This window comes from Tiliqua scincoides, chromosome 2, assembly GCF_035046505.1.
Source record: "Tiliqua scincoides isolate rTilSci1 chromosome 2, rTilSci1.hap2, whole genome shotgun sequence".
NCBI classification, from domain to species: Eukaryota; Metazoa; Chordata; class Lepidosauria; order Squamata; family Scincidae; genus Tiliqua; species Tiliqua scincoides.
This window is the reverse complement of record NC_089822.1, coordinates 107,225,222-107,286,169: the sequence shown is the minus strand read 5'-3', so window position 1 is coordinate 107,286,169 and position 60,948 is coordinate 107,225,222. Positions and strand designations below refer to the sequence as shown.

General features: G+C 45.0%; 1 protein-coding gene across 4 annotated transcripts; it reads left to right on the top strand.

Annotated features, from left to right (window-relative positions):
- The first annotated feature begins 587 nt into the window (after positions 1 to 587).
- POSTN (periostin) lies at positions 588 to 54,483 on the top strand. Of its 4 annotated transcripts, XM_066614917.1 has the most exons (23): positions 588 to 744; positions 3,442 to 3,540; positions 11,464 to 11,528; positions 14,316 to 14,473; positions 16,121 to 16,285; positions 16,798 to 16,944; positions 20,649 to 20,790; positions 24,776 to 24,988; positions 25,179 to 25,313; positions 27,350 to 27,498; positions 28,478 to 28,614; positions 30,942 to 31,072; positions 31,830 to 31,960; positions 33,110 to 33,212; positions 35,606 to 35,673; positions 36,434 to 36,479; positions 41,900 to 41,995; positions 43,114 to 43,203; positions 44,862 to 44,942; positions 45,344 to 45,424; positions 48,770 to 48,856; positions 51,437 to 51,472; positions 52,294 to 54,483. In XM_066614917.1, exons 1-23 carry the CDS (start codon positions 620 to 622, stop codon positions 52,359 to 52,361), a joined length of 2,553 nt encoding a protein of 850 aa, XP_066471014.1. In that variant the 5' UTR covers positions 588 to 619; the 3' UTR covers positions 52,362 to 54,483. The 4 variants fall into 4 exon arrangements, with proteins under 4 accessions (XP_066471014.1, XP_066471016.1, XP_066471015.1 ...); XM_066614919.1 differs by lacking the exon at positions 41,900 to 41,995; XM_066614918.1 differs by lacking the exon at positions 45,344 to 45,424.
- The last annotated feature ends 6,465 nt before the right edge of the window (positions 54,484 to 60,948 follow it).

Below are 60,948 nucleotides of genomic sequence, written 5' to 3'. Positions count from 1 at the left end.
GCCCACATGTGGCCTGCAGGCTTTATGTTTGACACCCCTGATTTAGATTGTCTCACACGCTCCTTCTTCCCAGTACTTTTCAAATCTATCACAGCACTCAGAGGTGCAGAAAGAAGATTCAGAGTAGCTTTTGGTGCTGCAGGTCAGGTGATGGGGAGCAGATGAGATCTCATGAGATGAAATGAGAAAGTAAATTTGAGTAAAGAATGGGACTAGCTATACCCATTCCAATTAAATCCTACAAATGCAGCCAAAAGAATACTGTGGGGGTTTTTTTGTTCATACATAACATAAATAATTTTGTTCCATAATTCACGCATTTTTTAACAACTGTACTAAAAGAAAAGCCAGCAATTTGGGGAAACATTATTCTTGACATGCATTTTTGCAAACAAAACAAGGGACAGTAGGGCTCACAGAGTGCCCTTGTGTTTCACACTCCTGCTGGACTGATTAAAACCATCTGATGTTGCTGTTTCTTGAAGGGTGGTTCAAAGTCTCAGGTTGATATTTTTTTCCCCTCCCACTTTGCTGTAGCATGTATATAAGTGCAGAGCTCTCACAAGCCTTTTGCCAGTTCTCTTCTTAGACTAGCCAAGAACAACACAGAGGAAAGACGATGGGGCTCCTTTGGTTTGCCACAATCACCATTTGTTTCCTGTCAGCTTTTCGTCTAACAGACTCGAGCTCTGCTCATTATGACAAGATCTTGACCCACAGTCGGATCAGGGCACGTGATCAAGGGTAAGTCTGGTTTTTGTCTGAACTGTCTGATGTGGTGCTTAAATTAAGTTAAATTTCCTCCCACCAGCAAAGCTATTGTTTTGGCTTAGCCAAAATGTCCCAAAGAGAGGTATATTTTACTATATTCTTACAAGCATACTCACAACTACACTCCTAATCCAGTCTTTGTTTTAAAAAAAAAAAATAGGCAAGATCATTGAAATATTTTAATTGTACAGATTGGATGGCTCTGAAAAAGTTATAACTAAGAAGAAAATATATAGCATGCTTTTGCATGGTTTTGAGGCTTCAGTTCTGCCAGAGCTCAACAGAGCTTATCTTGGACTTTTTTTCCTTGGACTTTGTCCTTGATGCCAAGGCTCAATCTTGAAAAATAGAAAGTAAGAGCAGATGTGTGCCATCCCACACAATAACATTCAGAGGTTTTTTTTTCCAACATTGAGTCACTAAGGCTCCGTACACAACAGGGGTTAGGGTGAGAGTATGCCAGAGCCAAGGGTGGCATTACACACAAATGTGAGTCCTGGCATCAGTTTTTGGAGAAATCACACACTTTATTGTTGAACAGTCCAGACTACATTAACGTTACATGGTCAAGGATTTACCCTCTTCATATACTGTGTGCTGAGACAGGATGTAATATGAAAATTTCTTTTCCTTCATTTCAAACAAGCAGTTCCTGATTTTTCTATACCTGACTGCTTCATTCAAAGATTTGACTAAGTGAGGAGTTTCAGCACTTCTGAGACATCCAGTTCAGAGTAGTGTTTGAATGTTCTGATTCCATAAACAAATTGAACAGTGATTTTAAAAAAATTATAATTAAGAAATGTTAAGAATTTCAGACAACTATATAATACAGTACTTACTTTTTCATGCATCCTCATCTAATAGTATACCACTATTCTGCTATGGATAAGTAATACTGTACTGTATTAGATACATAGTACTATTATTTGAAGATGTAGTAACAAAAGCATAGAGCAGTACATGCAGCAGATAGTTCCCTTGCATAAGCCCCACTGAAGTGAATGAGAACAGAGTACATCCATTCATTTCAATGGAACTTACATGGAAGAAGTCCTTGATGAATTGTACCCATATTGTGAAATGGGTTTATTCGCTAAAGATACTTTTTCCCAGTCATCAGGATGACTTACAGATGGTTGTTTTTGTTTTTTCACATTGAGTTATGGGATTGTAACCATTACAGTTATGGGATACTTGGCTGCTTTCATGATATTCCCAGCAGCGAAAATCAAAATAGGCTATTGATTTACAGAAAAAAGAAGATTTCTCTTGGGGAAGCAGAGGAAACAAAATATTTATCTTTCTCTTCCTCCAATGTCACGCCCCCACCCATGTCTGCAAGTTATGCTACACAACTGTGAGCAAAGTTTTGAGAGCAAAATAGAATGAAGGGTTAATACTATTCACTGCTCATTCAATTGTAGATATTGTGTATCATTTTTCTCACAACTCTTGCCATTCCTAATGCAGTGATGAAGTTCATGAAGGCATAACAAGATGGGTACTACTACTCGTTTGAGGCACAGACTGGGAAGTAGTCAAGGGAGGAGCAGAACTCTAGGACTTTTTCCACTGTAGCAGTAGTGATGTCATCAGCAAGAAAGTTGGTAGTGGGACAAGAGAGGCATCGGTGCTTGGGGCTTGCACACGCATTCTTTCATTCCATTATTGTTTGCGGTGAAACAAGTTTTGAAGATTTTTTTAATGCACTACAAAACCTGAAACGTCTGTGTGCACAGGATACCTGGATGCGAGCACGATTGTTGAGTATGCTCACTGCCAACAACCATGGTCAGGCCTTAGGCGAAGGGGCAACAAAATCCCTGGGACCTGGACTTGCAGGGGACCTGGGCCATGACAAAACAAACATCTGGTTTGTAGGGAAATTTAGAAAGGGGAGCCAATCAGGCATCATGCCCCAGGCCCAATGCCAGCTCTAAGCAGCCCTGATTAGAGGTCTATCATACTGCCTTCATTCCTGGGGGAAAACTAAAACTGAGGAACTGATTAGACCAGCGATTTTCAATCTTTTTCATCTCCTGGCACACTGACAAGGCACTAAAATTGTCAAGGCACACCATCAGATTTTTGACAACTGACAAGGCACACCAGATTGACAGCAGGGGCTCACATCCCCCAGTGGTCTTACTAACCAATGATTCTCCCCCAAACCCCTATCGCACACCTGCAGACCACTCAAAGCACACCAGTGTGCCGTGGCACTGTGGTTGAAAATGGCTGGATTAGACCTTTCAGAAGAATGTTTTGTCTTGAAATCTACTATCAATATAAGCAAACCATTTCAGGTAGTCCAATCCACAGGAGTGGGACTAATGTAAAGTGACCGTTGGAAGGTTAGAAATTCCAAGCAAGTTACAGGCAAAGTTTGCCTCTGGAAATAGGGACCAGTCAAGCCTGTGATAATGTGTAACTAGACCTACCAAATATTGTTAGACTCCCACCCTGCAAATAGTCTCTAGCTCATTTCTTCATAGGAAAAATGTTGTAGGCATTTTCTGTGAAAAAAACCTCCACTTGTTTTGATTCACTTCCATGGTGGCCATTGGATTTTAATCAGTCACCCATTGCAGTTAGTCAAATATCCATTTAAAAATTAGATATGCAGAGGACAATTTTTTGTTAATTTTCTTTTTCTTCTTCTCCCAGTCCAAACGTCTGTGCTCTTCAGCAAGTGATGGGAACCAACAAGAAATACTTCAGCACATGCAGGAATTGGTACCAGGGGGCAATCTGTGGGAAGAAAGCGTAAGTTCTTGTCTTTTTTCCCAAATGATAAAAACGGGTGGCATGAAGTGGCATCCAGGGCCACTTCCTGGATGGGAGACAGAGGGCTGCTAGAGCAAGGAGCACTCCAGCCTGCTCTCTGAATCAGGAGGTTAGAGGCAAAATCATCCCAAAAGGATGGAGTGACAGCCCGTGCAGGATTGGATTGACATTGGCCCATATTTTGGAATTGACATGAGGTGCTCTTGCAGAAATGGGTGATTACCACTGCTACTGTGCACTTAAGAAACTGGGCAACCTCACCACTGCCATCACTGCAAGTCCGTCTTTGGATCTGTCCCTGCCCCTCTGCTCCCCTCAGCACCTCAGACACGTTGAAGGGAAGTTGGAAGTATGAACCAATATGCTCCTCTTCTTTCTTTACCTCAGAATGCCAGATGCAGGGGAGGGCACCAGGATGCAGGTTGTTGTCTTGTCTGCTCCCTGAAGCATTTGGTGGACCCCTGTGAGATACTGGAAGCTGGACTTGATGGGCCTTTGGCCTAATCCAGCGGGGCTGTTCTTACATTCTTATGTTCATTGTCTTGCAACATCCCCGGGACTGAGCTAGTTTGTTATGAGCTCCATGCTGTCACTTTAGTGGATCAGTGGCTGAACGGAGGAGGACATTGTAGTTTTTATCCACTGCCACCATCTCAGGCTACAGAGACCAGGCAGAGGTGGAGACCACTGAACCTGGAGGTTCTTATTAAAAATCAAACCCACAGTAGTGTTTGCAGATCCAATAGACATGTTAACTCACAGAATTACCTGTGAAGATGGACTAGGCAGGCAAAGAGTCAAAATGTAACTAGTTTATTAAAAGTCCAAAAGAAAAAGAATTAAAGAGAAAAAGTCTGAGCAGGCTAATGGAAAATGTCTGACTTTGTAAGATGGACATACAGCAAAGTTTGATTAAATGGAAACAGTAAACCCGACGTCTGTCCCCCTGTGAACCATTTTTCATGGTCTACTTATTGAAAGTACCACCAGAAGTAACTGGCAATGGCATCACCACCAGTTATTTCCAGATTGGGAGGCCAGACTCTAAGTGATAAACACCAGTTGGAGGCTCGGGGTGGACAGAGAGCTTTTCCTAGTGCTCAGAAAGAGCATGCTGGAGCTTCTCCTACTGAGCCGAGCCTCCTACTGCCACTTGCCATCTTGCATTGCTGGTCCCGCTGTCAGGCGGCAGGAGTTTGGGGGTCCTGCGAGTACCACCGTTCACCACCTCAAGTCCCTCCAGTGTTGAGAAACACTATAGTAAACAATAATGCCCAGCAGATGGAGCCAGGCGCTACACAAGAGCACAGCCTCCGTTTGTCCCCATACCAGCAAGTGAAGCTTCCTGGTAAAGCCGACGTTGGGTAGAAAAAGAAAATGAATGAAAACAAAATTAATTCCTTGAATGTCTCTAGCTAGAAACATGGGAGAGTAGGTGGGGGCCTGCAGTGCCCCAGCCCTATGGTTCTCACAGTGAATCAGCAGAAAAGCACACCCAAGCTCCCTGTGCTTGAGCCGGAAAAAAAACCTAGTTCTGATGATGTCATTGATACATCATTGGAGGAGTGGAACATAGCTGGTTTCTCCATCCAAACCTCTTTTACCTAGATGGACAGGTTTGCTGCCCAATTGGCAAATCCCTGCCTATCTTGGAGGAGGGGTAGCTTTTACAGACAAGAACCCCAATCCAGAAAGACATGTGCTCACTTAGCAATGAAATTGAAACAGACAAGGGGGAAAGCTGCTTGCCAGCAACCTTTTATGCTGCTGAATCTGCACAGGAGCTTCGAGGGTGTTTTGGAGTGTCAGAAAATAAGGAAAACTAGGCAAGAAAGAGGGGGTCCAGGGCATTCATCACGGGTTATTTGGTAGATCTCCACTGCTGCCACTCCCAAGGCACAGAAGCCAGACAGAAAGAGGCCCCCTTGAAAGCCCTTTCTCCCAGTCTGGAAAGGTTTCCCATAATCCAGGGAATTCCCATTTACAGAAGTGACAAAACAAACAGTAGCAAGAACTAAGCCAGGGGTGTCAAACATAAGGACCACAGGCCTGCGGAAGCTCTTTATCTGGCCTGTATGAAAATTGGGCTCTCCCAGCTGCTTTCAGCTGCTGACCTGTGAAGTGACACATCAGCAGACTGCTGGAAGGGTAGCACTGGGGGAGCTAAATTGTCATGGGAGCCACGCTTTCAGGGGCACCGCTTCTGTCAAGGAACTGGGAGGGACAGATGGAAGGAGGCCTCAAAAGGTGAGGAGCAGTACAGGGAAAAGGACAGAACAAGAGGGCTGAGAAGGGGGGAAAGGAGATATTGCTGAGGCATGGGGAAAGCCCAATTATCATGCAGACTGCCCTTTTAACGGCACCACTTCTGTCAAGGTGTCACTTCACAGAGCAGCTTTAATCTGTGGGACTGCATCTCGGCACTGCTGAAAGGGCAGCCCATGTGATAAGTGGTCTCTCCCATAAAATCAAGACTTGCATATTTTTGTTTCTGCCATTTGCAGCTAGTGTGTTCCTAGGTGAGAACACAGTGCTTACTCCTGATCATCACCTGCTTAACGACATAACGTCCTGCTTAATGGCATCATTTGCAGTCCTCAGCAGATGCCATGAATACTATTTGGCCTGCTGAATGAAATGAGTTTGACAGCCCCAAACTAAGCAATGTGGGGAAGTGTGGCTGACCCACTCTCTCCCTAGTGAACAGAGGCCAGACAGATGATCAAATGAAAAGGAGTTCATTAATGGACGGGCAGTGCAATCCTAACTTGTGCTGGAACAGGAAGGCCAGCAGGAGGCCTACGATATATCCAGTGCAAGCTTGGGGCTGACTGCAGCTCAGCCGAAGGGGAAACTTTCCCCCTTGCCCCGAGTATAGCGGCAGCAGCCCCAATGGTTCTACTTGGATCTGTGCCACCTGATGAGTTGGCGCAGATCCAAGCAGAACGAAGCAGCCTGGAACTGCGCCGTGCTGCCCGGGAACAGGTTTAGGATCTGGCATAACTGCCAGGTCCTGGCTTTGCCTCCTGCTCCCCACCCTCCCATCACCCCAGAAGGTCTCCCTCCTGCCTCCTCCCACCCTCATCATGCCCCCCCAGGCCCCTGCACCAGCCAAGTTCAGCTGGTGCAAACTCACCTGCTGCCGCCGCTGCGGAGCTAGGTCTGGCCCCTGTAAGCTAGTGCACCTTTGTGTGCTGGCACAGCTTAGTCCCAAGGAGGCGCAAATATGCTTTATGGCACGTTTGCGATCCTCCCAGGCTGGCATAAGACAAAGTAACAGAAATGGGGGGGGGGGGATACAGATGATTAAAAACCAAAAAAGGTGAATCTCATCTTGAAAATGAAAACAGGCCTGACCAAGATGGGTAGTCAGCAAAAAGTGGACACAAAGCTTGTAAATTACGAATGGAAAACAAAATAAAATCCTTGAGCACAAATTGCTGGATACTTTCCTCTCCTTAGCTACTTACATGATCCAAGAGAAGAGGACTGGTAGTCCAAGCAGTGAGCACATGCCAATCTCAGCAGGAGGGGTGGCTAGAAACCTTGCTTGAGGAAAATCCAGTCATGAAGACACCCAGTCCACATAATTCTTGTCTGGAATTTCTTATAATGGTGCTGAAGTAAACAAGGACAAAGGCTGCTGCAGGAGGGTTTCTCAACCGCATTGCAGAAGTGTTCAAAAATAGAGAAAAAGAAGCAAACATTCCGGGGAAATCAAGGCTTTTCACCTCAGGAGAACTGTTAAAATTTGAGGAAACATAAAATTTTGTAGCCAGTGATATGATTCTATGTCAAGTCTGTCAGAGCTCTCCCTATATACCAAAATGAATCCCCCAATTCAATTAAGTTGAACTACAGAAGTTTCTGTAATATAAAGTCATTAAAAAGATGATGTCAGTAAGTGTGCACTCCTATGCTGTAAGAGCTAATACATTTATGGAGGAAAAGTCCATTGTAGGTTACAAGACACGATAGCTATAGTCAACCTTCTGGTTTAGACCTATGTAGGCTACCTCAGAATGCCAGATGCAAGGGAGTGGCAATAGGATATGGGTCTCTTGTTGTCTTGAGTGTTTCCTGGGGCATCTGGTGGGCCATTGTGAGATACAGGAAGCTGGATGAGATGGGCCTTTGGCCTGATCCAGCAGGGCTTATCTTAATACATGGATGAGGCTTGGGATGAATGAGCAAAAAGTAGAGCACAGGAGATTGCTTTGTCTTCTCCAGCTTCTTCATCTTTATGTGGGGAAATAGAACGGGAATGGGATAAACTCCTGTCCTAATGGAAAACCAACAAAACTGGAGCAGAAACTCATTTCTTTTCTGGGGGGGGGGGGAGATGAGGGAGAAAGCTAATTATACGCTATTTTGCCTATAATTTTTTCCCACCTAGTGTTTAAATAAGAAGACTTAAACTTGGCTTGAGGTTGATCTTTCTGTATGTGTGTGCATCTGGGCAGCATAGCTGGCCAAACAGAAAGTCATTGAGGGCCCAGTTTTTTTCCATGGACGTCTGCAAAGACTGGGGATTCCAACTAGCTCTTGGAACCAGTCCTTCCCCCAAACATCCCCCGCACTTCACATATATGTGACACATTGACTTTCCAGTTGCGCTGAACCGTGAGGGAACATATGGCTTTGTGTATTCAAAGTCAAATGCTGGCTAGACATGAATCCCTCGAGTCTCCCAGAGGAAGTGTGCTGTGTGTTTAAAGGAACATGATAATCTAAAATACACTCAAAGAACATTTTAGCTGTGGCCATTACACATTGGCAAATTTTCTACCTCATCTGTATTAAATTTGAGTCAACCTGAGGGTTTTTTCCCTCTCTACTGGATATGATGAAAGAAAAAAAGACTTACAATTCAATTCTTCCTTCCCCCACCTCCATAACCAGAATCAATGGCATGTAGGAGTTTGGCTGCTCTTCTTTTTGTCCGAAGGCAAATTTTGTTCTACCACCATTTTGTTCTATCAGTATTAGGAAAGCAAGCTGATGGCACAACAATTATGCCCAAAGAGCTTTTCCTGAATATCAGTAGCCTGCATATCAGTAGCCCTCTTCAGATCAGACATCTTTAAAATCTGCATGCTAGCCCCACCCTCTGGCTTGGGGTTGCAATCCCAGAGAGAAATAGCACAATCCTAACTTGTGCTGGAAACAGGCCAACCAGGAGGCCTGCACTGTATCCAACACAAGATTGGAACCAGAAACAGCTCAGCCAGAGGCAAGGGGATACTCTTCCCCTACCCCCAGGTAAACCACCACAGCCCCAATGGGTCTCCTCAGACCTGCATCACCTCCAGAGTTGACGCAAGTCCAAGGAAAACGGAGCAGCTTGGAGCTGCTCCACGCTGTCAGGAAATGGGGTTAGGATTGGGCATAACTGTCAGGTCCCAGCCCTGCCTCCCGCTTCACACCCATTCACTTCCGCCCACTCTCCCTCCGCATCAAAATGCTTCCTCCCCACCCTTCCTAGACCCCTGTGACAGCTGAGCTCAGCCAGTGCACTGTCCCTGGAGACTGCGACGGTGCAGTTAGGCTGTCACTAGTCCCTTACACTGACCTAACTACCTCTAAGGTGGTGCAAAAGTGCTTTATGGCAGTTTTGCGACATTCCTGGGCCAGTGCAAGGAACTTGCGTCGGCCTAACACCTAGTTAGGATTGCGCCCCAAATCTCCTACAGTCAGTGTTTGTCTTAAGCATGTGAATACAGAAAAAGGCGATTGTATGTGCACATAGTTGATTGCAGTGGGGTGATCAGGTTTGTTCTTGAGAAACCATTCACGAGTTCTGTCTCCAAAGGAGAGGGAATAATTGAGGAGCACTTATGTGCTCTTAATCCAAGTGGCCTGCCTTTTGGGTGGATTAGATGGCTGCATGTTCACTCCCACTAAAGCTAGAAGATTGCCACCTTGGCCAAACTCCACATTTCCGATTCAGGAGGGAGCCATACTGTCCTGTGCAATGGAGCCTGTGAACTGCTTTGAAATCCCAGGAATAAGAATCCTTGCCCTTTCCTCATTGTGGCTGCCTCTGCCTCTTCAGTTTGTTCATTACTTATGCTGTGTACTTTTTACTGCTAAAAGCATAAACCATTTTTTTCATGTACAGTACATGGTAAGCATGCTTCATCATATACATAGCCCATACTGCAGACTTATTCTGGTAACACCAGAAATGTCTTAACCAAAAAGAGGTCTGATAGATCATTGTGGTTTACTGATAAGTGGCATAATTACAGATGAAAAAGAGCAGTACTAAAAGGGGGAAGTACTAAAAGTTACTTGGGGGGGGGAAGTCCCATGGGGTTTACTCCCAGGTGAAGGCCCAGTCCTGTTCAACTTTCCATTACTGATGCAGCCATGCCACTGGAGTGCGCAATGCATCCTATGGTGGGGGCAGTCACAGAGGCCTCCTCAAGGTAAGGGAACATTTGTTCCTGTACCTTGGGGCTGCATTGTGGCTGCATCTGCACTGGAAAGGATTGGGACCCGAGTCTGTTCAGGACTGCAGCCATAGCTAACTCCCTTAGGGCACAATCCTAACCTGGTCTACTCAGAAGTAAGTCCTATTGTGTTCAATGGGACTTACTCCCAGGAAAGTGAGGTTAGGATTGCAGCCTTAGATACTCTTCTTAGAAAGCTGGGGAGGGGGATTATTTTGGAGACTCAGTTTGGGGATTATGGATTTCATTAACAATCCCTACCATTTATCTATAATTAAACTTCCAGAGGACTAGCCATGTTAGTGGGCAGCAGCAAAATCAACAAAATGGCACTCTGTTGAAATGGACTATAGTCGACAAAAGCTGATGTTGAAATAAATGTGCCAGTCTTGAAAGTGCCATAAGGCTCCTTGTTGTTTTTCAGGCACTTAAAAAAAAGGACCATGATTATAACCATTCCCTTTTTAAAAGTGGGAAATTTAGATGCAGCAAGGGCAAAATACAAGAGGGAGAGCCAACCCTCAAAGAGAACCTACATAGATTGGCTTCTTCCTCTGTGCTTTTTTTTAAGCATCTGAATATCCAACCCCCAAAATTGCAATGGAATTCCATTCTATTAAATAGAGGACAAATTAAGATGCTTCTGGGGCAGAACTGAGCAGGTGTGTCAAAGCCCCACAAGTCCTGCACAAGGATTGATTTTTCCGCACCTTTAAGTTTTGCCCCTGCAGTATCCTATTCAAAGCAGTGAAGCAACTTTGCTCCACTACATTGAGTAGGGGAAGATCAGTCATTTTTATGGGCCTTGATTTGTCTCAGGAACATGACCCAAGATCATCCAAATAAATCCTTTGGGCTCTGTCACAGCTTTTCACTCCCTCTGCCAACTGCTTCCTTTCCTTTCATTCATTTTTTTCCTGTTAATGGGGATCTTCTAAAAAGTTGTAACAGCCAGCAACTCAGGGCAGTAAGAACAGAAAAACCATAATCAAAGTGTTTCTTCTTGTTTGCTGAAGTTCTCTTACGCAGACAAGGAGAAAGAATGAGGCTCCTGGGACTTTGGCCCTTGTGATGAACCCCCTATTCCCTCCCTCTTTTTTGCCCATTTTTCTGTATTTTTGGAAACTGTTAACTCCCCAGGAGGTTCTGTGCCAGTACCTCAGCCTATTTATTTATTAAGAACTTATTAATTGTATTCTTCACTTTCAAAGTACAGTACTGAAAGTAATGTACAAACCAGAGTTTGAAACGCTAATGATCCCTAAGGAAACCATATGTATAAATCAGAAACTTAAAAACCATTATGGGGAGACAGAGCTTGGCAGCAGCAGTAAAATGTCAGCAGCTGGAAAAACTATACACTTGCACTTTCTGCTTGATATGTAATTTGGCCCTGAGATGGGAGCAAACTGGGAAAGTAAAACAATCCTGTATTGATATTCTGCAGAACGGTCTTATATGAATGCTGCCCTGGCTACATGAAGATGGACGGCGAACGAGGATGCCCTGCAGGTACCGTTGTAGGATTCCACACCCAGAGACACTGCTTGTTATCTGCCCTTTTTTATTAATTCTAACAAGAGAGTGTGAGGTGGGGTGAGAGGAGGAGGGATTTTGTGAGTGTTCAATGTAATGCTATGAAGCATTATTTTCAGGAAGACTCACAAATGTATTTTTCATATATTTATTTCTCCCTTCTTCTAAGGCTAGGGTTCCCAACCCACGGTCTGCGGACCACTGGTGGTCTGCAGCGCCCCCCCTGGTGGTCCGTGATGTCTCTGGTGAATAAAGAAAAAAAAAAGCCCTTTCAGGAAGAAAAAAGCCTCTGCAGCACCAGTAGCCAATCAGAGCAGCTCAGAGCCAATCAGAGCAGCTCAGAGCCAATCAGAGCATAGCCTCTCTGTCTCCTGCCTCCCCCCTCCACCTCCCTTCCCTCCTTGTCTGTGAGTGCCCAGACAAGTAAAAAAGTGAAGTGCAGGCACTTTGTAAGGTGTGCATGCGTTTGTGCAGCCTCCTGGCTCAGCTGCATGCAGAAGAGAGGTGCCCTGCCGCCCACTGCCTCCATTCCTTGACCCTGTGCCTTCAGGTGAGCCCTGGCAGCCTGGTTTCAGATCTGGAGTCAGATCAGGACTCCAGCCAGCCTGGGAAGTCCCTTTTGCGGGCGGGCGGGCGGAGGGGAGGCAGAGGAGGAGGGGGGCAGAGGAGGGGGGCCTGAGGGGGAGAAGGAGGAGGAGGAGAAGAAGAAGCAGGCTCCCAAAGGCATCGCTGGCTGGCTGGGGGTGTTTCCCTGGGAGTGGGTTTCTCTGGATGTGATTTCCCTGGGAGTGCAGACTCCAGCTGGCCAGGAAACACAGAGGAAGGGAGTTGGAGGCAGTGTGGCAGCAGGAGAGGGGAGAATCAATATGCTCAACCCCAGCCCTGGTGCCCGCTCCCCAGTCAGCAGGATTGGGCCCCCTGGATGTGCTCTTCTAACGCCCAGGGGTGGAGCAAGGGATGCAGGCAACCAGGTTTTTGCACCCCTTTTGGAGAGGGAAACAGGCAGCATCTCTGCTGTCTTACTGCAAGCTGCCCACCTGGGGAGAAGCAATTCCAGAAGTTGCAGAACAGGCACCACCGTAGCCAAGTACAGCAAGTGTAACCCCTGACTTTTCCTCCTCAGAGAGCAGCAGTCCATGGGGAGCCCTCCCCACCCCACACTTGGCCAGTTCCCCTATCTCCTCAGGTTGCAATCCTATGCATGCTTACCTTGGAGTAAGCCCCATGGACTATAATGGGACTTACCTCTGAGTAGACATGCCTAGAATGGGGCTGTTAGTCACACTGTGCCTGTGATGGACTTCTCCAGAAATTTTTCCAATCCCCTTTTAAAGGCATCTAGTCTAGACACCATCATCACATCTTGGGGCAAGGAGTTCCACAGACTAATGGCAGAGTAGGCAGCTGTTGTTTTGTGGTTGCAGCCTAACTATAGGCTTGCTCATGCTCTCTTGGCTCCAACCAAAGTAGTCCACAGCTAGAGCATGACAGCAATTAGAACAGGAAATGAAGAGAGGCTTCCCCCCCCCCCCCCAAAGACCTTGCAATGCACACCAAAAGGACTTTTGTTCCTGAGACATGCAGCAGCCATTCTGTCACTCTGAGCTGGTGCTTCTCCTTCAGGACCGACCTGCCTAAATTGTGTTGAACACTTTCCTAAGGACTCTGGACTCACAAGTGGGGGGAGCAGAGCCAGGGCTGTGTAACAAGAGGAACTGTGGAGGGATATGTGTGCTTTCTGTTGGCTCATTTAACTACCTTGCATGACTTGTCTATAATCCCCTTGTGCTTGCCCTCTCCCTTTTTGAGGTGTTTTCCCACACTTAAAATAGGTAAGGGCTGTGCGTAATGTGGTCTGGTGTGGGGGAAAAGAGACTGGATTGATTCAGGTGGGTGTGAAAACCTCTGAGTTGTGGGGAAATTATTTTGTGTTCCATGTATTCCGTATAAACCCAAGACTTTCACAGCTAGTGAAGCAAATGTAAGCACAACCATCACATTAATTATTAAATAATCTTCTTATGTATTACAAATTTGATTGTATTTTTTGTGTGCGAGGGTGGGGGGTTGCATGTGGTCCCTGCCGTCTCCAAATTTTGCCTTAGTGGTCCCTGAGCTCCTAAAGATTGGGAACCACTGTTCTAAGGGATTCAGGGTGGTTCCTTCCCTCCTTTTTTCCTCACAACAACCCTGTGAGTTAGGATAGACTGAGAGATAGTGACTGGCCCAAAGTCACCCAGGAAGCTTCACGGCCAGGGGTGGGTGGGATTTGAACCTTGATCTTCCAGGTCTATGTCCAACACCAGACCCACGATTACACCATCCTGACTCACAAGTTATAACTAGTCATTTGTTTTCTTGTTGTTTAAAACCATGGGAGCAATGTACTCAAGTGGGTGGTATAATATCTAAGCCAGAAACTACTAAATCAAAATATATTTTGGGGCTTCCCCGAACAGAACAGTTATATGTGAATGGTTAGTATTCAGTTTGCACTAGCCTTCCAAGCAAACTAAAGGATTCATTTCCTTTGAACATCCTTTGAGTTGAGCTCCTTAAGTACTGCTACAAGTTTGGCCCATGTTAAATTTGGGGCACTGAAATCAGCAGTGTTCAGTTCGATAAATATTCTATATTCATTAATTCTATATAATTTCAACAAGATGAAACTCTAATAACTGGAGAGAGAGAGAGAGAGAGAGAGAGAGAGAGAATCTTATCACAAACACATTGTGAAGTGTGCTTGTTTTTTGTATATTTCAGTTGCTCCCATAGACCATGTCTATGGCACGTTGGGCATTGTGGGAGCTACGTCCACTCAAAGATACTCTGATATGTCGAAACTGAGGGAAGAAATTGAGGGTGACGGCTCTTACACATTCTTTGCACCAAGCAACGAAGCCTGGAATCTCTTGGACCGTGTAACTATATTAATATGGATTTTTTTTTTTAATGTTATAACCAAATAACTTTTTTCTTAGAGGACAGAAAAACATTGGCAGGTTGTCGAATATAAGGGAATAACCTGATCTCCACTGACCCTCTGAGTCAACTTACTTTATCACAGTAATTAAAACTTGCTGTTGTGGGAGAGAGGGAGCCCTTCCTAATGGGCCATGTACAATTGGAAATTGTGGACCTCCTGGACCTCCTTCCAGAACAGCTTCCCAATTGGCTGGGTTTCATGAGAAACTCCATACAATGTGAGAGGAGTCAACAAAGCAGCACTTCCCCATGCCAGCATTAATCTGGAGAAAACAGTACTGGCATGAAGAAGAATCACAGTAAAGGTTTCGCCCATTTGGCCCTGAGCTTCTTGCATTAGGAAACTGGAGTACTGCTTGGGTCCAACACCACAGGGGCATTGATAAGTGGGGTCAGCTGAGGCAGACCACCCCAGATGCCACTGCCTGGGGTGGGGTGGGGTGACGGGCATACTGCCCAGGTCCCAGGTGAGAGGAGCTCCATGCCACTTTTGGTAGTGGATGGCCTCCTAGCCATGGCTCCAAACAGCCATTAATGGCAGCCCCAGAAGTAATTAGGTGGTGCATGTGATGACGCTATTGTGTTACCACTGAACTGCTTTCAGTGGGCTGTGCAGTCGCACCAGCGCACTAGGTGCCGGAGGGCTTGAGCCCGCAGTTGCATTGGTGTGGCAGGGAGTGTCTTGTGGCAGAGGTTTCAACACCCCAAGGGCAGGATGCTCCAGCAACACTAATGCAACACCAGATAATAATAATACAGGTATTTATATACCGCCTTTCTTGGTCTTCAGATTTCTCCTCAGACTTTATTCAAGGCAGTTTACATGGACAGGCTGTTATAAATCCCCGTAGGGATTTTTACAATCAAAGAAATGTTCTATCTTTCAAGAACAACAACATTCAGATGTTTCTTTCTGATCTGGTTTCACATTCTGGCCTCCATTCTCCCACACTCAGAGCAGATGGAATAACTTGGCTCAGCTTGTCAGCTGCTTCAAGGTCGCACGGTGCCAGTGGCCTCCAACTAGCGACCTGTGGATCTTATCTTCAGGCAAACAGAGGCTCTTCCCTCTAGACCAGACCTCCTGCCACAGGATAAGGAGCTAGATAAGAACTAGATAAGAAGAGCTCCTGCTAGATAAGAACTATCCACAGACTAAGACAGAGAGGACAAAGGTGAAGGGGCAGGAGAGGCCCTGACAATAGAACAGTGAGGATGTGGGATAGAAGTTGACAAATTGTGCATGAAGGGCATTTTGTTGCAAGTGGTGTTTGAGAAAAGAGCTATAGTAGCAGAAGAAGCTGGCTGGTTGGCTGTGGAGAAAGCTGTTATTTGAAAGAGGGGAAAAACATGGACAAAGGAACCAACATGAGAAAGACATTCAAGAAAGTGGCAGCTGCTCTTTAGAAAGGAATGGCATAATGGAAATCTCCCGCTGGAAAGGCTAGGAAACCGGAGCTAGTGATGAAGTCAGTATTTTTGCTTGTCAGAGCTAAACGTATATGACAAATTGTATCATTTTATGGCAGAGAAGTCTACTGCCTAGAAAAATTTCTATCCAAATTCAAGATCTTTCTCCCCAGGAAATCCATGATGGCCTGATTGAAAATGTGAACATTGAGCTGTACAATGCCCTCCATAATCACATGGTGAACAAGCGCATGCTGACCAAGGATCTCAGGAACGACATGACTTTGGTGTCTATGTACAATGACCAACCTCTGCATATAAATCATTATCCCAATGGTGTAAGTGTGTTTGCATAATTTCCCTTATATAGTACTTCTGCAGTCTCTAGCCTAGTGGGGAGGATATTATAGTGCAGTATATGTCATGTGCTTTGTAAAAATTGCTTTGGATGAAGCTGTAAACTTCTGCTTGCTGGATTGAATGTAATCTTGTAAACCTCAGAATTCTCAAAGCTAATAACGCATGACGCATCAAGCATTTGTCCGCTTTTAAAAGCAAGCAACTCAGAAATCATGACTGTTAACCATCTACTCCAGTACATGACATGGAGCTTGCATGCATGTGCAAAGCAACTGGAAATTAAGAAGGCTGGTTGCAAAGGTTTTGTTTGCAAAACGTGCGCTAGTCGGGTTATTTTATTGCAGACGTTGCACGTTTTGTAAACAAGTCATAAGAAGAATGAAAAATGGAGAAATATGTAAAGCTCTGGTTGCCAACAGTCAAAGACAGGAAGCAAGTTTATAGCAAGTTTTCGTGCTTAACATTCAATGACAACGTTCTTTAAACATAGGTTGTTACTGTTAACTGTGCCAGAATCATCCATGGCAACCAGATTGCTACAAATGGCGTCGTTCATGTGATTGACCGGGTACTCACCCCAGTTGGAAATACCATTCAAGACTTCATTGAGGCAGAAGATGACCTCTCCTCTCTCAGAGTAAGTTTTCTATCATTTTACAAACGTAGCTATTTCCTGAAATGTCAGAAGAGGACATTATTATATCATTTGAACAGAGGCAGTCCAATCCTACCTGAATTCACCAGCGCCAATACAGCAGCACCAGCCCAGCTTCTCCTGTATCCTGCACGGGAATTTCAGCTGCTGGAGGTCTCTGCAGTTAAGGGAACATTTGTCCCCTTGCCCCAGGGTAAGCCCCAGCAACCACAATGGGATAACTTGGGCCTGCTGCAAGCCCTGTGCCAGTGGATCAGACCCTGGAAGAGGGGTAGGAACCCGCCCCCCTCCCAGGCCCAATCCACCCACTCCCCTTACCTGGTCATACTCAGAATGGCTCTGACAGCAAGTGGGAGACGTTGCTTACATGGTGTGTTGCGGTGCCTGTGGTATTTACCGTTACGCCCCCCCTCTAGCTATGCTACAGCCACATTTATTGAAATTAACGCCAGCAAGCTACTGCAAACTGGGTCATATCTCCATATACTCTTTCCCCCCCTTTACTGGTGGCACCTACCTTGGGGATGCAGCACACTTTTGCCTTTCCCACTCTTCAGGAATTCTCACCCTGACTCAAAGCTGAAGATCACCTGATGGTGATCGTAGCTTCTCTACACCAACCCCAATGGGGTCGAAGCAACGGAATTACACCATCCACTGCAAGCCAACCAGACTTTAAGGTTGACTTTGCAGCCCAAGCCCTAAAAACAGTTTTTAAGAAGTGATTTCATCGTTGCTCCACAACAGGGTCGGTTTGGGGCTGTTGAGCACATTATGCAGCAACAAACCTGGCTTGTGGCCAAGTGTACTCTTGAGCACGAGCCATAGCCATTCCTGACTCTCTGATGATATCTGTGTTTGGTACAGTCACATCTCAGAACAGAACTACTTATTATAGCAAAAAGCAAAAGAACCAGTACAGTACAATTAACTCTATTCTCCAATGATTACTAATTTAATACTGGACAATGCACAGTTTGCCTTAAGAACATAAGAACATAAGAACATAAGAACAGCCCCACTGGATCAGGCCATAGGCCCATCTAGTCCAGCTTCCTGTATCTCACAGCGGCCCACCAAATGCCCCAGGGAGCACACCAGATAACAAGAGACCTCATCCTGGTGCTCTCCCCTACATCTGGCATTCTGAATTAACCCATTCCTAAAATCAGGAGGTTGCGCATACACATCATGGCTTGTACCCCATAATGGATTTTTCCTCCAGAAACTCGTCCAATCCCCTTTTAAAGGCGTCTAGGCTAGACGCCAGCACCACATCCTGTGGCAAGGAGTTCCACAGACCGACCACACGCTGAGTAAAGAAATATTTTCTTTTGTCTGTCCTAACCCGCCAAACACTCAATTTTAGTGGATGTCCCCTGGTTCTGGTATTATGTGAGAGTGTAAAGAGCATCTCCCTATCCACTCTGTCCATCCCCTGCATAATTTTGTATGTCTCAATCATGTCCCCCCTCAAGCGTCTCTTTTCTAGGCTGAAGAGGCCCAAACGCCGTAGCCTTTCCTCATAAGGAAGGTGCCCCAGCCCCGTAATCATCTTAGTTGCTCGCTTTTGCACCTTTTCCATTTCCACTATGTCTTTTTTGAGATGCGGCGACCAGAACTGGACACAATACTCCAGGCATTTGTACAACGGCATTATAATACTAACCGTTTTGTTCTCAATACCCTTCCTAATGATCCCAAGCATAGAATTGGCCTTCTTCACTGCTGCCGCACATTGGGTCGACACTTTCATCGACCTGTCCACCACCACCCCAAGATCTCTCTCCTGATCTGTCACAGACAGCTCAGAACCCATCAGCCTATATCTAAAGTTTTGATTTTTTGCCCCAATGTGCATGACTTTACACTTACCAACATTGAAGCGCATCTGCCATTTTGCTGCCCATTCTGCCAGTCTGGAGAGATCCTTCTGGAGCTCCTCACAATCACTTCTGGTCTTTACCACTCGGAAAAGTTTGGTGTCGTCTGCAAACTTAGCCACTTCACTGCTCAACCCTGTCTCCAGGTCATTTATGAAGAGGTTGAAAAGCACCGGTCCCAGGACAGATCCTTGGGGCACACCGCTTTTCACCTCTCTCCATTGTGAAAATTGCCCATTGACACCCACTCTCTGCTTCCTGGCCTCCAACCAGTTCTCAATCCACGAGAGGACCTGTCCTCTAATTCCCTGACTGTGGAGTTTTTTCAGTAGCCTTTGGTGAGGGACCGTGTCAAACGCCTTCTGAAAGTCCAGATATATAATGTCCACGGGTTCTCCCGCATCCACATGCCTGTTGACCTTTTCAAAGAATTCTATAAGGTTTGTGAGGCAAGACTTACCCTTACAGAAGCCATGCTGACTCTCCCTCAGCAAGGCCTGTTCGTCTATGTGTTTTGAAGCCTTTGAAGTGTAAATCGCTAATCTTTTCTAATTTCAATGTGCTGAACACGAAAATGACAATGAAATCTGTTGGTTGGCTCTAGTTTTAGGAGATATGCAGCACATTGTGTACACAGATGATGGGAAAGAAGAGGACATTTCCCAGTACATGTCTACGGAACCATCTATTGTGGATCTCTCATAACCCATGGCCAGTTTTGCATTTTCATTGTCGTATTTGTGTTCACTACTTCAAAATTGTTAAGAAATGACTAATTCAGTCTTGGGGGCATATATGACCTTCGTAAAAATTGTTGTTCAGTGATGTGGCCAACCTCTTATGCTTCTTCTCTGTGATAATTACCTTGATTCCTCAGTCTCTGCCTCAACTGCTTTGGAAGTTGGATTCTCTCTCCTAACTCTCAACCTTGAGAGGAGCACACTTTTGTAATGCCAGTGAAATCCTTCATTCACTTTCTGGAATGCTAGCACCCTTGCTCACTTTGGTGAACTCACTTCTTGAAACCTGCAGTTACAATGATGCCTTTGTCACCACTTAAGAACATAAGAACAGCCCCGCTTGATCAGACCATAGGCCCATCTAGTCCAGCTTCCAGTATCTCACAGCGGCCCACCAAATGCCCCAGGGAGCACACCAGATAACAAGAGACCTCATTCTGGTGCCCTCCCTTGCATTGGCATTCTGACATAGCCCATTTCTAAAATCAGGAGGTTGCACATGTACATCATGGCTTGTAACCCATAATGGATTTTTCCTCCAGAAACTTGTCCAATCCCCTTTTAAAGGCGTCCAGGCCAGACACCATCACCATATCCTGCAGCAAGGAGTTCCACAGACCAACCACACACTGAGTAAAGAAATATTTTCTTTTGTCTGTTCTAACTCTCCCAACACTCAATTTTAGTGGATGTCCCCTGGTTCTTAGTCCTATCCCCAGCTGGGTATCCCTGCCTCCTTTGCGCTCCCTCCTTCCTTCCCTCTATCAATATCTAAACCAGGTGTGCCCAAAACCCCAGCCCGGGGACAGTTTGCAGCCCTCAGGGACCCCCAATCTGGCCCATGAGGAGCCCCCAGTCCAATGAGCCTCTGGCCTACTGGAGATTTGCTGGAATCTGCACTGGTCCTATACAACTGCTCTCAAGTACAAGGGCCGACTGTTCAACCTCTCATGTGAGCTAGTGGCCAAGGGCTCCCTCTGCTGCTTAATAGCAGTAAGTACTTGTACAAATTACAATGTGTTTTTTCAGATGCTTTGAATAAGGATGCCTCTTTCATTCTTAGGCTGCTACCTTTACAACAGATGTGATGGAAATGCTTGGAAAACCTGGGCATTACACACTCTTCGCTCCGACCAATGAAGCTTTCGAGAAACTTCCACGTGGAGTGTTGGAAAGGATCATGGGCGACAAGGTGGCTTCTGAAGGTATACCCACATATTTGCTGTCAAAACAAGCCAAGTTTAACCCATTTCACCACTAGCAAAAAGCCAAGTGGTGCCCACAAAGTGCGCCTGTCATTACAATTAGCTGCTTATATCAGACCACTTGCCATAAACAGGAGTGACAAAAAAAGTCCCTGGTAACTGATGCGCTACTTTGGGGCTGGTAAAGTGATTGGTTGGAGAGTGCTGTCACCCACACCAACATTTATTATAGATATGACAAAAGTACTGAACTCAGCATCAGTGAACTCATCCCACATGCGGTCAGTATTATAGCTGGAGAAAGTAAGCTTCTGTTTACTTGCACAGACAAACATTGAAACATTTTCTTTTTACAAAGATAGTAGCAGCAATTAGAAGTTAATCTTGACTAAGCCTCTGATTATGAAAGCATGTTATGTTCTGCCTCGGGCGTTACAGCACACTTCAGGATAAACAGTGTAACCACTAAGAAGCCTACATGATTCATTAGAAGTCTCTACTGACTGTGCTCTCCGAAATGAAATGTTTTCTATTTAAATATGCTTCGGGTTACTCAAATGGCATAATTTGTACGCTATAAACATTTACTTTCACAAAAAGAAAAGTCCCATTAGAATCATTCGTGTTTGTAAGTGCTACAGCTAGCATCTGTCCTGCTCATTATGAAAAGGTAATGGTTGATGTGAAGGGGGGAAGGGTAAAACAAGTAACATTTAGCATCACCCACAAGGTGCCTGGAAATGATAATTAGAAACCATGTGACCAACAGCCCAATCCTATGTCTCTCCCCCCCCCCCCATCAATGCAGCAACACCAAAATGGCTACCGCTGCATCCTGTGGGAGGGGCAGTTGCAGAGGTCTCTTCTGAGTAAGGAAACATTTGTTTTTTTACCAGGGGATAAGTGTCTACAGTGCAGAGGGGTCTACTCAGACCTGCACTAGCAGAATTGCCTGGGTGGGCCCAGACCATGGGATCAAGACTAGGAAGGAGGCAAGGATACAGCAGCCACCAGTGCAACCGAACCTGCCTCTTCTTGGTGGTGTTCTACCTTCCTCTGCCCTGTCACCACCTTGTTCCATCCTTTTTCCACCCCATCCTGTCTCCCCACCAACTTACCTGCTTTGGTGGGTCCCCATGTGCAGTGCAGTGGCAGCCTTCCTGCCAGCACACACATTCTGGCAGCACACACTTCCAAGCACTGTCAGAGTGCCTTTTGCAACTGTCATAAGACAGGTAATGCTGGCAGAATTCGCATTCTGCCAGCATTAAAGCTCAATGGGTTTAGGCTGCAAGTCTCCCATAGACAATCTTTCTGTTATTAGCCTGCCAGTATAAGGTTTGTTTACTACCTTGGAGTAAACAAAAATGAAAGTTTTAAATTTGCCTGATTCGAAATTTTATCTCTCTAGAATTTATTTTATCTAATGTTATGTCATAATGTTATGTCATAATGTTATAATAAGCATTCCACCTTCACTCCTTCCATGAAAGTAAAGTGGCTGTCTTTTACACAAGGGCTACAAACAATCCAGCAGGCAGTTCTGGTGAGCAAGTTGCACTGAAATGAAGGGGAGACTTGCAAGAGCACCAGAGTGAATCATGTCACAAACATGGAGAAATGAGAGCATCCTTGGGGATTGGGACACGCACACAGAAGGCCTTTGCCACCACTTGCAAAACCTATAGTGTAAATGTGCACAGCTATTTGCCAAATGATATTGGGTGAATGAACACAAGCTGCAGGCACTAGCATGGGGGGGGTGAAACACTAAGTTTTTCAGGCACTTGAATGCTGGTGTAAACCAGCCGCTCCCCCTAGCCTGCAAAACCATTCACAGCAGTGAGAGTGAAGCAGAGGCATCTCCTCTGCTTTGCTCTCCCTACTCCGAATGGCTCAGAAGGCGAGGGATTGGGGCTGCTCTATACTGGCATTCAGGCACCTGAGAAACTTAGCATTTTGTTGTCATCCCCTCCAGGAACACCAGTGGCTGCCAGCCTTCCTACAGGCTAAATAAGACCCTAGATTATTTGTCTAATCATCCTTCCTTTAATCCAGCTATAGAATTGATAGCTTGCCAGTTGGCCTTGATTTTGGTAATGCTTCAGTTGGCTGAAAATTGGCAGAAAAAACCTGAAATGCTTCCAGCCTTGCCTGTCCCTCCAGTAACACCTTCTTTGCAGCATGCCAAGTGAGAGCAACCTTTCAAGAAGGAAACTCTCACTGGGCCTGCTAGACCAATTACCCTGCTTGGCGGCCAGTCAAAAAAAGAGAGGGAGTTCCATGTCAGAGGCAGTAGGTGTGGTTGAGGACAAAATTGATTCTTCAGCCTTCACTACAGTAATAGCCCAGTAATACTGGGGCTAGCTAGATCAACTGTTATACTTTGCAGGAAACTATAAACACAATCACTTCCTGTTGTGAATGCAACACAACAAAAAGCGGTTAGGAGGCTTGGCTTGAAGGGCATAGCTCCAAAGCATTTTTTTTGCACTCAACAAAGCCTTCTGGTTCACTCTAAACCTCTTACTGGTGTTCGTCGTGTCACATCTGGCCTCCCAATCTGGAAATAACTGGCGATGATGTCATTGCCAGTTACTTCTGGTGGTACTTCAAATAGGTGGGCCATGTGAAGTGGTGCAGTAGAGGTCAAATGTTGAGAAACACTGAGCTAAACCCATTATTACCCTGATAGCCCATTCCTATCCACACCCCCATCCCGGCTGGTGCAGCCACACCAAAAAGGAGCACTGTATCCAGTGGGGGGGGGGGGCAGATCAGGAGGCTTCAGAGACGAAAGGAGATTAAAATTTTCCTACCCCTCCCTAAGCGTTCCATTCTGCAATGGGTCTCCTCAGACCTGTGCCAGCTCTTTAGCTGGTACAGATCTGAGCACAGAAAGAGGGTGGAGAAGCTGCTGACAGAGTTGGCGTGTGTCACTGCCACCAGATCCACCCTGTCCCAAAGCCTCCCCACCCCTTTTCCTCCCACTCCCCACCCAGTTTTGCCCCCTCCCCACCCCTGCTGCTGCCTTACCTACTGTGGTGGCTGCTGTCTGTTCCGCTGTTGCAAATGCTTCCGGCCTACAAGTTATTTAATACTTGCTAGGATCAAATACATGTCATGTTTCCTTTCCTCATTAGAAGTACATGGTATATGCTGGTGCTACTAATTTGAAAATCTCATTGCTTTTTTTCCAATGTAGCTAGGAGCCCAATCCTGTGGTCAGCGGCACGGCTCCGTGCCGCCGGCCACAGTCGCAAACCTGTCATAAGGAACATTTGGGGGGCTCACTTCCGGGCTCCTGCTGGTGCTAACCCAGTGCTGGCCGGTGCTGAGCTAGCACCGAGCAGTGGCCAAGTTCTGCGGCTCGGTGGTCTCCCAGACTGCCGGGCTGTGGAACGGGAGACAGGGGTGTGGACAGGGGTGTGGGGGAAGCGTTCCAGAGAGGGGGGAGGCTGGCAGGAGTGGGGAGCAGGTGTGCCGGGGGGCGGGTGGGAGGAGGATCCGCGGAGCTGAGCTCCGCAGGATCCAGGGTGCTCGTGGAGGCCTGCACGCCTACACGAGTACCTTTACCGTTGACCGTTTGGTTGGCGTAAAGTGAGTAGCCCCATTGCGGGGCTGCTTACCTTACTTGGGGGGAGGGGACGAATGTTCCCTTCTCGCAAGGAGCCTCCTGCAGTAGCGCAGGAGGCACAGGATTGGGTGGCAGCCCTCTTCGGTGCCGCTGAGCCTGGGCACTCCGGGCAGCTCAGGATTGGGCTGCCCGACAGCTGTATGTTCAACTCCCATGTGGAAATATATCAGAGACTCTAATATGCAGTATCTAAATTTGCTTGATGACAAAAGAAAAGTTACATATAATGGCACTGTAATTCTCAAAAGATATCAGGTTATTTCAATATTTTAGCCATAATGCCTCAAGCTATTCAGGCTCATCCAAGTATCTGAACAATGGTCTTTTTTTGTTCTCTGCCCTCCTCAGCTCTGGTTAAGTTCCACATTTTGAATAGTCTTCAGTGTTCTGAAGCTATCATGGGTGGTGCTGTCTTTGATACCTTAGAAGGCAATACTGTTGAAATTGGCTGTGATGGCGAAAGCTTGACTATCAATGGCATCAAAATGGTAAACCGAAAAGACATTGTGACAAGCAATGGTGTGATTCATCTCATAGACGAAGTGCTGGTTCCTGACTCTGGTGAGTAGCACATGGTTAGCTTCTAATTTCATGCACTTCCTCTAGTACTGACCACTAAGCTAGGCGAGCTAGGCCTATAATAGCCTATAGGCCTATAATGAAGTTGAGAAATATGAGAAATATGAGTTTGTGAAATGACAATCTTATAGCAAGAACTAACATCTTTTGCCCATTTCTTTCTCAATTTCAGCTAAGCAGGTTATTGAACTTGCTGGTCCTCAACAAACCACCTTCAAAGACTTGGTGGCTCAGCTTGGCTTGGCCACCTCTCTAAAGCCAGAAGAAGAATACACCCTACTAGCCCCTCTAAATGGAGCTTTTTCTGGTAGGTACACCAAACAGACGGGGTGTGTGTGTGTGTGTGTGTGTGTGTGTGTGTGTGTGTGTGTGTGTGTGTGTGTGTGTGTGTGTACTTTTTTTTCCTTTTGAACCACTTTGTAAGAAAAAGCCCTCCTTAAAGAAAACAATTTAAAAACACCAGATAGATTAATTAATCTATAGTCATGCTTTTAGTGATACTAAAACCTTGACATACCTACTGCACACTTGTGTGCATGTTTACTCAGAAGTAAGTACGAGTGTGTTATAAGATGCTTACTCCCAGGTAAATTTGCATAGGATCTCAACTTTAGATGCCCCACATGTAGCTCTAGACAGGCAAACCATACCCTCCCACATAAAAGACTACAGTACTTCCATCACTTGACCCCATATTATTTTCCAGTGTAGTGAAGGAGCCTCCATTAATGATTTCATAGGGAAATGCATTATTTATTATTTATTTAAAAGATCTTATCCTGCCTTTTCTATGCCAGAGCAAATGCCCAAGGTGGCTTACAATTCAGGATTAAAATATACAATATATAAAACAATAAATAAAATTGTAATAAGGGGACACAACCAATTGGAGGAGGGCAACTATTTAGAACCAAAGGACTACTACAGAGGCAGAAGGGGCAGACAAACCACACATCACACAAATGCAAGATGGGAAAAAAATGAGAGTTACTCATTGATATTTTGACTTACTGATGTCAGGTTGGATGAGTAGGAGAAACTTTTTCACACATGCACGCGTACATTCATGCACCCCCAAAGTGAGCATAAACAGTCTTCAGCCTGTGAGGACAGCAGCTGGGCAAAGATGCCGCAGGTGCTTCGCTCACATTCCAGGCAAGTCATATTGTGGAAGACATTCTGGGCAAGGCTATCTTGACTAGAAAGAGCCTCCCCCAATCCTTTGCAAGCCCATGGCTGAGCCTCACCCACAGCACCTGCTTGGAAGTGCCCTAGAAACACAGTGCAGGCATGGGACTGTGGGGCTGACCTTGGCAAAGAAGTCTCTCACTCTTCATCTCTTCACCACCACTAACAAAAGCAAACTTTGTTGAAAGATTGAGGGGCAAAGATAACAAGGAGTGCTCCCTCCATACACCACAGGCACCATTTCCCATCACCTGCATACCCTCTAAGGCAGGGGTGCTCACACTTTTTTGGCTCAAGAGCTACTTTGAAACCCAGCAAGGCCCGGAGATCTACCAGGGGGGAAGGAAGCGTCTGACAGACACCCCCTTTAATGTATGGAGCCCCTGCTGGAGTCTAGTCAGTTTCGTCAGTTTTGTTGCTGCATGCCTGAAGAGCAGCTAAAGTGTCAGTTTCAGTGTCAGTTTAGTGTCAGCTAAATATGTCAGTTTCGTCTAGTGACTAGACGAAACTGACATATTAACAGTTTGGAGAGACAGGGCTCCGCGATCTACTCATTTTGCCTCGCGATCTACCGGTAGATCGCGATCCACCTATTGAGCACCCCTGCTTTAAGGGGTCCATGCCAGTATCCCTATCACTCCTTCCTGTTACTGCTCTGTCTAGTTTCATCAGGTATTCAGGCAGTTTCATTCAGCATTCATCAATGTGGCAGCCTGCTCACAGTGTGCTATATACGCTTGAATGCTTATCATGACCTGTTAAAGCAAAAAACACTTTGCCGGAAAGCTTTATACCATGCTGACAACACTGATGGGCGCATGGGGGTGTGCGGTAGGCTCCCAGATCCACTGATAACTGAATTCACGGACACCAAATCTGCAGATACGAGGGCCCACCTGTTGAATACAACAGTAGTATTTAAAGCACGTGAATAGGCACCAGTCCTGCTTCGCCATGTGATTGGACATGGGATAATGGGCCAGTGTTTGGGCAGCATTTGTTGCAATGGATACCTTCTAATAGCAATTTGTGGGTCTAAAAGGCATGGAGGATAATATACCGTGTGATTAATGTCAGTGTCATTGTTATGTTGCATGCATCATACACCTTGACAGAAAATCAGATTTAGGCACTGACTTCTATCTGAATTGTTAGATGATACCATGAATATGGACCAGCGGCTCCTCAAAGTGATCTTGCAAAATCACATTTTGAAAGTGAAAGTTGGCCTCAATGATCTCTACAATGGGCAATACTTGGAGACATTGGGAGGAAAGAAACTCAGAGTATTTGTGTATCGCACAGTAAGTAAATTAAAACGTTAGAATGCGATTGCAGTAGAGTACAACATACTGCAACTGTTCAAACTGAGATAGAGTTGTATCTTATCCAAGTTAATCTTGAAAATCTGAAATATTTACGTGTTAAACCTGTCTACTTAAAAGAAAGGCTCAGTAAATTGGATGGAACATACTCACAGGGAAATGTGTAGGATTGCAGCCTAAGAAGACTTTGCTGTGGCTTATTAAAAATACCAAAATTATAAGGATCAACCAGTCTTAGGCAGCAAAGTTCAATGTAGTGTTCAAACTACAATGATCTCCAGCAATTTTACAGTCAAATGTGCGAGTGGACTAACTAGAGATGCTAATCCTCAATGATTACCCTGGAGTCCTTGTCAATTGCCATTCATCAATCGTCATCACTCCTAAAGCTGATCCTAGAGATGTTAATGGGGTCTCCAGGAATTCTCAAAATTACATGCTGCTGAAAAAAATCTCCAGGAGTGGCTTCGGTCAGAGTTGAAAACTCTATTGCTTTCCCAGAATCTACCAAGTATTGGGTTTGGGGAGGTTTGAGAATCCAAAGTGTTTTTTAACTCATTCTTGTGCAAAACTATGGTAGATATCATGGATCAAATAAATCACTCTCAAAAAGCACCCCCTGCAATTTCTTTGTAACTCAACCACTACCTAATTTTTAACGGGCATGTGGGGGAAATTCAGGTAAACCCTTCAAACAAAATACATCAAGAAACTCCCTGTTCCAAAATCCAGTTGGGCTACTGGGTTACAAAATTTTTAGCACCTTTAAACATTCAAAGGAGGTTTACCACCAGTGAAACAGAGGCACCAAAAAAGTGACTAGACACCTACCTAAACAATGGTTGTTTGAAAGGAGACTTGGGCCTCAGAATGAAGTTCTACTTTACCAGACTTGTATAGATATGGCTTCTCTTCACCATTGTCTCTAGCGCTATTTGTCTTTATTTTTTATTTCTAGGCAGTATGTATTGAGAATTCATGCATGGTCCGAGGAAGCAAGGAGGGAAGGAATGGATTTATCCATGTTTTCAGGCAGTTAATCAAACCAGCAGAAAAAACTCTGCATGAAACTTTGAGATCTGATAAACGATTCAGGTATGCCAAGATTTTTAACTCTGCTGAAACTACACAGAAAGAGGAGATCTGAGGTTCGGTTACAATTTGAGATAAGGTGTTATGTACATTGAATGTGCCTGAGGCTACAATCCTGGGCATACTCTCCTGGATGTAATGGGACTTACTTCTTAACTTTTATCTGTATTTTATATTGTATTTTAATGTACTGATTGTTAGCCTCCTTGGGTGCTCTTTGGGGAGAAAGGCAGAGTATTAATCAAATAAATATATAAAAATACTTCTGAAGACATGTATAGGATTATGCTGTAAGTGAATCATCAGCTAGGTATCACCTTTAGTTACTGGTTATGTTGAGTCTACTGATTTCTTTTGTGATCTACTAATTTTACTTGCTGTGTTAAGTCATAAGAACATAAGAACATAAGAACAGCCCCACTGGATCAGGCCATAGGCCCATCTAGTCCAGCTTCCTGTATCTCACAGCGGCCCACCAAATGCCCCAGGGAGCACACCAGATAACAAGAGACCTCATCCTGGTGCCCTCCCTTGCATCTGGCATTTTGACATAACCCATTTCTAAAATCAGGAGGTTGCGCATACACATCATGGCTTGTACCCCATAATGGATTTTTCCTCCAGAAACTTGTCCAATCCCCTTTTAAAGGCATCCAGGCTAGACGCCAGCACCACATCCTGTGGCAAGGAGTTCCACAGATCAACCACACACTGAGTAAAGAAATATTTTCTTTTGTCTGTCCTAACCCGCCCAACACTCAATTTTAGTGGCTGTCCCCTGGTTCTGGTATTATGTGAGAGTGTAAAGAGCATCTCCCTATCCACTCTGTCCATCCCCTGCATAATTTTGTATGTCTCAATCATGTCCCCCCTCAGGCGTCTCTTTTCTAGGCTGAAGAGGCCCAAACGCCGTAGCCTTTCCTCATAAGGAAGGTGCCCCAGCCCCGTAATCATCTTAGTCGCTCTCTTTTGCACCTTTTCCATTTCTACTATGTCTTTTTTGAGATGCGGCAACCAGAACTGGACACAGTACTCCAGATGTGGCCATACCATCGATTTGTACAACAGCATTATAATACTAGCCGTTTTGTTCTCAGTACCCTTCCTAATGATCCCAAGCATAGAATTGGCCTTCTTCACTGCCGCCGCACATTGGGTCGACACTTTCATCGACCTGTCCACCACCACCCCAAGATCTCTCTCCTGATCTGTCACAGACAGCTCAGAACCCATCAGCCTATATCTAAAGTTTTGATTTTTTGCCCCAATGTGCATGACTTTACACTTACTGACATTGAAGCGCATCTGCCATTTTGCTGCCCATTCTGCCAGTCTGAAGAGATCCTTCTGGAGCTCCTCACAATCACTTCTGGTCTTCACCACTCGGAAAAGTTTGGTGTCTGCAAACTTAGCCACTTCACTGCTCAACCCTGTCTCCAGGTCATTTATGTAGTGGAGTAACAAGTCAGTGGAGTAACAGAATGTGAAGTTATGAACCCAGCTGTGTGTGTGTGCATGCGTGTGTGCTTGTAAGATTTCCAGCAAATATCTTGTGAAAGGCACTGGCACAGAGCTATTGGTTGATTGACAAGTTCTAGTAGGTGCTCAAAATTTAGAGCGTATCTGCACTATAGTAGGGGTGGATCCAAGGGGGAGCGATGGGTATTTGGCCCCTCCAAACTGTCACATCAGCGGGGAAGGGTGCCCACTGGGATGGGGAGCAGCCCAAACATGGCTGGGAGTCCTGGTCTACCTACCTGGAAGAGGCGGTTCCAGAGGGCAGAGCTGGAGCTCCAAATCCAGGTGGGAGCCCAGGTCAATTTGCCCAGCAAACCTTGGCCACTGAGCCCAAAGTTCAGCCAGGAGCTGAGGTCTACCCATCTGGTTGACCTGAGCTCTGGAGTTAAGGCAATGCTCACGTCCCCGTCCCCCCAAACACAAACACTGGATCCACCCTTGCACTGCAGACTTAAGCTTAATGATCATTCTTTTTCTCAGGAACTTCTGGGAACTATAGCTTAGTGACCAGGGCTAGATTCACATAACCTTCACCAAATATCAAGTTTAATGATTCTCTGGTGATGACAATTAAAGTGCTATAAAACTGATTACAATGTGCAAATTCATCTTGTGACCTAAAGTAGTGGCTTTCAAATGGTATGCTGTAGCTCCCTAGTGAGCCACAAAAACCAGCCAGGGAGCTGCGGAATCCTTGTGAAAAACCTGCTGCCCTATATAATATAGCCCTAATGGGGAGCTGTGGCCAATGAGCCCAGTAGGGCTAAGGGAGCCATCATTCAAAAATGTTTGTGGTTTGTTTTTCTTATCAGCACATTCCTCAGCCTAGTGGAAGCTGCGGACTTGGAAGAGCTTTTGTCCCAACCTGGTGCCTGGACTTTGTTTGTCCCAACTAATGAGGCCTTCAAAGGATTAACTGAACAAGAGAAACAGACCCTGATAAGTAAGTAGGTCATAGAAAAGAGAAGAGCAACCCTGGACAGTGAATTATCTTATGTCTTTCCATGCCAATCTCAGCAATCGTGAAACTCATGGCTTCTGTTCAGTGTTCCCTCTTCAGTGCCATGCAATTTGCCATGTGATTTCCCTTGTCCATTTTGGTTTCTAAATCCATGGTCTTTAGAATTGTAAAGAGATGAAAACCTTTTTGTAGTTACAAAAAAAAATCAAGAAGGGTAGCTGTTCATCTGCTGCAACCTCTGCAATAGAGACCTTTGGCACACTAAAAAATTTATTGAGCATGAAAGTTTCTGCCACAGAATCCACATGTAACCTAAGGAGGACAAGGAGAAAGAAGATGATGAAGAAAAAAGAATTTTCACAAAGGTCATACCCAGAATACAGATAGATGTAAAATTCTCTGTCTCTGTGTGTGTGTGTGTGTGTGTGTGTTGTTCATAGACTGCTGTCTATAGAATTGTGAACTCTATCGCCACAGGCAACAGCCCTGGTACAGTTTATATTTTCACATTTCCCAGAGTTAAAGAATTTCTGATCTTGTCAGAGGTTCTTGACCCCCAACTTCAGATTCTGATTTGCCTTTTGAGCATGCAAATCAATCAGCTTGCATTTAGGGATTGTTATCCAGGGACTTGGTTAAAGATAAGTAGATAATCTCTAGCATGTGCCAGTGGTGAGAAGATACTGGGCTTGTTCACCATTGATCCAACATGGTTTATGCCCTTGTTCTTCTTCCACAGGGAATCCAAATGCTCTCAGGAATATTCTGCTTTATCACTTGACTCGAGGAGTATTCATTGGAAGTGGATTTGAACCTGGTGTGACCAACATTCTCAAAACTATCCAAGGAGGCAAACTGTATTTGAAAGTGGTGAGTATCACAGCTACCTTTTGCCAGTTCACGGCCTTTAATTGTTTGAGGGCAGAATCCTAACCTGTGCTGGAACAGCCAGACCAGTGGCCTATGCTATGCAGCACAGGTTAGGTGCAGGCTGAAGGTTCCCTCAGAGAACGGGGTATTCTCCCCCTTACCCCATGTCGAGCCCCAGTCTGCCCTATGGGGCTAGTCAGATCTACTCCCTGTTTAGTTGGTACAAATCCAAGCAACCAGTGTAAGGCTGCTTGGGCAAGGGATGGGGGTTATGCGGCTGATCCCACTCCATCCAAGGTCCAATCCTTCTCCTGTTCTGCCTTCCCCCTGCCCAAAAATGCCCCTCCTCACCCCTGGATTGCCCTCCTCTACCACCCCCAGCACACACTCACCTGTGCCAGCCTCCATGGGACTCTGAGTCTTAATAATAATAATAATAATAATAACAACAACAACAACAACAACAACAACAACAACAGGTATTTATATACTGCCTTTCTTAGTCTTTATTCAAGACTTTATTCAAGGCGGTTTACATAGGCAGGCTTTATTTAAATCCCTTATTAAATAGGGATTTTTACAATTTGAAAGAAGGTTCTTTCTTTCAAGAACCACTACATTCAGGTGTTTCATTCCTATCTGGCTTCACATTCTGGCCTCCATCCTCCCACGCTCAGAGCAGATGGAATTGCTCGGCTTCAGCTTGCCAGCTGCTTCAAGGTTGCACGGTGCCGGTGGCCTCGAACTGGCGACCTTGTGGATGTTATCTTCAGGCAGATGGAGGCTCTACCCTCTAGACCAGACCTCCTGCCCAGAGTCTTATGGTACATTTGCAACACTCCTAAGTATGGAACCTACATAAGAACAACGAATGGTTTGGATTGTGCCACCCGTCATTATGTTCATTAAGGAAAAATCCCTACAAGACAAAACCCCTACAAGACAAAATCCTGCAAGAAATGCTGTTCTTATCAAAATATTTATTTTTCCCTTGACATTTCTTATATGGTTTGCCAAAAGTGGTAAACCTCTAAATCCACCCTACTGTGGGGATTGCTAAATCCATTATATAAGATAGTATACATTATGAGAACAGTGACTTCAGCTGTTTGAAGATGTCTTTTCCCCTTTTTAAAATTTAATCTTTAGGTAAATGATGAACTTCTGGTGAATGATCTGAAGTCAAAAGAATCTGATCTCATTGCAACTAATGGAGTTATTCATGTCGTAGACAAACTTCTGTATCCTGCTGGTAGGTAGTGGATTGTTGTGAGAGTTGCTGCAAAAGGAGAAGAAGCAAGTAGCTACCAGCAACCACGTAGTCACAGGGTAGCTGGTTTTCTGTGACATTTGGGTGCATGAATGTATTTCTTAGGTCTCATTCACACTGTGGTGGCTCATGCAGCAGTAGAGTAGGACACAATACTTGTGCGGGTGCCATAGTGGGCATAAGGAGGCAAAAGAGAGAGAACAAGTGGCCTACATCATGTAAGTGTGATCCTGTTTAATGGCCAGCACAACCCACTGAAACCTGCTAGCAAAGCATTGAAGGCCCTATCCCCCTCAATTGCTACTGCAGATTGTACTATCTATTATATTCCACCACCACCCACTGCACAACAGATCAGAAATTTGAGGAAGCAAGGATATAGCTACCATTGCCTTGGTGTGCTACTTGTATACTGCGGATCCTAAGTCACTCCTGATTTCCTGCACACTAAATAAATGACCTAATAGGAGCTTATGGTGGTGGATCTCACGATCTGCCACAATAAGTGCTGCTTTGATGTCACAAAGGCTTCAGTGCTATCGTAATACTATTGTTTTGCTCTGAGGTGCAGAGCAGAAGCTGTGTGTACGTCTGTGGTTTCCAGAAGCCACGCTGGAGCTGGTAACGTAGCAGAGGGGGACAGTTTGGGGAGAGGATTGGAGTTGGACCTGGGATGAACTGGGGCAGTTCAGGTATGGGGTGAATCTCATAAGCAACAGTATATACCAGAAGTGGTTTTCCATTGTGTGCGTTTTTTTTTTACTGTTCTGGAGGCTTGGGGAGCTTGCAGGATGGGCTTGCAGGCATGGAGGACCACACCTCTTGCAAGAACCACAGATAGATGATCTGATGGTCAGATAGATGGTCTCAGGTGACTGGATGTTGCACTGCCCTCCAGAGTCCTGCAAGTGCCATTGCATCCAAATTCCAACATTAACAATTCCTGGACATTCTGTCCCCAGTGTAGCAGGGATGAAAGGACATCTGGCTATTGCTAATAGTGCACGATTGGCTATATTGCGACAGTGCTCTTCACAGGCTCCCAACAGGCCTCTTCATTGTGTCCTGGGCCCACAAACATGCTTGCTGGGAGGCAGTGGGAAGCAACACAGCAGCAGCAGGTCATCCTGTCCTTCCCACGGTGTCATATTTTTTTTCTCCTGGTGTCTCCCACCCCCCCCCCCACAGCTTTAGCAGTAGGGAGTCCAGAAATAGAGAAACAGGATGTCTGCTGCTGTCTCACTCCCCATCACCACCCAGGGCCCCAGAATCCAGTGGAGAGGCAGCCTACTGGAAGGTAGGGGGGGGAGTTCTCTGTGCCACTGTTGTTGCTCAAGGCAGTGTGAAGGACCACTCACAACTGCTGGGGTGGCAGCTAGTGTGCTTTTGTGTAGATACACTTTGAAATAAGGGGAAGGCACACCATTGAGAGGGCACCATAGATTGTGCCCCATGCCCAGGGCCTAAGAGAGGGGGGTAAAGGGGGTAATTTGTACCCAGGCCTAGGATCAGAAAGGGGGCCCAGGAGCCAAAGAAGGTGGCCCAGAAAGTTCCTGGGATCTTACATTTTCCTATCTCACCCAAATTCACTGCCTGCGCAAGATGCTGGGGGCACAACCGTGGGCATGCAGTGGCAACTGATGTTGCAAGCCGTACGCACTAGGCCCAGGAAAGCATCCATGAACCTCCTTAACACAGTCATATCTGGGAGGAACTGGCTTGCTACAGTTGCTCTTTGGCTTGTGGATCTGCTAACCATGAAGGAGTGTAGAGTAGCTCAGGGACACCACTGAGAACTGGGCTACAGCTGCTGCATAAGTTCGTTTTGGTGCACACAGCACACTGTCCATTCTAGTGTGAACCCAAACACAAAGATGCAAATTTTCTGCAATGATTTTCTATATTTCAACGATTTTGAAGAGTGTATTTGCTTTACCATATTACTATATTGAGCTGCCAGTGCCGTATGGTGGGGTAGACCTGGGCTCTGCATCAAGAAGCCTGGAAGACCTGGGCTCCAAAGACAATTCTGGCTGTCAGCACCCTCTGCCTGCCCTATTTTGCCCTCCATTCTGCCTGACCCCATTACTCCCTTCCCCCTTTGGGAAGAGGCCCCAAAAGAAACTTTGTACTCACTGATAAAATTCCTCTCAGAGGCCATGCCCATGCCTCTTCAGAAGCTGGCACCGCTTTCATGACAAGTGATTCAAAAATAGAGAAGAGCCAAAACACTTGCCTAGTCTTACTTTTGAACAACACAGACTGTTACTTTGATGGGAGCAACACAGTGAATTTAAATAAACAAGAGTTGCAAATGGCTGGCTCTCTAGATCCTTGAGAGTTCTCATGGTTAATTTTATTTATTTGTATTGTAGATTTGCCTGTTGGAAATGATGAGCTTCTTGCCATTCTCAAAAAATTGATCAAATACATTCAGATTAAGGTATGATCACTTGATTCTGTGTTGAGAGCTGAATATGACCAGGTTTAAGCCACACTGGGCGCAATTCTAACCAACTTTCCAGTATTGGCATAGCTGTGCCAGTGGGGCATGTGCTGCATCCTGCAGTTGGGGGGCAGTCATGGAGGACTGCTCAAGGCTGAGCGATGTTTGTTCCCTTATCTCGGAGTTCCATTACCCTTATGTCAGTGCTGAAAATTGATTAAGATTGCGACCTTTGGTGGATTTACAGCCCAATCCTACTCAAAAATAAGTCCCGTTATGTTCAGTGGTGCTTGCTTCCAGGAGAGTGTGCACAGAATTGTAGCTCTGTTTCCTTCTTTCCATAACATGAGTTCCAGCAGCACAGATGGGGGAATAGAACTGGACCCAAAGTGTGTTGTGGACATGGGAAGCGTTTATTAGACACTTGCCAGTTTTTGACAGCAGTACCATGTTACCCCCATACTATTGAGTTCCTTACAGTAAAGGGAACTTTTTAAATCCAACAATCTCTGCTCCACTCCCTTATTGCCTCTGATCCCATCTTGGCCTTACAATTATGATGCAATACTGTGCTTTGTAACTATGTACTGCTGCTGTGGCTAGTAGCCCTTTAAGCACTTCTGGGCTGCTACGGTTAAGGTTAGGGCATTAGGCACCCAACCAGCATTTCCACCTTGGATTGTTGTAAAAGTAAATTATTTTTTTCCTAGTTTTCCATACATCACACTAGATTTCCTTTGTTTTTCTCCTTTCCCAGTTTGTCCGTGGCAGCACATTCAAAGAGATTCCAGTGACATTTTACAGTAAGTAACATAACAGATCATCAATCTTTTGTTTTCAGTTTGTTTGGAGCTACATGGGGAGGGGATCTCATTGGCTAACCTGGGTGATGAGGTTTGCCAAACTGTAAGGTAGCTACAATTACTATTGCATATGTCATGTAATGACAATCTGATGGAAGTAGGTGATGCCTATGAGTGCTCCAGGCTCCTTTTAATAAAATCATTTCTGTTACTGTGCACGTTTATCCTATACATGTTTATGGTGAGCTAGGTTCCACTGTGGGCAATAGGGTTTGCTCCCAGTGGGTTTAGGATGTAGCGAGCCTTAGGATGTGCAGCCTCAGTCTTCAAGATGCAACTGGAATCTTTTAATCTATTTTTAAAAAATCATTCAAATAGCCCAATCTTATGCAGGATTCAGCTATTCTACGCAATACTTTGTGACAAGCAGAAGACACTTCTGCTGTCACAAAATGGCTGTCAACAGAGCACAGAGTGCTCCTTCAGTGGCCATGTTGGGAATACTGCCACGCAAGGCAGAAGTGCTCCCAGTCCGCTGCTGGAGCTGCCTGCACCTGCCAAAGCAGGTAAGGCAACAGCGGAGGTGGGAAGGGGTGGGAAGGGGCTGGGAGGGGGCGAAACAGTGCAGGAACTGGGGTCAGGGATACTGCAGGAGGGGGTAGATCTAGTGGTGATGATGCACATCCGATCCTATCCCCTCCTTTAGCAGCCTCCACTCCCCCCTTCTTTTCTCAGACTTTCTCCAGTGAAATTGCTAGTGCAGGTTCAAGAAAACCCATTGCAGAGTGGGAGGCTCATGGAGGGGCTAATCCCTTTTCTCTCCTGAATTCTCCTAATCCTCCCCCCCCTTCACTGGATACACTGTGCTCATGGAAGGCTGCACCCCAGTGGGGGAGGGGAAAGATAGGGTCGGGCTCAAAATCAATGAAAGCCCTTATCGTGGGCAGGAACATCACTTTCATCTGTATCCTCATCTGTATCATTGTCCAAGCCATTCTGCTGCCTGAAGCGAAGGATGAGATGATGCTCCCCCCTCCTGCCTCCAATACAAAATCAACAACATAACATCACAGGCGACTGTGTTAGTCTATAAGACGTATCCACAGCTCAGAGTTGGATGGTGCTCTGTTACTTTATTTAGTACAAACCGAAAGTATCAAACAGCAAGCTTTAGAGTTCTACAAAACTCATCAGGCAGATGGTAAGCAAAAGGATGGGGAGAATTGTGAAATCTAAAGAAGTAGACCACTGGTGGTATTTGAGATGTTGTCCAGTGGTACACCTGAATCCCAGGGGATACCCACCACCTGGCAGTGAGACCGCAAGACGACGCTACAAACAGCAGTCGGAGGCTCAGTGCGGTGGGCAGAGCTCCAGCGTGTGGTTTTCACATGCTTGAAAAAGCCCACCCACTCACCCTCAACCTCTTACCACAGTTTGTTTGTAGCATAGCCTCTGGCCTCCCAACCTGGAAGTAACTGGCAGTGACATCATCAGCAGTTACTTCCAGTGGTACTTAAAATAATTAGATCATGAGAAGTGGTACATCAGGGGACAAAGGTTGAAAAACTTTAGAGGTTTTCTTGCAGACGTGAATCAGCTTTTGAGAAATACAAGGCTGTTTTAACATACACAGGGCTGTCAGACAAAAGAAGGAAGCAAACAATCTTTAGCCCTGCCCCTTCTGGAACTAGTAATGCTGGACGTTAACTCACTGCTAAGTTGATGTGCCTGCTTGGGAGGGGAATGGACAGCTTATCTCACCACCTCTTCTCCCTGCAACAGAAGAAGAATCAGCTTTCTCCTGGGGTCCTTTGATAAACAAAACAGTCAGGACCTCTCGCAGTCACAAGCCTCCAGCCTCCTGCAAGCCTCAGTCCTCCAGCCTCCTGCAATACTTCAAGAAATGGCAGTAGGGTTTCCCGCTCTTGCCAATAACATCAGGACAGCCTGAATCTCTCTGGCTCAGCCTGGGGGCTGCCAGTTTCCCTTAGGCAGTGGGTAAGCCAATCTCTCAGGCTAGAGCAGGAAGAGGGTGACCAGCTCAGCCAGCTACTGCTTTGGCTGCCCTTCACTCCTCCTTTCTTGGTCATTCAGAGGGATGATGTATCCAGGCCAGGTTGAAAAGTTGGGTCCACCACCCACTAGTAGCTATGCAGGGAAAAGAAGGAAACTCAGCCTGGAGGAACAGAATAACGTCAACGGCTGAGCCAGCAGCACAGCTGCTTTTGAAAAAGCAATGTGCTTCTCAGTCGCAGCACACATAATGCTGGCTGCCACTCTGCCACCACCCATTGCGTGTGCAGAGCAAGCTAGAAGCAAGCAGGCATGTAAGCTGGCTTCTGTTCTCTAAGGGTGGAGCGGGGCTGCAAAGAGGCTGCCTGGAATGCTGATGGTCAGCCAACCACTAGAAGCAGCTGGATGATGATGAAATGAGGTCACACAAAGGCAGCTTTTGCCGCTTAGCTGACTCCGCCACAGATTTGAGAGTTCATCTTTCTTCATTGTAAGGCCAGCCCTGGTATCATCTGAAGATATAGTTACTGTGCTGATGACAGAACAATAAGGAACTCTAGATTGGGTTATCATTAGTAGAAATTTTAATCTACCAAATATGAAATTACGGGTTACAACTCACAGTAGGTACGTGCAAGCTCTTGGTTTTAGAGGCAGGCTGCCTCTGATTGCCTGATGCAGGGGAGGGCACGAGGACGCAGGTTGTGCCTGTTGTCTTGTGTGCTCCCTGGGACATTTGGTGAGCCACTGTGAGATACAGGAAGCCTTTGAGATGGGCCTTTGGCTTGATCCAGCGGGGCTCTTCTTATGTTCTTATGAAATGCACCAAGTAGAGTCTCCTTGCTGAGAAAGCAAGTTGCTCTTAGCATAGGCTTTCACTGGTCTGCAGCTACATGGGGTGACTTGCACAGTAGCCATTGTGTGAGGCTACTGTCACAACTGAGGCTATGAAATAGCAGTCAGGTCATTGGTGTTCTGCTACTGTATTTGACATGAAGTAGTCACTAGAATGAAAAGCCTGTTCAGCCTGGGCTTCCCGAGTGCACCCGTTTAACTCAATTTCTTCCCAGCTTTGTTTCCATAAAACCAGCAGGCCTCCCAGTGCCATTAAGAAAGATGTTGTATGACATAATATCTCTGCTTTTTCAGTCATCAAAATTATTACTAAAGTTGTGGATTCCAAGATTAAAGTAATTGAGAACGCCTTTGAGCCCAACATCCAAAAAGAAGGACATCTTTATCATGAATGGCCACAAATATAAACCAGATGAGTTTCATTACAGCACCTCAAAAACATCTGCAGTCCCTTGGAACAGCAAAATTAAAGACCGCAATATATTGGCGCTGTGGGGAAAAAAAAATAAATTATCACAGCAACAGTTGCCAGTGAAATGTCATATAATGTGAAATTTCATGGTGGGTCACTAGAGATTTGAAATCTGTTTGAAATTTGTTTTAATTTCAGGCTCATTCTGAATGGAGATCCTGTGTCTCATTGGGAATACAATGAGACTTAGAAGCCTCTCCTCTCACCCCTAACCTACAAGGTCTCCCCATTGCTGCCTTCTCCACTTTAGCCCAATCCATGGGAACAAAATGAGCAACAGGAATTGCTCAAGCAAACACCAGCCTCAGACTTAATGCCTGGAGGTTGCTGCCAGTAATCCATGCTGCTCAGTGTTCTTAAGTGCCACCAGGGAAATGTTAGTTTTTATGTACCTATGCGTCTGAATGCTGCTACCCCTGTTTGAAGAAGTGTCAGAATTGTCCGTGCTTCCTGGTCTGCCTGGGCACTTCTGTGCATGTAGCCATAACACTTGGGAAGCAGAATACAAGAAGGTTTAAAATTATGGAGGTTTCCTGAAATTCAAGATATTTTCTGAACATGGTATGAACAATGGGAGATGTACAGTCCATATAATGGGAAGTTATAGAAGTTATTGTTGCCATTAGAGCATAGACTGCTGCAGGAAGCTTAGAGCAGGTCAACATACAGGCACAGCTTGCATATCCTGTCTTTTATAGATTTCTTTTCAATACCTTGATACCGTTGGCAACCTTCAGTCCCGAAAGACTATGGTATCACGCTCTGAATGGTGGTTCTGGAACAGCGCCTAGTGTGGCTGAAAAGGCCGATTCGGGAGTGACAATCCCTTCCACACCGGGAGCAAGTGCAGTCTGTCCCTGATCTGTCTCCCTGGCTATGGGCCTTCCTTCTTTGCCTCTTTGCCTCAGACTGTTGGCCAAGTGTCTCTTCAAACTGGGAAAGGCCATGTTGCACAGCCTGCCTCCAAGCGGGCCGCTCAGAGGCCAGGGTTTCCCACTTGTTGAGGTCCACTCCTAAGGCCTTCAGATCCCTCTTGCAGATGTCCTTGTATCGCAGCTGTGGTCTACCTGTAGGGCATATTATACCTTGATAATAAACTGATGATCATGTTTGTAGTTTAAAAGACAAAGGAGCAGCTGCCTTTCTTAATAATATGCCACCATGTTTTATTTCAATATAATTTCTACATAGTGATAATTGCATGACTTTAAAATTCAAAATGGAAGCAGGCACATGGCAGCAATAGCAAGAGGGCAGGGGCCCACTCTGAACCTTCCTGAACATGTAAACATCCTTCATTTTCAAGATACTTCTGTGGTCTCACACCAACTTAAGACAGTGGTATCACTAGGAAGTGCAAGGTGTGCAGACCGCACTGGATGACACCTTTCGGGAGGGGTGACATCAAAGGAGGAGAGAAAAAGATGGAATGAAAGACTAGGAGGCCTGAGCTTCCACTACCGCAGCTGACAGTGTGTGGGGGGCGGGGATATAGCTGCCATGCAAGTGGGTGGGGAGGAGCCTCATTCCACAACCCCCCCCCCCTTCCACACATACGGGTAGACCTGGCCCCAAGGATGAAAAGGAAGGCCAACTCTGACCAGTAAGCAGGCCTGGGCTCTGCATAGAGAAGCCCAGTAGTCCTGGGCTCTGGATATTTTTTTGACTGTCACCACCACCACCGTGCCCTGTTTTGCTCTGTCCCTGCCCCGTTTTGCCCCTCTTCTCCACACCAACCCCAATGACACCACTGAGTTAAGACAAGCTAGAGCTGCACTGATCATCACACATTGTCACACATATCGTCACACATATCGTCACATATCGTCACACATATTTCAATAACTCTCTGTATCAATAATCTAGCAAATCAGCCCTGAACTTTTGCCTCTCAACTATCTATTCATGACAGTGTCATAAAATGCATTACTCTGATATACACAGTCTGGTTCTTGTTATCTTCAGATGAAGTGAATATTAGGCATGACTTTTTCATGATATTTTTAACCCAGATATTTTGAAAAACATGTTTTCGTATTTATAATGCGCTGTCCAATTTTGAAATGATGCTTTGCAGTGCCAACTATTACTAAAGTCACCAAAGTGATTGAAAGGGAACCAGAATTTAAGCTGGTCAGGGAAGGCGAGACAGTGACTAAAGTGATCCATGGAGGTGAATATGTCTGACGGCCTGGATTTTACTAACTGGAATGTTTTGGAAGAGATAGTTTGAAGCTCCAGTTTCCATTTCTTTGCAAGGCCGGGGTTCTACTAGCTGCTGCATTTGTTCCTAGCATGTGTGATATTGATGCATTGCACCACAATATTTCATAGTTAAAACCTTTAGTCTCCTGTTTCCTTCTTATTAATGCCAATGAAAGAAACCATTTATCACTTAAATCTTTTTTTTTTTTTAAATCTTGCATGCTGAATTGCTGCCCGTTGATGTTATTCTCACACCTGCACTGATGAGATGAAATGTGGAAAAACAGTTTTGCCAAGTCTCACACTTTCTTCTTGCTCCAATATATTTAGCATGTGTCTGAGGGCCACAGAAGCCTCTAGAACATGGTGGTCCAATACACAGCCCATGGGCCACATGCAGCGTGGAAGACCCTTTTCGGAAGCTCTTGAAAGCCTGGCCGCAGCCCCCCACCTCCTTCCACTTCAGTGGCTTTTCAGTCTCCCTGCTGCACCGTTCCAGCTAATCTTTTTGGAGGTAGAATGGTGTGGCAGGGAGATAGAAAAGCCCCACCGCACCCGCTGTCACTGTTTATATCCTGAGCCTGCCAAACGACTTTGTTGACTAAGAACACGGAAGTAATTGGCAGTGACATCATCACATCACCGCCAATTACTTTTGGGTCAGCACAGCTGGGGGTCATGCAAGGATCATGCAGCTGCCACACTGCCCAAAGTTGGACCACCCTGCTCTAGATGCTTTTTATTGTTGCCATTAGAATTGTGGACGAAAACTGAAGTGAAAACCAACTTCCAGTGCCTCCAAAGTTTCAATAAAGAAAGAACCCAAGTTTTAGTAAATGATGGAAATGTTTGGTGTTGGCAAAATTGTTATGCTTGGAAATGAAAATTTGCCTTTGTCTTCAAGGCCTTGTAGCGTATATGTAGAAACTGAGCAATAACCTTGACTCTTTCTGTTTCTCTTAGCCATCTTCTTGGCTCATGTGGTGAAATTAAGATACTTTGGCTATTTAACTGCGGCATGAACTACCAACCAATCCAGTGACTTGCTCATTGTTTTGTCTCTAACTTTTATAAACATCTTTACAGAGCCCATAGTTAAAACGTACACAAGAATAATTGACGGTCATCCTGTGGAAGTGACTGAAAAACAAATAACTGAAGAAAGAATTATTCAAGGTAAACCACATCAAGAATACTATGTGCTGTGATAGCTATATTTCTTTGGGGTCCTGTTCTGATGCTACCCAATTGCTAGTAATGCTATCCTGCCCAAGACTCTTCATCAAGCTTAGAGCCTAAGTTTTAAACTTCAGGGCCAGCACATCCACAAAGCAAATGAGCTTGTTCTTTCCAGGTGGTAGGTTAGGGCTGGGGTAGAGAGGGCTGTGAACAGACACCTGTCGCCTTCCCTTACTCTATCACTGTGGACAGAACCAGCCTTCTTACCTGCCCCTTCCTCCATGTGGCTCTTTAATCAAAGCAAGACAAGCCAAAGATGCTGGGAGCAATCCTAGCATGCTCCATATTTCCTGACTTTATTCAAGGAGGAAGGAACCATGTAAGAAGTGTGGGAACTGGGTGGTACTTGGGATCAGTAGAGCTGTTGGGCTGCCTCAAGCCACTGGCCCTGGGGCGCTTGAATAAATAAGCTGAAATATCCTGGGGTAGTCTCAGGGCCCAATCCTATCCAACTTTCCAGCACCGGTGCAGCTGCAATGCAGCCCCGTGATAAGGGAACAAATGTTTCCTTACCTTGAGGAGGCCTCCATGACTGCCTCCCCACCACAGAGTGCAGCACTTGCCCCGTTGGCACAGTTGCACCAGCACTCGAAAATTGGATAGGATTGGGCCCTCATTTGTCAAACCTGCTACATTCACAACTTTCAGCATTGCTTACCATCTCCTGCGCCATTCATGTGTTTCTTTAACAGTACTGGGCATTCTCAAATCCTCATTGTTCTCTTTGTTGGAATCTGTCTATCAGCCCAGTCCTAACTAGGGCTGTGCCCCCTGTTAACAACAATGGAACACTGTTCTACTGTTGCAGAATGGTTTTTGGCAGCATGCGCAGTGCACTGGTGGTAGTTTTGGGAGCACCTCCACAAACAGTGGTGGCGCCAAGGGCCTGCTCCTGGAGCTGGCTACCTCCAGCAAGGCAGTTAAGCCAGCGGTGGAGGTGGGCAGGATAGGGCAGCAGAGGGACAGGGAGTGCCTGGGCAGGGGCAGGCAGGAGGCAGAACAGGGAAGGGTGGATCCTGGAGGCACCCATGTGCTCTGTTCCTTCTGCTCCTCCCCCTCTCTTACTCTACTTGGTTCTGCACCAGCAAAATAGCTGGTGCAGATCGAAGGAGACTCATTGGGGTAGCAGTGGCCTCCAGACTACCCCCCCCATGCAGCACATGCTTCACTAATGCAGCTGCATCTGCATCAGCGATTTGGGGCCCAATCCTATCCGACTTTCCAGTGCTGATGCAGTCGTGCCAATGGGGTGTGCATCCTTTGGTGGTGAGGGCAGTAATGAAGGCCTCTTCAGGGTACAAGAACTTTTGTTCCCTTGCCTTGGGGCTACAGTGTGGCTTCATTGGCATTGGGAAGTTGAATTGGCTTGGACCCTTAGTTAGAGTTGGGCTGTCTATCACACCAATCAGCATTACCTCATGTGTCACAGAACATCCAGAGTTTGTAGTCGCGCTATGACATTTTACAACTTTCTGTGATAGATAATTCAAACAGGAGGATCCAGTTAAATGCAGTGCAACCATAAAGACTGCACAGAAGAAATTCTAAGAGGAATTTATTTTGAATTCAGCCTCACTGAAATGTTTTTGCTTCAGGTCCTGAAGTGAAATATACCCGGATCACTACAGGAGGTGGGGCAGATACTGAGGAGACTCTAAAGAAATTGCTAGAAGAAGGTTAGTATTCAACATGTCAAAGAAGAGTGATCTGCACAATAATTTAATGTCTGTGAATGATACATAATCAGTATTTTAATGTTTGCATGTGCTGGTTACATTTAATATGCTTCCCTCAGGTTGTGTTGCAGATAACTGTTTTGTGATCTGCCTCAAATTCAGTACATAGTCCATTAAGACTTGAATTCTTGTTTGAGTTCAACTGCCAGAATGTCTTGTACATCAGGAACACACTGCAACTGTCTCTTTATTTTAATGAAAAGCAACAGTGTTTGGCAAGATGCTTATTATGCCAATAGATATTGTGCAATTATGACGTATCCTTGTTAAATGTGGTGCAATTATAATGTTTCGATGTCCCACATCACTCAATTTCATGCCATAAACATGTGTCCTATCAGAGGTTACCAAGGTGACTAAACTAATTGAAGGTGATGGTCATTTACTTGAAGATGAAGAAATCAAAAGACTCCTAAAGGGAGGTTAGTGCGTTTGAGTCAACTAACCTCACCCTAACGAGCTCTGGGAATGGATAAATTGCTCTGCTAACATTTTAAAGACTGACGTTAATTAAGCAATAATCTACAGAAGAAAGAATGGAGTATGAAATATTATACTTACTTCCGAATGTGTTATGGAGAAAAAATAAACATTTCTGTATATCTGTTCAGTCTTTAAAAAGTTTTTTTCCCCTCCAAAATCAAGTGAGCACTGAAGATTTATTTCTATTATAAATATTCTTTGACAAAGAAATTGGCAACATTGAAGATATATTTACAAAGTAAGTAAGTGCTGGAAAAGTCCAAATCTAGTGTACTTTTGCATTTTTCATTTCAAAAATGTTCATTGCTCACAACTTAATAATAAAAGGCATGTTTATTCTTTCAAAATGACTGCAGGTGCGATGAGTTATACCTTTGTTTGGTTTAATTCTTTTCTCCAAAGTACCGTACAGTGCGCTCATCTTTATACCAAGCAGCTCAACATGTCAGTTTACAAATCCAGTGATCCCTCAAGGCTCAATATTCTTAGGATGAACAATTATTGTCATGAGCGTAGTGTCATATTGAATTAATGCCATTTGGCCAGCCAAACCCAAGTCATCAAGGCAATGTTGAGTTCAAGCACAGTAGCAGCATGGCCTGTTATCAGATGGGACATAGTATTGTGCAAAATGGTTACATGGCACAGATGCTATGTACAGAGGAGGAATGGTTGCAGTGAACTGGGCAATGATTCATCCATGTGGCTTTCTGAAAACAGGATCGGTTGTATCCCAAAGATTACATCATATAGTACACTGACTACTTCCAGAGATGACTTTGAAATGCATTGGGAACATTTATTAAAGAATACCCGTTCCAACAGTTGTTCTTTATGTCCAAAGGTTCTCTCTGCAAGAACAGTCTCCAGAAGGAGACTACTATCAGAGGAACAGAACTTTAAATACTTTTTTTAACCCAATCTTATACTTACCATGTTGATCCACGTGATATTGGGCACTGAGGTGGCACTGACTATCATAAAGTAGTCCTTGCCTGTTGCAAAAGGTGTCCTGACTGGTGGCAGTGCCAGCGAGAAGGCCTGTGACTTCCTGTCAGCAATAACACATCTGCTGCTGGATGACTTAGGAAAATCTTCAGGAGAGGTGGCAGGAGGGCTGGGAGCGGGGAGGGGCAAAACAGGGTGAGGGGAGGGCGGTGGTGGGGACAGATTGGGTCTGGGAGGGGGCAGGATCAGCACCACAGGTGCCACCGATATGCTAACCCGCTTCCCTGGCCTGATCCTGTGGCATGGGTCAACACAGACCTGCACCAGCAAAATAGCTGTTACAGGTCTCAGTATACCCACTCCGGGGTACGGGAAAAATTGTCCCTTACCTAGAACAATTGGTCCCTTACCTAGAGGAGATTTCTGCTTCCCACCATTGACACTGCATCGACGGGTGATGGAAAAGATAGAATTCGGCCCTTTGATTATCACAGAGCCTACCATTTTGGCTCTGTAATGCCATTCAGTGGATTTTCAACTAGCAGCAAGTTTAACAAAATGCTTCTGCTATCATGGTCTATCCTTGTGTGCTGCTTTGTACCTAATACCAGCCACAGGTAGGATGTGGTTATCTGCATTGTCTGCCAGTTGCATTTGACCATAATAAACCACCAGCTGGTATAAGAGGGGAGCACTGTATTGCCTGGAATGATGATTCATCTATTCTGTACTCACCATAACAATTTTCTCTTCACCAAGAAATAACCCGAAGAAACTGAAATGCAACATTAAACACTTTGCACCTATTGAAATGTTCATCAGTCTGGAATGGTTTTGCTTGTTGTACCAATCACAAGTGTCTACAATAGCAAGATGTGAAGGGGAAAAAGAATTCAAGGTGGTTGTTTGTTTTGCAATGTTTCATATAATTCTCACTCTAAACCCCAAACTACGTATTTTATTCTTGCTCCAGTGGAACTGAGTCCACATCACTTGAGCTTCTGTTGTGATTAATGAAGTGTCAAGTTTGGAAGCCAATGAAGTGGATCACAGCCAACTGGCTCTTCATTGTTCTAGATCTTGAAATCACCCTGCACCTCATTTGGCAGAAGTATGTTGATGAAAAGTTTCACCAACTTAAGAATTGCAGAGAGAGAGAGAGAGAGAGAGAGAGAGCAGAGCAGAGCACACATTTTTTTTATTTGTACAAAGAACTGATTCTTGTGTGTAACAGGGTGATTCCAGATATGCAGGTGGATAGGAAAGACCAGCCGTGAATTTTAATCATTTATATCAGTGGTTCTCAAACTTTTAGCACCGGGACCCACTTTTTAGATTGAGAATCTGTCAGGACCCACCAGAAGTGATGTCAAGACTGGAAGTGACATCATCAAGCAGGAAAATTGTTAACAATCCTAGACTGCAATCCTACCCCAACTTACCCAGGAGTAAGTCCCATTTACGATCATTGTTAAAAGCGTATGCATCATAGCCTGTTAAAAGTACAGATGTGTCACATTTCCCCAAATGCAGTCGCATACCATGGTACCATCAATTCAAATATATTAAAACTACAATATTGAAATGAATGGGGACCCACCTGAAATTGGTTCACGACCCACCTAGCGGGTCCCAACCTACAGTTTGAGAAACACTGATGTAGATGCTAAAGCACACATGGCAGTAATTGATGGAGCATTTGTCATACATCCTGAAATGCTATGAAATCCATTGAATTCTTTTTTTCTGTGTCATGCTATTGAGGTTTCTGTATGTGCCTTTATTGTTTTCTTTGAGTTGTATCGTTTTCCCTTGTTTTCTCCCAGCCCCTTTTCTTTCAGTTGCCTTCTGAGACACATACAATTCTTTTAAGACTCAGATAGTGCAACTCCATCCCCCTGTAAAAGCAGTAATTGCACTAGCAGAACATAGGCAATTTGGGCAGCATCCAGATTTGTCCCCTTTCCAATTCAAAATGCATAAAGCACATGGAACAAAATTCTTCCACTGTCACAAGAAGTTCTTTGCAAATTGTGAGTCACATTATATAGCTATTGCAATGCAACCCAGCAAAACGGGATGCTGGATGCACGTTTTGCTGGAGCATGCCAGGTGTTTTGAGGCAATGCTCGGTTACTAGTCCTTACAAAAAACAAACCACAACACCTCTATATATAACTCCTAAGAAGACCTTCAGGAATGTGTCTCTGGTATTCTGAATTCAGTGGCACCCATTCACAACTCTTTAAAGGGAACACCTTTCAAACCTGGACACCTTTCCTAGCAAAAATGTTATCCATCACTTAACCGGTGATTGTTTTTAATGCTTATCATAGCTGGATCTGAGTACACCAAGGTTACTAAAGTAATTGAGAGAGAGCCACAGATTATCGAAACAGAAATAAAGAAAATTCATCTGGAAGGTTAGTTATGCAGTAACATGGAACCATTCTTTTAATGTCGCATTTGTTATAGGTGGAGTTTTATATCATCTTACAAGGAAATCGGGGGAGGGGTAGAGCAAAAGAAGGCAGGTTTTCTGTTTTTTCGGTCCAACATTTATTTTCATGCTTAGATGTTTATGATGCACTTTGTATGAAATGGCTTTGATTTGCTCACCAAATGGAAGTAGTAGTACAGTACCTTGTTCATTTGCAAGGCATGTGGCACATGGAGAGATTTAGGACAATGGATGGATTTTGGTGGTGTGCATTTGGTGGTGGCAATTTTAGAAGCACTGCCATAAACAGCAACAGTGCAGGAGAACTGCCACCAGACCCAGACAGGTCTGCCTGATGATGGCAGAGGGTAGGCAGAAGAGGACGGGGAGAAGGCATGGCGGAGAAGGGATGGGAAGAGGGGGCAGATCAAGGCCAAGAAGGGGGCATCATCAGCAGTAGCAGCTGATATCCTATCCCCCTTCATCAGCCTCCATCTGCCATCCCAGGTCCACTCAGAGTTGTGACAGCAAAGTAGCTGGCACAGATCTGAGTAGACGGATGCAGACAGTGGAGGAATATCCCTGGCAAGGGAACAAATATTATCTTACCCTGAGGAAACCTCCAGGGCATGGGATGCAGCACATGTCCATTGGGAAGTTCCAGGGGCTTCATTCCTTGCTCTGTGCAGTGCATAATGTTAATTCTTTCCCATAACTGTTTCCTTACTGTTCGAGTTCCAGCATTCCAAATCTTGTCTCCAAATCCACTGTCTCTCTAGGGACAGTGATTGCCTCTTCAGATACATCTCACATCTGGGAAGAGAGGGCCATGGATTGATTGAGCACGTCAGCAAGGGCAGAGCTTGCTGACACACTCCTGTAACCCAGGCAGGATCTGTGATTACCATTATGTACCGACCAGAGATTATGTCTGTCATCTGCTTTACTGTGATTGAATTATTCATGTTGAATGTAGCATGTAAAGGATTCGCTCGAGATACTGGGCACAAAGTTCGCCAAATGACTATTTGAACCAGGTCCTACTTGACCAAAATGCATACCTGTAGTATTTGGATCCCATTTTGGACCTGTAGAATCTATATTCCAGTACATAATAGAATATTTGTTGCATAAAACGAAGAAGACCAAAAACATAGTAGCAGGTAATTAGTATGAGTGCATAAAGAATGAGTGAAATTCTCACAATGCATCACATATTCTAAATTTAAAAAAACAACCTGGAAATCCTTAGTGGTGTTTTGGTCTGCATCTTTTGCATTCATTTAAGATTTTCATTAAACTTACTTTTCTCATAGACTAGTGGACAGTTTTACCTTTTCAGGGTTGCTGTAAATCATCAGGCTAGTAGGTGCTTTGAACACTTAACACATGTTTATTATTTGTTTGTCTGTTTGTTTGTTTGTTGGCTGGAGACCTACCCTTAGAACACCACTTACTTAGAATTGTGGTCAGAATCCAAAGAATTGCTTGATTAGTTCCATGTGCCCAAGATGTGGGTGTTTATATTGCTTGAATGGCAGACCCCCATGCCAGATGGAAAACCGGTTTTGAAAGAGGGGAGGAAATCTGCTCAAGAAAAGAGCAAAATGTTCTTTTGGACAAGGAAAAGTGCTTGTGCATGCTTAAAGTTGCTTTTCAGATCCCATCCCATAGTTTCAAAAGCAAGCTCTAACTCAGAGGTCATTGAGCTTGGAAACCTATGTCTGGGTGGTGGCACCCTTGGGATGGGCTCAGGTGATTAAATTGCTCTGTTTGCACAGCAAAAAAATATTCTTAGGCCCAAATCCTAACCAACTTTCCAGCACTGGCATAGCTGTGCCAATGGGGCATATGCTGCATCCTGCATTTGGGTGGCAGTCACAGAGGCCTCCTGTGATTATTCCCTTACATCGGAGCTATATTGCCCTTACCTCAGTGCTGGAAAGTTGGTAAGGAGACCTCCTAACCAACTTATAAGTACCATCAAAGAGAGGAAGTTAGACTGGAAACTTTCTGACATACCAGTTCTTTATAGGCAGATTGCCAAGGGCATGACTGAATGGATAATTCAATTCAATAGGCAGATAACTTTTTGGTATGGAAGAACATTCAGTCCTGTGATTGCCCTCCCACTTACAATCTGAAGTGGCTCAAATACATGCTTGCAGCCACAGTGAGAATTAGGCATCCTCCTTCCCCCAAAAGATGCGATGGAACTAACCTATCCTTGGGCACTTCTAAGTGCATTTTGTGGAAACAGCACTATGTGGATTGTTCCACTTGTCATTGATTGCTAGTAAACAACATAACAAATGAATTAGAACTGGTACAATATATCCTAAAAATGTTAGGTCATATATATCTGAAATAGAGCAATGTTATTGGTGTTGTTGTTGTCGTCGTCATCTCCATTGTCATCCTGAGTCTCTGGTGGAGTAATAGTGAGCTCAGACAAAATAAGTTATGTACTTTAAAATCTGCCCAAATGGTAGATGTCAATGTATGCTACTGTTCTACTTCAAATGGTTATGAGAAATGATGAGTGATGTCTAATTTTTTTTAGAAACACCAAGGAGACAGTCAACCAAAAGGACAAAGGGTAAGTACATTCTAACAGTGTTTCATTGAAATTACACAGGATCTGGTGCAAAGCAAACTGGATAATTATTCATCATGGACAGTCTAATTCTTGAAGGTCAGCGGTATTGGTTCCCATAAAACATGAACTTCAAATATTTACTTATTTAATTGATTGCTTATTTAATGACTTTTTATCCCACATTCCTACCCTTCAGAAAGGGGCCCAAGGCAACATCAAACAGAATAAAACACACTAAAACCAAACGTAAATAAAACCACTGAAAAATGATAGGGGTGACCAAACCACCAGTGGGGGCACCAGAAATAAGCTTGCAAGTGACAGGGAGAAACAGAGCTTCTAGACAGTGCTGAAATAACAAGAGATGACACTGTCTTTGCTTCCGGAGGGAGGGCATTCCATGAGACATCCACGGAGTAAGAGAAGAGCCATCAGAGAAACACAGGGTTCCTCATCCTGTGATTTCCTCATTAGGCAAGGAGAGAGCATGAGCAGGCAAGAATCAGTTTGACCTTTCTCCCACCCATTAGCCACATGCTAGTTTTCTATGTGAAGGAATGTTGGATATTTTTTTCCTTTCTGGGGGAGCATTCAGTCTTTCAATCTTTGACCCTGCCCACGGCATCTGAAATGATACAATTCCAGTTCTTCCATGTGATCAGCTGTTTGGCTGCATTTGCAACCCCAGTTTGACACCACAATAGCCACAGGATCCTTATTAATAATGCTAGAGCTGGTAGTTTTATGATTGGGTTACAGTTGCAATACTTACCTTGATAACATTTGGAATTGCTTCCTTTTTTTTTTCCTATGGTAAACAGTAACAGCAGGGAGAAGAACAAGGCTCGTCCGTCCAGCTAAAAAGGAGCAAAAAGAGAAACAGGACTGAAAAATTAAGGCTTTGATTAAAACGTTGCCAAAACTAGAAGAGCTACAAGGGAAGACATTTTTATGCATAACTGAACCACATGCTCTCACTAACAATTGTGTATGCCCTCCACCGCTCCATGAAAGCACGTAGGAGTAGACGTGGTTGTAGGCATGGAGTTGATTAACTCAGAATGTATTGATTTTTAATGACTCAGAACTAAATTATATCAGGATTCAGTCACATCCCATTGAGAAGTAAAGAACAACTTAAAGTAGCTAACAGCACAATCCTATACATGTCTGCTCAAAAGTAAGCCACATTGGGTTCAGTTGGGCTGGTGAGTAAGCATTGATCTCAATGGGAGACCTGCTGTTTTTGGGTAGACATGCTGTAACAGCTCTTGTAATTATGCTTAGGATTGCAACCTAAATCAAAGAAAGTGCAAGCTATGTAAAGCTACAGCAAACCAATGCTATTTCAGGATTATATGGATTTGGGAAAAGTTGTAAATGTCATTATTGTGCTGACAACATTGCCTTACACATTTATAATAAACATTATTGAGGGCACAATCCTAACCAGGTCTACTTGGAAGTAAGCCCTATTGTGTTCAATGAGGCTTACTCACAGGAAAGTGTGGTTAGGCTTGCAGCCTCAGTGGCACTGAAGCCTCACAGCATCAATTCATAAAAGGTTTGCCATGACAGAATTGCCTTGCCTGAATTCTCCAAAAATAACCATCTCAAAATAGAAATGTTCAGGAATGTTGTTTGGATCAGTTACATTTTTATCTAAGGGTCTATCTACGATTTCAAACTACAACACAGTGATCCTTAATAGATTGACTTCTGTCCAGATTGAATCTGAACGGGAGATTTCAAAATTAAGGATGCTTCCCATTATACATTTTATATCTGAGCATAAACTACATGCACATTCCAGTTGATAAAGGCATAATTCATTTAAATGCGTGCATTTCGTGCCTCAATGTATGGAAGCAGGCTCCAGAAGCTTTCTCCACTACCATCTGCCTGTATTTTGCTGAGGGAATGAGGGGATAGTTCAGTCTTGGCCCTCCCTTTGTACCCCTTTCTTCAAAAATTTCCCAGGGAGAGGTTTATTTGTTCACTCACACAGCCACATGCACAATTAGGGAGATTTTTAAAGGCAAGGGCTGGGACATGCGCACAAAATAAGCATACCTGACAATTGATGCATGGGGCTATTCAGGCATTAAAATATTCAAGCCAGCTTGGCGTTTTTAGATAGATCTTCATTCTCCCCTACAGCAGTTTGTACCCAGGTATCTGTAGTTGAGAACAAAACACAAAAACACAAGTTATGACACAGGGCTCTTGGTTCGATTGATTTCAACAGAACCAGCATTTAAAAGCATGCTGCTTACTAGTGGATGCCACAGTTTCCTGTGGCATGTGCATCAGTATAAAAAACTTTGGCTTATGTAGTTTATAGATTTGACTCTCTGGTTCAAATGTTTTGCTTTGTGAACTTCTTCAACAGTGCAATCCTATGCATGTTTACTTGGAAATAAGCCCTCCCCCCCATGTTCAATGGGTATTATTCATTCAAGCACTATGCTGAGCAATTTAGATGAATCTAACATTTTAAAAAAAACATGTTTATATACCCACTATAGCAGTTATATACACAGAATACAATCAAAGGATTGTATTATGAAACAGTCTGTAAAAAAGGACTTCTCTGAACCAAAAATTGTAAAATTCTATATCAAAGGATTGTATTATGAAACAGTCCTCAAAAATGAAAACTTATCTGAACCAAAAATTCTAAAATCATATGGATCAAGGAAATGCAGTCGAAAAGTTATTCCTCTCTGGGAACAAATATTCTGGATTCATTGGGACATTGTTTTGAAATGTTGGTATCAAAAAACGCTTTGCTAATTTTCTGTATTAATGTGGGTTTGTTTGTAAATTATCATTTTTCTAACTAGTTTGCTTTTTTCCTGCCATATCTGTATGTCAACTATGCAAGAATCCTTGTGAAGGGACTAACAAGTGCCTTAATTTGATAATGTTTTGTTTAAAAGAAGTATGGTGTGACTTTATAATATTTCTGTTTTGAAACAAATATTCATTAAAAAAAAATTGGCTGAATATGATGCTTTTTGTTTGTAATACATTCAGTGAAGGAAAATAAGTTGTAGAATCTCTCAGGCATTCTGCCAGTGGTTCTCAGACAAGTTCCCTGGAACTCTGATGCAGCAGCAGCACCAGGGGCCCTGGTGCCCAGGGTAGTGATGTCATAGTGTCACGTGACATTGCAACATCACACAACCTCAGGATGTCACTTTAAGGGTTCTCCAGGAGGTAGAGGAGGCAGCAGCAGCAGCTTCTCAGTCTGGCTGCCGTGCCCCTTCCTCCTCCTTAGGAGGCTCAAGAGCATCTAAAGGAGGAGAAAAGGGACACGGCAGCCAGATCGAGAAGCTGAGGCATCAAGCACAAAGACTCAATTGTGAGACTGGAATGTATGCACACTCATGCACACACAATGCGGAGGTGATTTTCAGAGGCCTCCGATAGGGCTGTTCTGTCTCACCTGCCATCCCCACACTGCACAAACCTGTGTACATGGTGGAGGCCCAATTTTGCAGCCTCCTTCCAGCCTAGCACCCAAAGCAGACTGCCCCCCTTGCTACGCCACATTCCTCAAAGATCAGATTTATTTATTTTGTTTATCCAGGTATTTATAGCCCACCGTTTTACCTCTGAAAGCTTTCTGGGGCAGGGGAAGGGTGGGTGGCGGGTGGGCCCGTGGGTGGACCAGGGCCTAGTGGGGGGGGGGGCAGGATCCGGCACTTAGGCCAGATCCTGACCCCACTTGTGGGTGACCCAGTACGGTGCCAGGCTGCTCGGATTTATGCCACCTCTTTAGATCTGTGTAGACCCATTAGGGATGCGGCCACATTACCTGGGGTAAGGGAAATGAATTCCCCCCCCCCCGAGCAGCAGTCAGCCCCAGCCCCAGCCAATCTACCCGTTCCAGCGCGGTTTAGGATTGGGCTGTCCATCTATGTGCTATCAAAGGATATTAAACCCCCCCCCCAAATTGACATCATGTGCCATGGGGTATACAGTCTTTTCTCTGTGCTGCTGCTCTGCTCACTTCTTTCCACCTCTGCTACCCCCTTCATTCTTCATGTCACCTCGCTGTGTATTTCCTGATGTCCTGCCTACCCTATGGAAAGTTGCAAAGAACCCTCACTAGAAATATAGCTTGTCTGCTTCTTTCTTCCCACTCAAGCTGCCGTTCACTTCCCCAAGGGGCACATTTCAGACCACACAAAGGAAGTGCATTGATTACTGAGCTACTTCTCAGCAGAGACCACGCTCCCTGTTGGCATTGCATTCTTTCAGAATGCTTATCACCAGCTGCCGGAAAAGATTTTGGGTAGAGAGTTAAGGAGAACACATCCTCTCGCAGAGCCTGTAGTTAACTTTTCCATTTCATCATTTTTCATTCAAGATATGTTTTTATGGACAAGAAGATAACTATTTAAAGTCAAAATCCTAGACATTTCATTTGACTACCTTCAGTGGAAACATAATAGGGAAAATGTGATCAGGTCAAACCACTTGGAGATTTTTTACATGTGCTTGTTGAAATAATATTGGTGCACTAGAAATTGGTGGACATTTATTTTATAAATGGAAATACGCCATTTATTTTTTTCTCTGCATGTTTGTAAAAGACATGAAGGAATTACAGTATCCAGTTTTTTGAACTATTTATGACTTGCTTCCATTAACAAGCAGGCCTTCAATTACGCGTATTTCTTTCTGTCAGATTGCAGCGAGTAGAATTTGTGTTGGTCTTCTGTCCTTTGGAAACTCTCCAAAGAGCTTGAGACAGAGGTCCAGAGACGAGTTCATGCACCTACTAAAATAACTGACAACCACATTAATGTTGATTCATTTCATTGACAGCGAGTGAGAAGAAAGACAAGGAAGGAAAAAGGGTAAAATTCACTCATCCTATTTATAACTCAAATGTCATCCACCAAATTCTTTAATGGTCTTACTCATTTCTGGTTAAGTTCATTCTTCAGGAGAAAAGACGGTCTTAACATTTATTCACATTTTTTTCCCATGAAACGAAACCAAAGGCCTGCCTCTAAAAATGGAAAAAGTCACCAGACTTCTAATTAGACTAAAATGATCCAAGATGCATACTGAAGCCAAAGCAACCTCTTTCTGAACCTCAAAGTCCACATCCAGGCAAGACAATGGTACAGATTCTAAGGATCTGCTTGTGATCTACAAGCAGACTCCAATACTACAAGCAGAATCCAATACAAGCAGAATCCAACACAAAGAATTCCAATACTTCTCACATGGTTCATGCAGTGCTCTGAAGGCACAAACCCAGGCAGGGCCTCCAAGAGGAATTTTATCAGGGGGTACAAAGTTTCTTTTGAGCCCCTTTGCAGAGGGAGAGGGGTAAAACAGAGCGGGTGAGGGTGGTGACAAGCAAAGCAGAATGGAGGGGCAAAAATGATGGGGGGGAGTGTGGAGACAGCTGGAAAAGTCTTTGTGGAGTCCAGGTCTACTCACCCACGTGGCATTGGCAGCTAGATAGAGTAATACAGAAAACCAAATACACTCCTCCTTCTAAACTCTTTTAAATATAGAAAATCATTGCAGAAAGCTCATTAGCGCCATGGGCGCTAGCGGTCTTTGCCCCACCCCAACTCGTGCAGACAGACTGAGGGGGCAGGCTCCCATTCGCCTTTATGCGGGGTGGGGGCTGAGCTCACGTGGGCAACTCCTGCCCGCACAAGCTCAGTCCGGGAGCCACAGCGACCCTGCCCATCCTCCCTTGGCACAGACTGAGACTAGCTGGTCGCTATTGCAGGGCCGGATAGGAATTTTTTGCTGATACCTTGATTGGTGTAGGTGTCTGTTTTTTCGCCTATCCCAGACTGCCGTCTTTGGAGGTGTGGTTCCTGGTAGGTTGTCATTCATACGGTCACTTGGCATGATGCGTGCAGGGCTGGGAAGGTAGGGCAACTTGGTGTTCATCCAGGGCAGCAAGGTCAAGGGGGGGGGGGTGAGCCAGAACCACCCACATGATACCTAGCCTGCTCAAAGAGGTAGGCTGTCAAACCCCTTTGACTGGTCTGGCTACGCTTGCATGGTTTGCCCAGCAAGCCAGCTGGCCAGCTCCCCTGCCCCCTTTGGGGGTAGACAGGCTGTATCTAGTCAATCGACTGGTAGCAGCCTGAGTCAGTTGGTTCACCCTTGAGCCCCGGGGAAGGTAGACGGCCAGGTCCGTTTCCCCCAATGTAGGCACCCGCACGCTGGGGGACTAGCCCCCTGGCCCCATCTAGCCCTGCTGCTGTTCTGTGTGTGTAATAAAGTGGCCCTAGTTCAACCCAAAAAGCGTCTTATTTGGGGGATCAGGGGTAAAATAAGCATCAGCATATTTAGGCTAACACTAGAATGGAGAGTGTCCTGTACATACCAAAATTTGCTTCTGCAACAGCTGTCGTCTTGCAGCAGAGTCCCTGAGCTCCTTTACACTCCTTCATGGTAAGTAGATCCAGAAGCCAAAGAACTCCTGTAGCAGTCCAGTTTCAACACTGTGTTAAGGACTATCATGTATGCATTCCTCGGCCCATCACATATGGCTTGCCAGTAGCTACAGCCACATGCTTGTGGTACTGTCCCCAGCATCCTGTGCAGGCAACAATTTGAGTAGATAAGTAAATGTGAGATCCCAGGAAATTTCTGGGGCCCCTTCTTTGGCTTCTGGGCCCCCTTTTGACCCTGGGCCAGGGTACAAATTGCCCCCCTCTCCTAGGCCCTGAACACATGCACCACTTAGGTCATCGCCCAAAGCAACAACATATTCACAGCTCAATTCACAGCTCAATCTCTTCCCCACCCTGTTTGGATTTGAACCCTCACCTTTCACATTGGGCCAGTAGTGTAGCTGGGGGGTGCAAAATGCTAAGTTCTTTACATCACATGACCATGTCATACTAGTGGCCCCTCCCTCTTGCTGCCAGGGTGCCAGGGTGAAACCACCCTGACTGGCTCCAGCAATGAGGGGGATGGATCACTAACATGACACAGACAGGCTCCATGAAAGACTTAGTGTTTTGCACCCCTATAGCTACACTACTGGCCCAATGTGAAAGGTGAGGGTTCAAATCCAAACAGCAGTGAGGAAGAGATTGAGCTGTGAATTTAGTTCAAAACTCACCTAAGTAGGGAGCTTTCTAAAAGGTCTCAGGCAAGTTACTAGTTCTCAATATCAGCCCCACCCACAGTAACACGGGGTAAGATGACTGCTAATCTGCTTAACAGAGTTGGTCTAAGTCAGGGTGTCAAACTCGTTTCATACAGTGGACTGAATAGCATTCATGAGTGCTAGCAGGAAGTGATGTCATTAAGCAGATCATGACCAGAAATAAACACTTTTTTCTCACTTAGGAATTCATTAGCTTCCAATGGCAGAAGAGAAAATACACATAACATGACCATTTTTCCAAGACATGGGAGAGCCCAAATGTGAGCTGCCCTTTCAGAAGTGACATCTCAGTACTGCTCAGCAGCTGAGAGCAGCAGATGGTGGTGCTGGGAAAGCCCGAGGGCTGGATAAAGAGCATTTGCGGGCTGCATCTGGCCCTCGGGGCTTATGCTTAACTTTGACTTTGACAACTCTGGTCTAAATATTTCTGAGTTATCTGAGTAATATTTCATGAGGTTCGGACATCATGCTAATCTATGGTTTCAAGAGCCACTATTATGAGCCTTAGGGCACAATCCTAACCAGGTCTACTCAGAAGTAAGTCTTATTTTGTTCCATGGGGCTTACTCTCAGGAAAGTGTGGATTGCAAGATTGCAGCCTTAGGCTCATTCCACCTTTACATGGCAGAAAATTTGATATTGCATCCAATCTGGTCCTTGCAAGAATCCAGACTTCTTGGGACCCAATTTGGATGTCAAATCAAAATTGAAACTGGGCTGTGGGAGTGTGTGAACCCAAGACTTGTGGTAAATGGCATGAGACAATGGGGAAATCATGGTTTAACAGCAACACCTTGAGCTAGCCACTAGAAATTCCAGAAACCGTGGTCTCTGGAAGGAGACATTCCTCTTTGTGGACTGGAATAGCTGTGGCTCTTCAAGAATTTTTATGAAAAACTCAGGCAAATCTGTTAACAAGGCAAGAGGATTCCCTGCAGCACTACCCGCTATTGCACTTGCTCAGTATGTTTTCTCAGTAGGGTGCCATATACGCAATATGGTTTCATTTAATTACTATTTGATCTTTAATTTTGTACAACAGAGACCATTTGGATCATTTACCACTTGTTGGTGTCTTTTGCAATCCTGACCTTTCCATTCACCCTCAATAATTGGACCCACGGTGGGAAAGTACCATATTGCTTCGTAGGACCCCGTCACTCAACTCATATATTAGACATAGTACTGTTGAAAGGGCTCTCTGTTCATGCAACAATAAGCATTTTCTTGGCAGTGTCATGATTCACTGACTCAGAGAAGCCATGCAGTTTGGATTGCCAAACTGCTGCAATCTCATATTCTCCCTGTTGCACACCTGTCTTCCTTAGACCTGGTGTGATGCTTTTTCTGTAAGGCAGAACAGTGCCCACCTCACCCCACTGCACTTACACTATGCATTGTTCTTTGAATGATTCATTGGTTCATTCCTTTATACGCAACCGAAACAAAATTGTTTCTTTGTAAAACATTTTTCATTTTTGTGGTGCCAAGAAGGAGCTATGAGCTGGGGGGGGTGAGTGGGGTGGGAGCAGTGGCTTCACCCTATAACAGTGAGATGTGGCAGTTGCGTGCCTGCCATAGGCTGACCTGGGGCAAATGCCCCAAGCGCCAGCCTCTAGGGCCCCACAGAAGCCTCTCTGAGGTTCCTGATGGGGGTGGAAACTGTGCTTCTGGTTTGCCAGAAGCACAGTTTATAGCGCCAGGGAACCTCACAGAGGTTTCCGCGGCGTGGGCGGAGGTTGTGCAAGGCCCCGCTCTGGTGAGTGGGGGGGGGCGGATTTCTGCCCAGGGGAGTCGGCGATAGCCCAGGGGGGGCGCTGTCGCAGAGCTTTGTCCCAGGCACGGGGCTGCGGAGGTCCGCAGCTGAGATGTGGAGAAGCTTACAAGGCAGCGACAATGCAAAAGAGAGCCCGCTTTTCCCAGTATGGAATGCAGTGTTTGCTCAATGGCACTGAAAGGGCAGCATCAGCATATAAGCCACTAGCTAGCTGCTAGAAGCAATGTGTATGATATGCCTAATTCCATGCCTTCCATTCACCCAGCGTCAACGCACTTGCATACACAAGCATCACGCACTAAAGCAACTAAAAAGCTTTTCAGGCAACACCTTTGCTTGGAATCCAAGTCCCAAGCTCAGAGAGTGTGACCAAATGATATGGAGCATGATCAATGGCAGAATGGAAGAGAAACCTAATTGGTTTTTTTGCTACCAGCTCATGGCAAAGAACACGGCAGAGATCTTCAAATAGCCTGAGTGTGGCAAGATTTGCTGTAAGTCTTCCACCTTCTGCTCTCTAGCCAGTCCTCT

What these genes read in the sequence shown, in the direction of transcription:
- POSTN (XM_066614917.1), top strand. Translation starts at nt 620, where the DNA reads ATGGGGCTCCTTTGGTTTGCCACAATCACCATTTGTTTCCTGTCAGCT. An exon ending in CAAACTTCTGTATCCTGCTG is followed by an intron (nt 33,213 to 35,605) that starts GTAGGTAGTGGA and finishes TTTGTATTGTAG; the next exon opens with ATTTGCCTGTTGGAAATGAT. An exon ending in GACTAAAGTGATCCATGGAG is followed by an intron (nt 41,996 to 43,113) that starts GTGAATATGTCT and finishes ACATCTTTACAG; the next exon opens with AGCCCATAGTTAAAACGTAC.